We start from the raw sequence: 72,089 nt of genomic DNA, 5'->3' as shown, positions 1-72,089 counted from the left end.
ATTAGAGTGATTGAGTGAAAACACGAGTGTTGAGAATAAACACTAACGGAATATGTGAGGAAAACATACTTGTTTCTTTGCTTACTCTTTTTTCAGGTTACTTAACTTGTCGATTGGAGAGGGATCATCCATTGTTGACCCTAAACTTTCTATGGAAGCCATGATGAGTGAATTTCGATGATTGATGAGATTAGAACTTGAGCCATTATATGAACGGTTAGATCAAATTGAAAATTCCCAGAATTGAAGTAGATCAAACCAGAGAATGAGTAACAAGGATGAATATGAACCTTCCAATGATGAATTTGAGGAGGAGGATAGACGACATAGGGCTGTTCGAAACAACAATAAGAAAGGCAACGATCCTATTAAGGGAATAAAGCTGAAGGTTCCTTCATTTCAAGGAAAATTTGATCCAGAAGCTTACTTGGAATGGGAAAGGAAGATTGAAGTGATCTTTGAATTCAATAACTACACGGAAGAGCAAAAAGTAAAACCTGCAGCAATTGAATTCACAGATTATGCCATGATTTGTGGGATCAATTGCAAGCAAGTAGGAGGAGAAATCGTGAACGTGTAATGGAAACTTGGGATGAATTGCGAGGGTTGATGAGGAAAAGACTCTTACCTAACTATTACCATCATGAACTACACATTTGGCTTCAAACACTCACTCAAGGGAACATGTTTGTGGATGATTAATATAAAGAGATGGAGATGGCCATGATGAGGGCCGATGTGCAAGAAGACTCGGAAGCGACAATGTCAAGGTTTTTGAATGGAATGAGACCCAAAATCGCTGAAGTGGTTGAACTCCAACACTACATGGACATTAATGAGATGTTGGATAAAGGTGTAAAAGTGGAAAGGCACCTCAAGAAGAGGAGTAATACTCATCCAAACACCTCTTACCAAACTGGAAGTTGGAAAAATTCCAAGCCAAGGAGGGAGGACAAGTTTGCGACCTCTGCACAACCTCAAAGGCCGAAACCAAGTTCCACTAAACCAGTCCCTAAAACTAAGATAAAAGCTGGTCAAGAAGCTCATAAACTGTACAACCGGGACAACAAATGTTTCAAGTGTCATGGAGTTGGTCATATAGTATCTCACTATGCAAACTAACGTGCCATGATCATAACATCCAATGGGGAGGTAGTAACGGATGATGAAGATGAATATTAAGACATGCCATCATTAGTTGAAGAGGATGAAGAAGAAGAGATGGAAACTAATGAGGAAATTGGTTGCTTGGTTGGTCGCAAGGTACTAACTGCTTGAGCTAAGGATGCAGAGGACATGCAGAGTAACTTACTCTACGCGTGCTACCATATTAAAAATAAAGTGTGAAAGTTTGATTATTGATAGTGAAAGTTGTCCTAACGTTGCTAGTTTGCTCATGGTTGAAAGGTAGGAACTTCCTACCACCAAACATCCAAATCCATACCGTCTACAATGGCTCACTAAAGGTGGTGATGTACATGTCTATAGACAAGTGAAGGTACCATTCTGCAATAGTAGATATGAAGATGAAGTGATTTGTGATGTGATTTTGGGACGTCCATGGAAATTTGACAAAGCTATCAACTTCGAAGGATGCACCAATAAATATTATTTTATGCATTGTAATAGGAAGATTAGCCTTATTCCACTTACCTCTAGACAGGTCTATGAGGATCAAGTGAGGTTACAAAAAGAGTATGAGCTAGATTGTGATAAGAAAAACAAAGAAAAAATGAGAGAGAAAAGAAGGGGAGTGAGGTTGAGGAAAAGGAAGAGAAAAAGACTATAGTAAGCTCGGCTAGAGGAGAAAAAAAAAATAGAGAAAACAAAATTTGAATGCAAAGGCTATTGATGTTAGGAGAGATTTAATGTGCTAAAACCTTTATTTGTACTAGCGTACCAAGAAGTGTTAGATATTTCTAATGATCTTACTAACACTTTACCTTCAAGTGTTTCATCTCTTTTGTGGGAATTTTAAGACGTTTTTCCAAAAGGGATACTAGATAGACTACCACCTTTGCAGGGTATTGAACATTAGATAGACTTGGTTCCTAGAGCACTGTTGCCTTACAAAGCTGGTTATCGGATGGAACCTAAAGAGACCAAGAAGACGCAAAAGTAAGTGGACAAATTGCTAAGGAAAAGATGGGTGCGAGAAAGTCTTAGTCCATGTGTCGTACCAGTTATTCTTGATTCTGAGAAAGATGGTGGATGGAGAATGTTCACCGATTGTCGAGCAGTCAAGGTAGTAATGGTAAAGTATCATCATCCTATCCCTAAGTTAGATGATATGCTAGATGAATTGCATGGTGCCATTTGCCATTGCTCTTTTGGATCTCACTGAGTTTAGACTAGTGTTCTACCAGTTTCCTTATTTCATCCATTTATTATTTTTTGCATTCAGGATTTGTACCCATAAAAGGTTTAGAACTACAACAAAGTGTTACAAATTGCTAAAATAAGTGAATATAGGAAGAAAATTGTGATGTAAAGGAAACTAAGTGTTATGACTTTGGAGTAAAATTATCGCTTTTCAAGTCTATAGTACAGAGTCTTGTCTAACTTGTGTTTGGAGTAAAATTATTGTTATGTGATTTAGGAAGACAGATTCTTCTTTTGTCTAACTTGACTTCAGTGCACACACTCTTTCTTTCTTGCATGATCAAAATGAGTTATGTTTTTACTTTTCTTAGTTATTAGTCATAATTTTAGAATATTTTAGGTGATTGAAAAGTATTGCAAGTCGCTCTCTAGGGTTTCTCTCTCTAGACCTTGGCTACGGCTTTCCCAAGCTGATCTCCAGACATGGCTAGCCAGCTGGCCTTTCGGCAGTCTGCTGGAGGGCTTGCTTCTTCGTCCACCAAATCCTTTGCTGCTATTGTGCAGCATCACCCTCGACACTCAATACCTAAAGAATATCCGTTGCTAATGTGTAATCCACCGAGCCATCCATCAATAATTAAAGAAGTCTCAAGCTTCAGGGGTAGGCCAACAGCCTTTTTCACGGATGAGGACATTCAAATTCTTGCTTCTCCCTTCAAATTTGCTCAGCCGAATATGGATGCGCTGTGTAAGTTGTTTCAAATCGTGGGATTCAAGGGCATGTTCAGCCTTGGGCTGCTAGATCCTCGACATGTCCAAATTCGGTTCAGCTTTGAAGAGGACTACTTGCGGTGTTGGCTTCAAGGGTCATGGAATTTTCAGGGATTTTTCATGCGGGCGTTTAAGTGGTCTCCAACATTCTCGGTAGAGACGGAGTCCTCCATTGCCCCAGTTTGGGTTTCACTGCCCAATTTACCAATTCACCTTTTCGATAAAGGGCCTTTGTTTTCCATTGTCCGGCTAATTGGAGAACCTTTGAAAGTGGATTCATCGACCATATCTTGAACAGACCGAGCAATGCTTGGTTTTACGTTGAACTCGATTGCTTCAGGAACTGCCAGATAGAATCTGGATCAGGAATGGGTCACAGGGAGGCTTTTGGCAAGCTGTAGAATATGAGAACTTACCTCAGTTTTGTCAGTCCTGCAATAGGCTAGGGTATGATGCGTCTTCATGTCAGATGGAGAATCCCACGGAGAAAGGGCCGATCTATCAGGGGACGGCGTGGGTGCCTAAACAAAATGGCAGCAAGGATGTGACAGCCCCACCTTCCCAAAGGCGAACCAAAGGGGTTAACGGACTGCCTACCCAGCTCTCGCCAGGACTAACGATTTAGTTTAGAGCGATCTAACACGTTCCGGAACTTACAAACGCGCGTAAACAAGTCAAAATGTCAAAAAATAAAAAAAATGAAACCGGAGTCGGCCATGAATAGTAACTGACACGTCAAAATCCAACCAAACATCAAGCAAATTTTTACATGCTGAAATTTAGCAGATACAATCCAAAGTGGCATACCAAAGTAATTCAAAAGTGGATACAAGTACGGTTTGCCAAATCAAAAGGGAAATGGACCCAAAAGTACATTTAGGATTTCAATCAATGAGCTATACAAAAGATATGTCCAACTAGCTCAATTCGGCAACCAACTATCAATTGCAGTCCAAAAGTATTTATTTTTCTGTAAGGAAAACAAAAGGAATAGGGTGAGCTTACGCCCAGTGAGATAATACCACTCAAGCAGCAAAGTTCACATAAGCATAAAGCTTTTCATTCCAATTCATCAAAAGTAAGCAAAGGCACACATCAAAAGTGGGGATAAAAGGATACGGGCGGCTCTCAAGAGTCCTTTTCTTCGTTTGCATTCTTGATCGGATCTCATTGACTCTCCGTCAATGTTTCAAAGTAATCAACCGTAGACTCCACTTTACTTCCATTCCTTCCACCCAACATACCCCTACCGGGCCCGAACTCCAAACACTTGCAATGTGGTATTACTCGAGTATACCGGAATCGAGGGTCTCTCATACTACAAGATTCCATATAACAGTCCTCAAGGTTCATTAATTGGCACGACCAAACCCTCGCCGGCTCGATTCAATCAACTACCAATTGGGTTGAGTTCAATGGTAACAATCATGGTCGTTGGATACTAGTCCAAACGACACCAAGTCAAGTACTTTCATTTCATGTAACATTCCAATAACAACAATGATATAAGGCATATAAGTGAAAGTGATCAAGTACACCCTCACTTAAGTCCATATCGAAGGTGCAATAAACATTCAACACATCAAGTTCAAGTATCAAAACCATAGAGTAACACACAAGTGAGTAGTACACTCACCAAGTTTGAAAATGATATTTCATGCACCTCCGTCAAAGGAGCGTCGTGAACCACCGTCACGCCCTAAAACATGCAAACAAGTACAATGAGACTCGATAACGAGTCATAAACCAATGCCAAATACCACCAAAATAGGGTTCCATAAGCATACATAAGCATTAGAGGAAACCAGAAAAATCTGGAAATGGAGTTAAGTGTTAACCCAAAAAAATTAGTTTTTGACATCGTTTTACGGTTTTGGCACCAAAGGTACTACGATTATCGGATGAAAGTGAAAGATACACCGTTTCGAAGCTAAGAGATAGGGATACAATATTACAGAAGGTCACTTAGCCCAGTTTTGAGTGTAACCAGGTCAAAAATGCAATATACTACACCAGAACAGCAAAAACAGGTTCACAAATCGCATTCTGGTGCAAACATCATAAATCAGGCTACCTAAGTCCAAATCCAGTAATTCCAAAGCCATCCGAAAGCTAAGAAACAGGGCTACAATTAATCAGAAGACCTCAACAAACAATTCCAAAGCATTCCCAACCAAAATAACCCATTACAGAAGCAATTCTCAAATTCGGGTAAAACCAGGGTAGCAAGGATAATTCCATCTTTCTCAAGCTACGCTACTCCGATTGACCTGAAATTTTTCAGGCATCTCTAAAATATCATTCCCTACAACTTTCATGTTTTAACCCAAGGCCAATTCGGCCCCTAACTATGAGCTACAGTGCCGGGCAGAATGAAGAACAATGAAACCCTAACCTTTCAATTTTCTTTCCAAAACAGAAATTGCTTGCAATTAACCACTTTTCCGACCTTCTAACTTCCTTAAATATCATTTCCAATCATCATACATGGCTACACCATAATAATCATATTAAAACAGAAATCACATGATTAAATAGAAAAATGTCATCAATCTCAACCCAAATCATGAAATAGCACCAATAATCATCACCTCAACTCACATAAGTTACTAATTAAACATTATTGGAAGGAAAAGAGTAGTTCCTTAGTCACTCACCTTATAACACAAGATAGGAAGCAATTCAACACCTTAGCTTTCCAAACAACTTCACCAATCACCTCAAAATCACTAAGTGGAGAAGTTTTATGGAGCAATTACAAATTTAACCGGTTGAAATTGAAGATTGAGCAAGGTTGGAGCAAAATTTTGGAGAGCTTTTCTTTTCTTTTCTCCCTAGAGAGGGCTGGCCATGAGCTTGCAAATTTTGGGGATTTTTGGGTCAACTTTTTGAGTTATTTTGATAAATTGGTAAGAGAATGAATAGTGGTAAAAAATGGTAATGAATCTCTAAGTGACACTTGTCACTTTCATTAATTGCTTCCCTAACTTTTGTCTCTCTTACACCAATCCACTTGGTAACTTCTAATTATCTCTTAACACCCGGTAAATTTAATCCAGTATCCAAAACTTAACCTAACTGGCCGAATTTTTCCGAACTTTTCGCCCTAGTGGGTCCCACGTCCGGTATACGCTCTTAATTTCTCAAAAACTGTTCGATACTAGAAAAATCATTTAAAAACTATATCTGCTCCTTAAAAGTATCTAGAAATTTTTCTAATCACGAAAATGTAGAAAATAAGCCAGTGAATATAATACAACCTAGGAAATGGAAAAAAAAATTACGAGTTCTCACACTCTCTCCCCCTTAAAAGAATTTCGCCCTCGAAATTTCTCACCTCAACTCACGAAAAGTTCAGGGTATTTTTTTCGCATTTCTTCTTCCATCTCCCAAGTAGCTTCCTCTACCCCATGGTTTCTCCACAGTATCTTAACCAACGGAATCTGCTTGTTTCTTAGCTCTTTAACTTTCCGGTCAAGTACTTGGACAGGTTTCTCTTCGTAAGCAAGCGATTCGTCTACGTCGATCTCCTCGGGTTGTAAGATATGGGATGGGTCGGGATAGTACTTCTTTAGCATCGAGACTTGGAAGACGTCGTAAATTCTAGAAAGACTTGACGGCAGCTCTAGCCTATATGCTACCGCACCTATCCTCTGCAGGATCTTGTAAGGTCCGACGAACCTCGATTGCAATTTCTTTCCTCTACCCGCCGTGACACTCCGTAACGGTGTAACCTTGAGAAAAACACGGTCTCCAACTTCGAACTCCGAGTCTTTTCTTCGATTATCCGCGTAGCTCTTTTGTCGGCTTTGAGCTGTTTGGAATCGTTGCCGTATCAACTTGACCTGTTCTCGAGCCTCTTCCATCCATGGAATAGTGGTTGGATCTAAGGCCTTTCTCTCGCCAATTTCGTCCCAGTAGATCGGTGATCGGTATTTTCGTCCATATAGTGCCTCGTATGGGGCCATTTGAATCAACGAATGGTAGCTGTTGTTGTACGTAAACTCTACTAAAGTCATGTGTTGACCCCAGTTGCCTCCAAAATCCAGAATGCAAGTTCGTAGCATGTCCTCGAGAGTTTGGATCGTCCGCTCCGATTGTCCATCCGTTTGAGGGTGATAAGTCGTGCTCAAGTTGAGTTTAGTCCCCAGGGTTTCTTGGAACTTCTGCCAAAATCGAGATACGAACCGGGGATCTCTATCGGAGACGATGCTCACAGGAACGCCGTGTAGCCTTACAATCTCGTCGATGTACAGTTGAGCCAACTTGTCCATGGAGTACTTCATGTTTACTGGCAAGAAATGGGCTGATTTGATTAATCGATCGACGATCACCCACACGGCATCGTGCCCTCTTTGCGTCCGCGGCAAACCTGAAATGAAGTCCCTGGTGATGTTTTGCCACTTCCACTCGGGTATCTCAAGGGGCTGCAACAAACCCGATGGTTTTTGATGCTCTGCCTTAACTTGTTGGCACACGAGACATTTCTGCACGTACAGAGCGATTTTCTTCTTCATATTATCCCACCAATAGGTTCCTTTCAGGTCCTGATACATCTTACTACTACTCGGATGGATTGTATACTTGGACCGATGAGCTTCCGCCAAAATTTCTGTTTTCAACGACTCATCCTTCGGTACCACTATGCGGTTTCGGTATTTTAAAATACCCTTAGAACTGAAATTAAAATCAGTCGTTTCCCTTTTTTCCACTTTCTCTCCCCATTTCTGTACCAGTGAATCTTCCTTTTGAGCTTCTTTAATCCTTTCCAAGAGGGTGGAGGTTACCGTAATGTTACCAAAAATTACTTTATGATTCCCAAGGTAGGGTTTCCACTCGCAAACCGACTCGAGTAAATTCCACTCTTTAATCATTAACCCTGCTACTTGCGCCTTATGACTCAAAGTATCGGCCACTACGTTCGCCTTTCGTGGATGGTAGTTGATGGTATAGTCGTAATCCTCCAGAAATTCCATCCACCGTCGCTGCCTCATGTTTAATTCCTTCTGTGAGAAGAGGTATTTCAGGCTTTTGTGATCGGAGTAAACCTCGAAGGTTACCTCATATAGATAGTGTCTCCATTTCTTCAGAGCAAAAACAACTGCGGCTAACTCCAGATCGTGGGTTGGATAGTTCTGCTCGTGGGGTTTTAACTTTCTCGAGGCAAAAGATATCACATTCCGATTCTGCATTAGCACACATCCTAGACCTTCCCGCGACGCATCGGTATACACGACAAACCCGTCACCTCCGTTAGGTAAAACTAGAACTGGAGCCATGGTCAATCTTTTCTTTAACTCTTGAAAACTTGTCTCACTTCGGGCATTCCAAACGAATCGACCATGTTTCTTTGTCAAGTCGGTTAGAGGACCGGCTAGTTTGGAAAAGTTCTTGATGAAACGCCGGTAATAGCCAGCCAGTCCTAGAAAGCTGCGGATCTTGGTGGGATTTTCTGGCCTCTTCCAATTAGTCACAGCCTCTACTTTCGCCGGGTCAACTGAAATACCCTCTTGAAAAATTATGTGTCCCAAAAAAGAAATTTTCTCCAGCCAAAATTCGCACTTGCTGAATTTGGCGTACAGTTGATGGTCTCTTAGGGTTTGTAAAACAACCCTCAAGTGCTGCTCATGCTCTTCACGCGTCTTGGAATAGACTAGAATGTCATCGATGAAGACTACGACAAAGCGATCCAGGTAGGGCTTAAAAACCCTATGCATTAAATCCATGAAGGCGGCAGGAGCATTGGTTAATCCAAAGGGCATAACTGCGAACTCGTAATGCCCGTATCTTGAGTTGAAAGCGGTTTTCGGAATGTCTTCCTTCCTGATTAATAGCTGATAATACCCTTGGCGGAGATCTAGTTTCGAGAAGACCACCGCTCCCTGCAACTGGTCAAACAACTCATCTATGTGGGACAGCGGATACTTATTTTTCACCGTGATATTATTCAGGCCCCGATAGTCGATACACATCCTCAATCCATCGTCCTTTTTCTTCACAAACAGTACAGGAGCTCCCCAAGGAGACCCACTCTCTTGAATGAATCCCCGCTCCAGGAGGTCTTGTAATTGCATCTTTAGCTCCTTGAGCTCCGCAGGAGCCATTCGGTATAGTGTCTTTGAGATAGGTGAGGATCCCGGTAGCAGGTCTATTTTGAATTCAATTTCTTTTTCCGGAGGTAGAGCTACTAACTCATCCGGGAATACATCTGGAAATTCCCTCAGTATGTGCACATCCTCTACCTTTACTTTATCCGAAGGGGTATTGATCAGAAAGGCAAAAAATCTTTGTGCCCCTCTACTTAGCAGTTTCCTAGCCCGAATGCCCGAAATCAACGCAGATGAGGCTAACCTACCCCTTATGTCCAACCTTAAATTTGCCTCACCAGGGTGCGGAATTCTACCACTTTTGTTTTACAATCCAGTTGGGCATTATACTTGGCTAACCAGTCCATACCCAATATCATATCATACCCCTTAATGACCAAGCTTATCAAGTCCCCTACCAATCTCTTCTCTCCTACCCACACTTCACAATCCCTATAAACCGTACTAGTAACCAAACGTTGATTCCCTGTAGGTGTACTAACTTCTAGGTCGTATGGTAAACTAGCAGGTTTTATAGTGATGCCACACATGAAATCAGGGTTAACGAAAGAATGAGTGGCACCAGGATCAATTAAAACTTTGGCAAAGCGGTGGAAAATAGGGATCGTACTTTCTACGACCTCTGAGGAATCTGGGACCTGTCGAGATTCTAACGAATATACTCGAGCTGGCACCTTAGGTTTCGTCCCATTCCCCTTATCCGGTCCCGTATTGGTTTTTTGCGCTGTTTGAACTCCCTTTCCGTCTTGCTTTAAGAGTGGGCAGGTAGCAAGCTGGTGGTCTGCGCTTCCGCAACGTAGACATTTGCCTCCCTTCTTCTAGCAATTATCTTCAGAGTGATTCGGCTTTCCGCAGTACCCACAAGACCCACGGGACGCCGAACCTGAACCTTTCTGGAAGTTTCCGCCCTGGCCTCTCCCGGTTGAGCCACCCCTGGTCTGAGCCCCTCTGCCGAAACTCGTCTGTCGTCCACCTCCAGCTCCTCGTCCGAACTTGGAGGAGGTACCTTTATCCCCTTGTCCAGAGCTGCTTCCAGGAAAACCCCGCTTCTTCGCCTGGAAGTTCCATACTTGCAATCTAGCACTCTCTACCCGTTGGGCCTTTTCCACGATTTCGCTAAAAGCATTTATTTGAGCCACTGCGAGGTCATATTGGATTTCGACATTTAGGCCCTGGATAAAACGCCTAATTCGCCGTTGCTCCGTCATAATCAACTCAGGCGCAAATTTGGACAGGCGGGTGAACTGGCTCTCGTACTCCGCTACCGATTGAGCCCCTTGGCGGAGTCAGATGAACTCGTCTTCCTTCCTTTCCTGAACTAGATGAGGGAAAAATTTCGCGTTAAACTCTCTTATGAAATTCACCCAAGTCCTGGGCGTTTGTTCCAACTCCTATTTTTGCCGAATGACATTCCACCAGGAACAGGCCACCCCTTCCAGTTGGAAAACGGCAAAAGTCACCTGCCGTTCCTCGGTATAGTGCAGGGCAGTGAAAATATCGACCATCTTCTCGAGCCACCTTTCGGCGACATCCGGATCGGGTCCCCCAATGAACTTGGGTGGAGCAAACTTTTGAAATGGTTCAAGAGCTCTGTTTTCGCTCTCGACGTGATTGCCAGGGTTTCCAGGGTTAGGGTTTGGGTTCTGGCCTTGTTGCTGCACCACTTGTGCCAGCAGGTTGGCCATTTGCTGCATAGTGGCAGCTATCTGCACATTGGGGTCAACCATCGGTTCAAGATTTGGTCCAGAGGAGGTTTCCCCAGCATCCCGGTCTGGCGTAGGTTGCCTATTCCCGCGCCCACGGCCCCGTCCACTACGTGTGCCTTCCATAAAATCTATTTGATCTAGACAAACGTATTAGAACAATAAAATGACAATGCATGTAAATAAAATCTCAAAACTTTTACACATATAATACATTCCAAATAAGGCAACAACACACATATAAACAACCAGTCAAGTCAAGTACAAACATGGACAATCCACGGAGGAAAAGCCCCATCCAAAAGAAATATACACGTAGCTAACCCAAATGTACAAAATGATTAGCTAAGGCTCTTCTCCCTATCCACCCTATATACAAAACAAAACTATCCCCAAAAACTCTAGAAGTCGTGACCTAGTCCGACGACGAGCTAGTAGACCCACCCGACGGGGTAGATCCAACCCCAGCCTCGGGCCCCGCACATGAGTCCTCGTCGCTCACGCCTTCGACCACATCCGCGCAGAGATTCAGGATCGATGCGGCTCGAATCTTCACCTTTCGGGCTCTCTTAGACTCGCGCTCACGCGTCTCCCTAAACTGAGTACAGAGGTCATCTACCCTATCCTCTACCTCAAGCACGTCGTACTCCAATCCCTTAATACGCTCAGCCTGTTTCTCATTGGCCGCCCTAAGCTGGTTCACCTCGGCCTCAAGCCTAGCCTTATCTTCGGCAACTCCCTTACGTTCCTCGGCATGGCAACACCAGAGCGTTAGGGTAAGCGTCATTGTGTCGACACTGACTCGCAACGTCGGAGGCGGTTAGCCGGGCTTCAACGCACAAACGGCCCCTCTGGGCCGGATCTGGTACGGAATCACCGGAAGCACCCCACGGGGTAGCTCTCCAAAACGGGGGAAAGCTACTAGGCTCACATGACCGCATCTACACCAAAAAAGAAATAAGTATAATAATCCTAAAGACGTAACCAAAATAATCTCAAATCAGCATTTCTTCTAATACAACGCCAGGCCAATTCAAACCTAAGCTCTGATACCACCTGTGACAGCCCCACCTTCCCAAAGGCGAACCAAAGGGGTTAACGGACTGCCTACCCAGCTCTCGCCAGGACTAACGATTTAGTTTAGAGCGATCTAACACGTTCCGGAACTTACAAACGCGCGTAAACAAGTCAAAATGTCAAAAAATAAAAAAAATGAAACCGGAGTCGGCCATGAATAGTAACTGACACGTCAAAATCCAACCAAACATCAAGCAAATTTTTACATGCTGAAATTTAGCAGATACAATCCAAAGTGGCATACCAAAGTAATTCAAAAGTGGATACAAGTACGGTTTGCCAAATCAAAAGGGAAATGGACCCAAAAGTACATTTAGGATTTCAATCAATGAGCTATACAAAAGATATGTCCAACTAGCTCAATTCGGCAACCAACTATCAATTGCAGTCCAAAAGTATTTATTTTTCTGTAAGGAAAACAAAAGGAATAGGGTGAGCTTACGCCCAGTGAGATAATACCACTCAAGCAGCAAAGTTCACATAAGCATAAAGCTTTTCATTCCAATTCATCAAAAGTAAGCAAAGGCACACATCAAAAGTGGGGATAAAAGGATACGGGCGGCTCTCAAGAGTCCTTTTCTTCGTTTGCATTCTTGATCGGATCTCATTGACTCTCCGTCAATGTTTCAAAGTAATCAACCGTAGACTCCACTTTACTTCCATTCCTTCCACCCAACATACCCCTACCGGGCCCGAACTCCAAACACTTGCAATGTGGTATTACTCGAGTATACCGGAATCGAGGGTCTCTCATACTACAAGATTCCATATAACAGTCCTCAAGGTTCATTAATTGGCACGACCAAACCCTCGCCGGCTCGATTCAATCAACTACCAATTGGGTTGAGTTCAATGGTAACAATCATGGTCGTTGGATACTAGTCCAAACGACACCAAGTCAAGTACTTTCATTTCATGTAACATTCCAATAACAACAATGATATAAGGCATATAAGTGAAAGTGATCAAGTACACCCTCACTTAAGTCCATATCGAAGGTGCAATAAACATTCAACACATCAAGTTCAAGTATCAAAACCATAGAGTAACACACAAGTGAGTAGTACACTCACCAAGTTTGAAAATGATATTTCATGCACCTCCGTCAAAGGAGCGTCGTGAACCACCGTCACGCCCTAAAACATGCAAACAAGTACAATGAGACTCGATAACGAGTCATAAACCAATGCCAAATACCACCAAAATAGGGTTCCATAAGCATACATAAGCATTAGAGGAAACCAGAAAAATCTGGAAATGGAGTTAAGTGTTAACCCAAAAAAATTAGTTTTTGACATCGTTTTACGGTTTTGGCACCAAAGGTACTACGATTATCGGATGAAAGTGAAAGATACACCGTTTCGAAGCTAAGAGATAGGGATACAATATTACAGAAGGTCACTTAGCCCAGTTTTGAGTGTAACCAGGTCAAAAATGCAATATACTACACCAGAACAGCAAAAACAGGTTCACAAATCGCATTCTGGTGCAAACATCATAAATCAGGCTACCTAAGTCCAAATCCAGTAATTCCAAAGCCATCCGAAAGCTAAGAAACAGGGCTACAATTAATCAGAAGACCTCAACAAACAATTCCAAAGCATTCCCAACCAAAATAACCCATTACAGAAGCAATTCTCAAATTCGGGTAAAACCAGGGTAGCAAGGATAATTCCATCTTTCTCAAGCTACGCTACTCCGATTGACCTGAAATTTTTCAGGCATCTCTAAAATATCATTCCCTACAACTTTCATGTTTTAACCCAAGGCCAATTCGGCCCCTAACTATGAGCTACAGTGCCGGGCAGAATGAAGAACAATGAAACCCTAACCTTTCAATTTTCTTTCCAAAACAGAAATTGCTTGCAATTAACCACTTTTCCGACCTTCTAACTTCCTTAAATATCATTTCCAATCATCATACATGGCTACACCATAATAATCATATTAAAACAGAAATCACATGATTAAATAGAAAAATGTCATCAATCTCAACCCAAATCATGAAATAGCACCAATAATCATCACCTCAACTCACATAAGTTACTAATTAAACATTATTGGAAGGAAAAGAGTAGTTCCTTAGTCACTCACCTTATAACACAAGATAGGAAGCAATTCAACACCTTAGCTTTCCAAACAACTTCACCAATCACCTCAAAATCACTAAGTGGAGAAGTTTTATGGAGCAATTACAAATTTAACCGGTTGAAATTGAAGATTGTGCAAGGTTGGAGTAAAATTTTGGAGAGCTTTTCTTTTTTTTTCTCCCTAGAGAGGGCCGGCCATGAGCTTGCAAATTTTGGGGATTTTTGGGTCAATTTTTTGAGTTATTTTGATAAATTGGTAAGAGAATGAATAGTGGTAAAAAATGGTAATGAATCTTGTCACTTTTATTAATTGCTTGCCTAATTTTTGTCTCTCTTACACCAATCCACTTGGTAACCTCTAATTATCTCTTAACACCCGGTAAATTTAATCCAGTATCTAAAACTTAACCTAACTGTCCGAATTTTTCTGAACTTTTCGCCCTAGTGGGTCCCACGTCCGGTATACGTTCTTAATTTCTCAAAAACTATTTGATACTAGAAAAATCATTTAAAAACTATATCTGCTCCTTAAAAGTATCTAGAAATTTTCCTAATCACGAAAATGCAGAAAACAAGCCAGTGAATATAATAAAACCTAGGAAATGGAAAAAAAAAATTACGGGTTCTCACAAAGGAGGAGGGTCTCATTGAAACTGAGACGGCAGATCCTTCGGCAACGGGCTTTCACGTGGTGACAGACTCTGCATTAGCTAGTACGTCTGGGCTGCAGGAGCAGGATAAGGCAGCGACACCAACTGCCTTTGGTAGGGTAGACCGAAAGGGTAATGAGGCAGCAAATTGCATAGGAGGTGTGATGCATATGGACATGCGCCAAGTTCTTCTGGCATAGCGCTCTCCAAATGCTGCTGAGACGAGGAAGGATAAGCTATTGGAGGTGGAGACCATGTTGGTGAAGAAGGCCAAGGCCAACTCCTTCGCTCAATCAAACACTTTTCAGGCATTACAAGAACTGGAGGAGCAGCATGAACCTAACGGTCTTCATGACATTGATTGGCAACCCTTGCACTTTCATTCTCGCTCTCTTTCTCCTGCTAAGAATGCGCGGATGAGCAGGGCCAAGCGTAAATCCATGGGGGATAGTTCGAGGAGTGTGGTCATGGAGGAGTTGCAACAATTCCATGCCAAATTGAAGGAACGTTTCCGAGTCACGGGCATCAATAATGAGACGCAACAAAACTCATCAGGCGCTACTACCTGTACGAGCCCGAGAGATGACTCAGCAGCCTATGTTGTAGCTCAAAAGACGTGGGCATCGACCAAAGTCGGATAGACATGGGAGTTCAGGTGCACCTCAGCAAGAAGTTGTCGGCCAAGGGAAACGACGGGGTCAGTCATCTTCAATCACCAACAGTGAATTTGGTATGCCAGTTTCATCTCAAAATAACATTTCTTTAGACTGTTACTAGCTACACCAATCAACATGCTTATTTGGAATATAAGAGGGGTTGCTCAGCGGGGCTCCTTGTGTTATCTGAAGGAGCTGTGTTTACGCCATCGAGTTTAGCTTTTGGCACTTATTAAACCCCTAACAAATGTGTCTTCTATACACTCATTTCAAATTAAACATGGCTTTGACTTTGCCTCCTCATTCTTGGAGGGCAGGATATGGTTTTTTTTGTTACAACATTTGGAGTGCTCTTTTCTCCCCCTAGCAAATCAATTAGTGCATGTAGACATTGTTTTACCTTCATCTTTCAAAATACCTGTTACAATTGTCCACGGTAAATACTCGAGGGCAGCAAGGCGTCTCTTATGGGCAGCTTTGGAGGCCATTGCTAATGAGATGGAGAAGCCCTGGTTGGTTGGGGGCGAATTTAACGTTATTTCTTTAGTGCATGAAAGGAGAGGCGGGGCGACTCCAAGGAGGGGTGATATGGAGGATTTTCAAGAAGCAATACAGGTAGCCAATCTCGCTGAAGTGAATTTTGACGGCTCACAATTTACTTGGACTAACGAGCGGGTCTGGCAGAGACTAATAGAGTCCTAATTAACAGTGCATAGAATTCAACTTTTGGTTTGGTTTGCCTCTCACATCTTGCCAGAGGTAGATCGGACCACTCTCCCTTGTTGATACGATCCTCTAATATAGCTGGTGGTAGGAGTACTTTTCGATTTCTTAATGTATGGGTTAAGTACCCAGAATTTCAAGATGTGATTCGATAGTCTTGGACTCAATCGATTAATTCGATTGGTATGGTAGCTTTCTTTGCTAAGTTGATGCGGTTGCGACGATGCTTAAAGGAGTGGAATTGGCATAAGTTCGGCCATATCGATCAGACTCTAAAAGAAGCGAAGAAGAAGTTATTGTCTCGTCAATATTTGTATGATCAATAGGGAGGTGACAAGCTGCGGAGTAGTCTTAATGAGGCTAGAGCAAACTATACTCGACTTCTTACCGTGCAACAGGAATTCTAGCAGCAAAAAATAGCTATCAAGTGGTTGCAACGCGGGGATGGAAATATAGCATACTTTCATGCTGTGGTGCAGCAGCAGCCTAATATGAACTATATCGGCTGTATACAATGTGAGGATAGAAGCTGGATAGAGTCTGTGCCCAAAATACAGAGCTCAACAATTCAATTTTTTGGTGCCTTGTTTGGATACAGAAATGATGTAGCTCCCCTAGCCAGCAGCATAGGGACGAGATGGAGTCAATGCCCTCGAAGGAGGAGATAAAGGAAGCCGTGTTCGCTATTGACAAGAATAGTACAGTGAGGCCGGATGGATTTTCATCATTGTTTTACCAGTGTTGTTGGGACACCATCAAAGAGGACCTAATGGGGGCAGTAAAGGACTTTTTCTTAGAAGACACTCTGCTTAAGAGGTTCACAAGTACCATGATAACTCTTATCTCAAAAAAGCTAGGCGCAATAAGATGGTCAGAGTTCAGACCAATCAGCCTTTGTAATGTGAGCTCCAAAATTCTGTCAAAAATTCTGGCTAATAGGATTAATAAGGTGCTACCTCACCTAATCTCACCTTTGCAATCGGGATTTGTATTTGGGCTTCATATTGAGGACAATGTTTTGTTGGCCCAGGAGTTGCTAGCTGACATTAGTAGGAAGCTGAAGAAGCCGAAGGTTGCCCTTAAGTTGGATATGGAGAAGGCGTATAACAAGCTGGACTGGTCATTTCTAATGTCGATGCTCAGAGCTTTTGGTTTCGGATCATGGTTCATCGACTTGGTGTACCGGGCTCTCTCGAACAATTGGTTTTCCATCTTGATAAATGGGGAGCAAACAGGTTTCTTCAAATCCTTTCGTGAGGTTCGACAGAGAGATCCCTTGTCCCCGGCTCTGTTCATTATAGCTGCAAACTTTTTAACTCGTGGAATTCAGCATTTGTTTGACAATAGGCGACGCATGTTTTACAAGGCCTCTAGCGGCCAAGTCCCTATGCTGGCGTTTGCAGATGACACTATGATCTTTACACGTATTTCGTGGCATGGGTTGGGGAGAGTAAAAGATTTTCTAGAGCTTTATCAACGTATTTCGAGTTAACGGATTAATACCTCAAAGAGTTCTTTCATTTGCTCTCACACACTGCTAGTCTCGAAAGACCATCTTGTTAGCTCTATCTTTGGCTTTCGTAGAGAGCAGCTTCCTATTAGATATTTAGGGGCCCCCTTGTTTGTGGGACGGTTGAGACGGAGGTTATTTGACGGGATTCTAGACAAAGTGAGAGTCAGGATACACAGTTGGAGTTGCAAACTTTTGTCACATGGGGGAAAGGTGATTTTACTTCGGCATGTGTTGGCTTCCATACCGATATATTTGTTATAGGTGTTGGCACCCCCAAAGGTCATTGTACTTGCATCTGCTAAATAGCTTTCTATGGGATCATGCAGTGGAGCACCGTCGAATACACTGGAAATCATGGCAATGTCTTTGCTATCCAGTGGAGGAGGGTGGCTTGGGTTTTAAGGATTTCACAGTGATGAGTCAGGCGTTTGGGATGAAGCTATGGGTAAGGTTGCGTAAAGGGGACTCACTATGAGCACAGTTCATGCGACAAAAGTATTTTAAACACGCATACCCGATGCTGGCGGATGCAACAAGAGGCTGTAGTATCTGACGGAGAATTTTCTCTATAAGGGAGATCGCCGATAAACAGATTTTTTGGCAAGTTGGGAAGGGGAAAATTGACTTTTGGAGGGATAAGTGGGCTTTGAAGGCGCCTGTGAGCAAAATTTGTGGCTTGGAAAATTACCCTCAGTAGCTTGTTGTGGTTTTCTTTCACGGAAGGGAGTGGGATATACGAAGGTTGGAAGAATGGGTGCCTTCATCTGTGCTTAACGCAATTCTTGCAGTGCGGTTTCAGCCTTCTTGTAAGGACACTTTAGTATGGAACACCTCTTCTTCAGGGGAATTCTCAACTAAATCGGCTTATGAACTGGTTCGGAAGAAATGTTGCTCCTCGCTGGTATTGCAAACGGTTTGGAATCCGATGGTACCATTGAAAATATCCTTTGTGGCTTGGTGAGTGTTGAACAATTCATTACCACTGGATTGTACTTTGCAGCAGCGTGGGATTGCCTTGGCATCTAAGTGTCAATGTTTCTTCGCGACGGAGACTACTCACCATGTTTTTTTTTTTTTAGAATGCGGTGGCCACTGAGGTGTGGCGATATTTCCACTTCTTGTTTGGGATACCTTTTTTATAGCACTCTTGTCTTAGTGTGGCTATTAGGCACTGGGTAATGTCGACTCCTAGTGGTCACTTGCACCATATCAGAGGTATTGTACCGTTACTTCTTGTTTGGTTTGTTTGGCATAGGAGGAATACAGCACGGTTTGAAGGGGTTACGATGGATGTCGGATACATCATTAGTGAGGTGATGTGTCTTTTAAAGCTTTTGGGGGATGCCAACATAATCAATAAGAAACAGATGCTGGGTGATTCGAACTCGGTTATCGCACCATTTTGTCGTTTCAAGCAGAAGCAAAAGAAAGTGTGTATAGTCATTAAATGGACAGTGCCAAAGCTTACTTTTGTGAAACTCAACACTAATGCCAGTCTCAGGAATGGGATGGCGGTAGGAGGCGAAGTTCTTCATGACCATCAGGGGAAGGTTATCATGGCCTTTTACAAAGAGTTCGGAGATACGCAGGTGCTCAAGGCTGAGTCCTGGGCTCTGCTCCATGGCTTAGAGATATGCCGCTGTGTAGGATCTTGTCGGGTGGAGGCCGAAGTGGATTCAAAGACGCTTTATCAGTTGGTGATATCAAATAGACCGGCTACTTGGCCCCTTTGCAATATCAGTCAACATATAAGGACCCTGTTAGGAAGCCAAACTAGGCAGGTGCGTCACATTTATACAGAGGCCAATGCAATTGCTGATGCTCTGGCAGGCTTCTCGGATAGGGGTTAAGGAATGTTTGACTCCTTCTCTAAATTGCCTTGTCATATTCAACTACTGGTTAACTTGGACAATGCCATCTACGTAGGAATTCGACGTGTGCATGTAAGGGAGGAGCGCTCCCAGTTTTCTACTTAAAAAAAAATAAAAAAGAATGCTTTAAAAAAATATATATTGCATAGGTGACATATTAGAACATCTTCTCATAATGTTCAATTTGAATGGTTTGTGATGTTATAAAATATTTAATCAAAGGTTATTTCTTATGAAAAAAAAATACATAGGACGCTCTATGCATATTCCCTTTTGTCAGCTAAACTTGCCCGTTAACTTGCAGGGGAAGGGGAGAAACCAGAACTATTGGCAGAATCACCTGCAAGGAGAAAGTGAGATGCACAAGATTCTGGATATTACAATTTTTCTTTTGGCTTTTTTTTTCTTCCGCTTTCTCTCCCTCTTTCCTTTGTTGTGTTTCTTCAACTACTATGAGTTTTTTTTTAGTGCGTTTAAGAATTTGGTGGTTGAGAGAGTACTGTTGGGCTCAAATTAAGTACAATACTACCAATAGTACCATTTTTGCAGCAATTTAGTCACGGTGGATGGAGTGGGCTGTTAGATTTTATTGTTATAAAATTTTTCATACTCTTTGATGGAATGGTTTTATTTATTTTTTTTCTTTGAGATGCTCAAGTCTTGAAATGTCAAATGCAATTATTAGTTTCCAAGTCTGTGTTGCATTGCGTTATGGGAGATTTAATTTAACGTTGCTTGTGTAAAACCAACCAATGTAATTCAGCTTTCATAGTACAATTATTATTTGGCACAAATGAACATTTGCTTGCTTATATTATCATTAACAAATGCGCATCATAAACTTTTTGTTTCCAATTTGCATCACCAAAAGATAGGTCCTAGACTCGTTTCAACAACCAATCTATTTTGATATTACATGTCCACTAGATATTTTCCCATTACATATTTGTAACGAAACGCCTTTCTGCTACTAATAACAAATTTGGCCCCTTTATGACATATCCACCTTGATTCTGGAAAGCACATACTTCTTCCTACTACTTCCCTCAAGTGGCTATTGGGCTTTCTTCTGATTGGGATGAAATGGTAACAAGTGCCAAACACACTCATCCACATAGCAACAATACCAAAAACTGAAAACTAGAAAGTATAAGAAATAAGTGTACTAAGCATGGCAAAATTTTAAAAATTAAAAATTAAAAAAAATTCTGCATACAGGTCCATTCTCTGCTTTGTTTCTCAAGCCTTGGCTACCATAATCTCTATCAAGGAAGTCCATGTTCCGTGGACAGCATATACTAAACCCGGTGCTACAATTGCCATATCCAGAGCCAAAACCCTGCCTTGTGCACAATTCTTCCTTGTGCACGATCAAGTGAAACAAAGTCAACAAAACAAAACCCAGAATGATGCATACACTGCTCCCAACCAGAGACAAGAAATCATCAAAATTTGGCACCAGGAGAGCAATACCTATAAACAAGGTTCATCATGATTATCAAGGTTCATCATCATTAAGAAAGTAAAGAATAGGTTAATGCGCAAACCCAACTGAACAAGGCTGCTCAATAGTCCCTGCCCAAAATTGATCGTGATTATAACTTTGGTCTCTTCACTGAAAGCAAAATACCCCAAAATTCCAATTCCTCCATACATTAAGAAGATGAAGCCACCGCCCAGCCCAGGATTCTCACAAACTGCTGCTTCTCCTTTGCCTCTGACTCCAGCGGCAATACCATTTCGATTCCTTCAAAAGCATAAACCACCACCCAAATAGGCCCAATACAAAAGTAATCCCAAAAAAGGCCCAACACAAAAAAATACATTCCCTAGGACATACTGTTGACCCGTCCTCATTTGGACATCCATCCATCCATCCATCCATCAAACTATTCCCAAAAAAAAGGAAAACAAAAACAAAAAATGTCGATGTTGAACTTCAATTCTAAAAAAAAAAAAAAGTAATATCAGTTGATAATATAGTGACTTTGGTAATAAAATTGATAAGTTACAGTGTCATAGCCTGTCCTAGTCATCAATGTCTGGAAAAATCAAATTTGACATCCTATAGATGATAAACTGTCTCTCCCTCTCCTGTATGTTTCATTATGAATTCCAAAATTCTAATTTTTGTCCTTTTTCGTAAGTCAAATCAAGCCCCAGAAATGATGTGTTACAATTTTGATAGTGTTGCCATTGTCTCAAGCAGTAATTGTAAGAACACATTGGCTGGCGGAATTCGTGAGTGACCTATTTTTTTACCCTTTTTTATTACTTTATTTCATTTTAGAATTTTGCGTAATTTCTATTTAAAGATTCTGGAGTAAAGCCACCATTTTGTGGAATTTTATTTAACAATAATTCTAATAAAATTCTAAACACTGAAAATTCTATCATGCGCTACTTTCAAGGAAGTCCATGTTCCGCAGACGCAAATGCTAAACCCAGTGCTACAATTGCCACTTCTAGAGCCAAACCTTGCCACCCCAATTCTTCCTTGTGCACGATCAAGTGAAACAAAGCCGGCAAAACAAAACCCAGAACGATGCATACACTACTCCCAACTAGAGACAAGAAATCAGCAAAATTTGGCACTAGGAGAGCCACCACCGTCACTCCCAAAACCGTAACCCATCTCATCCACAAGCAATACCTGGCTTCATAGAATCTCCTCTCCACCACCTCATAAACGGGGTTCATCATCAGTGGGAAAGTAAAGAATAGGTTAATGCACAAACCCAACTAAACAAAGGCTGCTCAATAGTCCCTGCCCAAAATTGGTCGTGATTATATCTTTGATCTTTGGAGACTTCAGATTGGATTCAAGTCTCCTCTGCGTGTGGACTAAGAGCATCATATAGTGGTACGTGAGGAAGGCTACCGAGGAGAGCATAAGGACGCCCATCGCCCACCCTGTTCTCTTGAATATGTAGGGTAGGCCAAGGACACCTGCTCCCACTATAGCTATGAAGACATTAGCAAAAGTCTTGTTCTGGAAGAGAGATGATAGCCATTAGGGGCGACTAGGGGAGTATCTTCTCTAGGAACGTTCAGGACATACGAGAATGAGCTTGCTTTGTCCTTCTTGAATTCCATAATATTTTTTTTCTTAATTCAAGAATTTATGCTATGAATCCCAACCAATCACACATTTGGGAGGATGAACCCCTACCTAGCATCTGTGAAGTGGTGCAGGATAGATGTCCAGCGGTTGATAACGCGCACGGTCATTGTGAGGCAATGGTCCATCCTGGCAGAATTCAACATAAAGGATTTAATAAATTACATATGATAATCTAACGTTAAAATGAAAAGTCCCTATCACAAAGAAAAATATGCGGAATGTGTACTAGTACAAGGCTGTCAGAATAGCAAATTCATCCTTCAAACACTGTATCACTTTGCACTTTAGAGAAATTAGAAGGCCAATGGTATGGAAATTTTGAAAACGAAGTTAAGTATAAACAGTACTCTCACAGTTCAAAATAACAATTTAGCCTTTAACTCGATAAATAACAGCCTTCTGTGACTTGAGAGCTGGACTAGTGACGTGCTTTAGCGGACACTAAAAAACATGGCAAGAAAGGATGTACAGTAGACCCAAATAAACACGTACAAACAGTATCTATATCTAGGCAGAAAGAAAGCAGACATAAAACACCAGCAATATATGCTGCTCTCACAAATCACAAGGATCTCACTTAACACACGTACAGGCTACACCTTGGCCTAACAGGAAGAAAAAATAGCTTTATAGTAATCAGGAACACGAGACTTCAATTTTTTAAAAAAAAACCACAAACCAAAGATATCAAGTACGTCAAATAATGCAAAACAATTTTGTAGTTTTGTCACCATAATGAAAAGCTGCTGAATCAATTTCCAAAATAATGTATCTAGAAAACATTCTCCATGGTAACAGAAGTGCAAGACATTCCAAGTCAACAAGTTTCTTTGCGCTCAATCACCAAAGCTACATTGCTCAACAAAAGATTGGATGGAGATGAATAAAGATTGTTCAACTGGTTATATCTTTGGGCATTGTTGTGACATTTAAATAAAAGGCACAAATCAGAGCCAGAGAGACAGAGAAACAGAACCGCATGTTAGAAGATCAAATGCATTTTCCTAAGCTATAATATTATCATAATATTTATCACAAAGATAACAGACGCTTAAGTGACTAAAGCTTCACATAGTACTATTGGCTTTATCAATATAACGAGGAAATACAGAAAGGAATACTACCTCAGCCAAATTTATTTGGAAAGGCTTCACAAAATCTTCAAACATACGTGGCGATTGTCCTCTCATCTTTTCCTCGACTTCCTGAGAACAGAAACAGAAAGCACCAAAAGAGCTAACACCACAATCCCAAATCCTTCTTAGTTTTTCACTAACAAAAGTGGTAAACAAATACTTGAACAAACCTTATCCCATTGCAAATCTAGACACAGAAGGTTTAGGTCAAACAAGAATCCATCATTGAGCAAATAAGAAAGAAACACAATAATTAAGCACTACTTAATTATCACAAAGCACCGCAGAGAAAAATCACCATATAGACAGTTAATATCAAGACTTCCTGCAGGGAATATCTTCTTATAAACTTCCATCCAGAAAAGCAAGTTCATGTAGTTGCAGAGGTGTATACATAGCTGACTTTCCTAGAAAACCTTTGCTAGGTCTGGTCAAACTTATTTTCCTAACATATTGTTCTTTCTTGGGGGTATAGTACGCTGACTAGCCCAATGCGATAGTCAAGAAGGAAACGGAAAAAAATCTGGGAAACATTAATATAAATCCTTTTCTAAACAAAAGCTATTATTCGACATTTATACATACATACACACAAACATACATACGTTCATACATAAATACATAGATCTATGCATAGACTCCAAGACAGCATCTTTTAAGCAATACCAAGAGTACATGTTGACAACAAAGCTTCCTGCAAGAGGGACTTATATTAAATCATGAATGCATGAGGCAGTTAATCACTCTTATAAAGTAAATGATCTATTCATGCAGCTCCAAACGTATTTATTCATCAGAATAACACAAATGGGAGAGACAAAAAGAACGAAAAATTAGCCAATAAGGATAATATTTGTTATATGTCTCAAAGCCACAGACGAGAAGAATGAAACGTAAATAGTGACTCACCAATCCAGTTATCCTTGAGTGTTCAAGAAGTTCCTTTGCAATCATGTCTAGTATGTGCCTGTTCTCCATTAATTTCTTCATTGCAAATTCTTCTGTTTCTTCAATGTACTGCAACATAAGAAATTATAGTTTTCACTGAATTTGCAGATATGCAATATATAGAGAAGAAAGTGCATTGGAGACCCTCCTCCTCATATCTGTTTTGCTTGGCAGTGTAATCTGGTTCCACAGAGTAAATCTATAAAATTATTTCACCTTAGTGATGTTATGGGTTTCACTCTCATTTTGCTATGAACAGAAAAAATATCTAGTCATGAAAATTATTCTCATAAAGTTATCCTTTTGTGGTTACATAGTTTCTTCATATCTGGAAAAGTTTAGCTTAAAAGAAAGCTGAAGGTAGTAACAAGAACACAAACTTGAACTCGATTCTCCTTTCCTTAATAGTCCTGGAAACATGTTTGATTTTAGTAGCAGACAAGGATGTTCAAGAATCCCATATCTTCCACCTGCCAAGGTCTATAAATCTAAAGTGGTTTGGATGTGAGATGTAACTGAATTATATTCTTCACTTATCTCAAACCAGAATAACCTTTATCTGAGCAAAGCAATAACCACATTTGGGTGCAAAAAGATTCAGGATGTCTTTCAAGAAACATGAGACCATCACAAAGGGATATGTCCTTCAAGAAACATGAAACCATCACAAAGGGCTATGTCCTCCAAGAAACATGAAACAATCACAAAGGGATACTTCACTTACTCTTGCCAACTCCCTGGTAAATAGTTCAGAAACTTCAACTGTCATATCAGCAGGAATAACATGAGGATCGTCCCACTATATCACCATAACAAGTTGAAGCAGCATAATTAGTTGCTCAGAAAAATTAAGGATATGATCATGCTTAAGCAAAAGGAATTCCTACAATGAAGCTTAAAATTCTTAAAAAAAAAAAAAAAATAAGAACTACCTTATATGTAATAAGCTCACGATCAGGATTATCTGGTCTCTCAACCAGTCCAAGTCTTCTTGTCAAAGCTGTAAGCCCCAACCTAGGATTTCCGGGGCTTATCACCATTTCTCGAGCAATCTAAAGGGAAAATGGAAATTATTACCAAGCAGAAGAGATAGGTCCCCATTTAACTCCAAACTAGATACTTAAAAACTAGCCCATCAGTGAAGCAGCTTCTTATCTGCTTTCAGAAATAGATCTGAAACTATTTACTTACCTTTGTAATCTTTTCCAGATCATCTTGTCCACCATCAGTAATATCATCCCCAAATACAATACGTTCAGCACATCGCCCACCATGAGCAACTACCATTTGCATTTTCATGTAGCCAAAGGTTGTATAACCTTGATCAACCATATCTTCTCGAGGATAAAACACAGATATAGCAGTTTCCTTTTCAATAGAACAAGGAACAGTGTTGGAGACAACTCGGGCAAGATTAAGCGCTATAAATGTTCACAACAGGAGCTGTACCTTGCCACCAGGTAGAAGCTGAGAAAATGCATGCCAATCAAAACGAGGGAACAAGTGTGCCAAGACTATGTGTCCAGCTTCATGTACTGCCAGAAGTCTTTTCTTTTCAAAAGACACCTATTATGTGAACACATTAAACATGTGATGAAAAGAACATCTAGAAGGATCTCAAAATGTTAGCAGCGATACTCTTATTAGTTTGCATGCATAAAATGCTTACATTTTGTTCACACTTCTGCTGCTCTTCCTCCGTGAGAAGCACACCCATACCCTCAAGCAGTTGCTTGTCCAATACATCTACAATGTCTTGCTGGTAGATCTTAGTCTGCCCTTTTCTCACCTGTACAAGTAGTGAAAAAGCCTGTTAGGAGTATTTTGTTCATCATCTGTATGTATACAATACAAGTGAAATAGAAGACAACAATCATATCTAGAGCCAAAGGTCATGAAAAGTTCCAACTGTTGAGAAAGCCTCAACATCTTGAAGATCTTTCTGCATGGATTTAATACGTTGAGCTCACAAAAAAGGGGGGGAGGGTTGGGAAGTAAATATTATATCCGAGTTGCATCTTAAGTTCTCATGTTTAACCAAATATATATCTTGAGATAGACTTTTAAACATCAGCTGCAGTTTAGGAAGGCTATACATTTTGAAACTCAAGATATTTAATTTATCCATTACACAAATAATATCAGAGGATTAAGCCTTGATCTCAATAATCAGGATTTAAGAATTCAAATGCAAAAGGATAAGAGATCTGCCAACAAGTAATCCGCAAAACATGGTGATAAAAACTTTATTAATTCTGCAAGCTTTCTCTTGAACAATAAAACATTTCCATGTTCATTATTCCATTCCATCCATTAAAACAGAGGTCACCAGAATATGTACACAGTAGATCAGAAATATAGCTTGTAAAGCACAGAGATGACTAACTTACCGACATTATTCCAGCTTCATTCACTAGGTTTCTAATATCCGCTCCTGAATATCCAACAGTCCGAAATACAAGCTGCACAAGTAAAGAGACAAGATTGTCATAAGTAAACCATTCTCCAGACCTTTTAGTCAGAAGCCCCTTTACTCCAAAGCCCCATGGAGGTAAAATATTTAACAGAGAGAGAGGGCAGGAGAGTAAATTCTTAATTAAATAGTAGCAGACAAAAGAAAACAAGACTCTCCTTCCACCGATACATTAAATGGAAGGGGACCACGACCTGCATAGAAAGAGATTGAAAAAACCCCCCATATGATACCTCGGAGGAGTTGTAAAATCGGTGAAGATTGATACAAGAGTTCAGCAATTAGACACATTATACCTTCTCAAAATCAACATCCTCTGCAAGTCGTTTACCAGCACTATGCACACCAAAAATTTGTACACGTTGCTTTGCATCAGGTAATCCAATATATAAACGACGGTCAATACGTCCAGGCCGAACAAATTCTAGGTCCAATTCATCTGGCCTATTAGTAGCACAGATGAATATGACAGCTTGCCTCAATGAGAACCTGTCAACACCTGTTCTTTCTTTCCTGGGAACAACAGACTTCCCTTTGTAAGTGGTAATATTAAACTTGAAATTACTAAACAGCAGCTGCAAATTTCAATATGGACAATTATAAAATTGTGAAATTGACTCTATCCCTTCATCTATCTCTCTCTTTCTACTCCCACCCCTTCCTTCTCCTTGCCAATCTTTATTCGATTACAACATGTTCCCATGGTTGATATACATCCAGTCAGAAGTACAACAATATGCAATGTGGAAACACTAATGTTAGTGAAGTTATGACAACAATAGTCAGAAACTCTAACTTGATACTACTAATAAATAGAGAAGCCATAACTAGCTCCACTGTTTCTTTCCTAGTGCATGGCAACAATACATCAAAATGCATAAACGTTCACCATCTATTAATCACATGAAAGCAGTATAATTTATTATTCAGTTTAGCAAGTCTGTCATTTTAAGTCTTACATCACATACATAGTCTCATAATATGATCTTTGTAACAAAAACAGGAACTCTCTCTTACAGTTGAATTCTGATTGAGCACACAACCCTATAGATTTAAAAAGTTTACCATGCTACTAAACATCCTTCACTAGGAGACCAAGATGGAACAACATGAAACACCACACACATCGAATCATCACTATGAATTTCCCTCACAATCACTTGTATGTGGATAATTCCTCCTGGATTCACAAAACTGAATCTCAAGCAAACAAAGTGCTGTGGTCAAAATTTTGGGGATTCCAGGAAATAACATCCTAAATCTTAAAAAGATAAACCTGCCAGATCAATACTTAGATACGCAGAAGCAATATAGTTGTGGCATAAGGAAGACACTAACTCTCCATCAAGCTGAGCAATAAGAGCTTCAAATGTTGCTCTTCTTCGTGGATCCTTTCGGGCATGCCTCCCAGCAATAGCATCAATCTCATCAACAAAAACAAAAGCAGGAGCCTGCATAAAGAAGGATGATTAAATTTTGTTCTTCCTAGACATAGCACGAAGGCATCGAAAGTTTTTTGGGGGGAAAAAATTTAAACACAAAAAATCCTAAAACAAAACTAATGAAAATCAGAATGTGTTTTTCCAAAAGCTCCAAAGGCAGAGAATTCTTGCCTGATGATCTTTAGTAAATTTCATGTATAAGAACATGATCAACAGAAAAATAATGGGGAACTGTTAAACGTAAAGCATGGAAACATTAAACACGCAAAAGGGAAATTTAGAAGACACAGCAGTCTTTGTATCAAGATGTTTCAGAAGCAGAGGGTGGCAGAAAGGAATGAAGAGGAGAGGAGAATGGAGATGGTCCGAATCAAACTTTCGTTCTAACACAAGGAAAAGAAAAGCTTAACCACAAGCCTACATCACCATCTACATTACAAGATATCGAACAAGGTTTTCAAACTGGCCAGACTTACATTTCTCCTAGCAATAGAAAACATTTCATTTATTCTTGCAGCACCACTTTTTTCACTGTCTGTAAACTCTGCACCAGAAGCAAAAACAAAAGGCAACCCACTTTCCTTTGCAAGAGTTCGGGCAAAAAGTGTTTTGCCTGTTCCAGGAGGTCCAGAGAGAAGCACACCCTGTAAAGCAAATAACATGACACGAAAAAATTACAACTCATTAATTCTTGGCATATTTTATCCACTGTTTTAATTATCAACATATGAAGCTCACCCGCACAAACTTCACTTCTTTTTCATAATAATGCATGGGATTTCCCATGTATATCATCAACTCATCTAGTAGATCCCAGACATCTCCTCCCAGTACTACTTCTTTGTACATAGACTTTGTTTCCCCAACTTCCCCTACTGGCTGAGAAAGTGGCGGAATAAGAGATCAAAAATAAACTCAAGACGAAGAAACTACAAATTTAGAGACAATAAAATTTACCAAAATGAAATTTTCAGCATAAGCCATGTCGAAGAGTTGATTGTACTTCTTATAAAGGAAACGTCTTGAAGTGATGTGAAGAAGCATCAGAGATTCTCTTATGAACCACAATATCAGTATTCCAGGCAGCAAAGCAAAGACAACATTAAGAAAGTAATGAATCTGCCGCTTTTGGAGGAGATCAACTTCAGCACCAGAACTTGATATCATCTCAAACAAATAAGGATCAAGTGGCATATCTACCTGAGAAAGTACAATGCATCAATAAGCAATTTCAAATGAAAAAGAATACAATTCAGCTGAACCATAACCAAGAGCTACAAAGCTCACAATATACTCCATTGGGAACCCTTCTTTCATTGTCACATACAACCTTTTCAGGTCTTCTGTGAAAACAATAGCAGCAACCTGCAAAAATCAAACACAAATCATAACCTGACTTCTACAGTTGACCCCAACAATTTATTGCACCTAGCATCAAATAAGGGATATCAAAGAAATCTAACATCTCACATCTCACACTCCCACTGGAGTTCATCAATGAAATCTAACATCTCACACTCCCACTAATGGAAGCCAACCAGTCAAGAAAGCGTTGCACAGTTCAAGTTTTATGCATACACAAGCATGACATAAATAACATTGCTCCATCTGCATCATATTTTTTACCAAGTATGTTTTCATGTATGTGAACTTTACAAGTTCTCTCCCTCATCAGTGCAGAAATGCGTGAGGAAAGATTCTCCAATTTCCTAAATGGCAAGACGAAGAAAGACACAGAAGGATGAACTACTAGAATCATTACCTCAGAAGAATCAAGTTTTTGAAGAAAATACATGTAAGGAAGTTTAGGGCGGTAGCGCCACCATCTTTTAGAAATCCACAGCGCTCGGTTTCCGTGGTTGTTCTTGACCTTTTCAAGAACATCTTTGCGCAGGCTATTCTCAACTTCTTTCATATCGAACTCAACTACATATCTGGCATTCAATGAATCTAATTGTTCAGCTAACTTATCCTTCTGAAGGATTTCATTCCATGCTTGAAGCCTTTGACGCCAAGTTCCTTGACTCTCCTGATTTTCTCCTGCAAAAGAAGGTTGTTAAAAAAGCTATTTAACCACATTAACAGGCCATCACGCAGATCGTGGGGCACTTAAGGCGGCAGCTGGCACCTAACAGCATCTTGACCCCCATCAAATTTCCACTTTGTACTACTCACAAAAGAGAAAAAAATTCAGATTCATGCCAAATCCAAGTTTGCTGCTCCAATTTTTACCAAAGTAATGCTGATTTTGTTTAGTCCTTCAGGTATGTAAAAGAGACATAACAAACCAAACAATAGCATTTCCACACTTGTATCTTCTTGCCTCATCAGTAGTCAGTTGAAGTCCATTATTTTTAGTTGAAGTCCATTATTTTTACTTACAACATTATCACATGTATACAACTGGTCAAAGAAAATAGTTAAAGCCGGGAATTCCACCAGGACATAATGGAAACATTGTATAAAAAATATTTGCTGGTACAACATTCCATCCTTATGTTTTCTATAAACTAACTCTATATAGGACGTTAAATTACCAAATCAGCTAAAATTTAATTAACTTAAAACATAGAAAACAACTCAATATCCAGTCCCAGGTCCTTAATAAAAACAATAAAAAAAAAGCACGCATCAAGTCAAAAATTAATGTACCCAGGAACCTTGTTAAATGAAGATTTAAAAACATTAATCTTTTTCCCTTTTCTTATTTTCACGGGTAGTGTCACAAAATGGTCTGTAAAAGGAGCATGCCCACTAACTTGAGGGAAGAAAAACAGACTTGCAAACTCACCCAAAATTGTTAAATCTTCTTTCAAAACCTTCTTCTCTTCTTTGCTCAATTTCACATCTTGGTCTATAATTTCTTTTACACTGTCCCGGGGATGATCATCATCATCATATGCATCTTCCCCAACAAAAGAACTATCATGAACAAGCGTTCCATCAGGTCCTTCAATAAACTTTTTGAGTTTTAGGCCCTTTGGAGTTGTCTTCCTCCACAAACCCTTTTTGAACCTGCATTAAAGAAGAAACATCTGAGATAACGAGTGCAATCAAAAGACACTTTAAAAAATACAAGAAAAAAATCATGGCAGCGGGTATTGAGACAGTCAAATGACAAACATTATCAAGGAAGTCATAAGTATGTCATCAGGTAACATTGGAACGTGTATATAAAAGTAAATATGCAGAAGATTCGTGTCATAGTAACTGTTCAAGTCATGTGCTCCTGGGTGAGAGCTGAAATCGTACTCTTCCAAACTAAAATCAGGTGAGATAGGAAAAGTAGCACACACTTTCTGACATTTGTGGGAGTAGGCTCAGGAATGAGAGCCTCCATATATGCCTCAGCCAGCTCTCTTCTTTCTCGATTAATAACAGGTACTTGAATTGCCTTGTAAATTCCTCGAGAAGAAGCCACCATAACAAGTGCATAAAGAATTAGAACACCAATTCTCTTGGCTTCCCAATTCTTTACGTCCTGAAAACCCAAACAAGAAAACAAGCACATTACCTCAGTTGAGATTCACACTGAGAGGGGCCATCAATCAAGAACTTTTAAAAAAACCCAAAAAAAAAAGATGATGCTAATAATTCAATGGTGCCAAGTATGCAGAGCAACAGAATCAACCCATGCATTTATTATTATTATTTCACAACTCCAAAAAAAAAAAAATTGAATTGCACAAACGGAAATACACAGAGTTGTGTGTATTGTTTAAAATTACCTTCCAGCGATCCAATTTATTCCAGTTGACGAAATCGGGAAGTAAGTGGGACCTAAACCTTTCCAGCGCAGAGTGGGGCAACTGGACAGAGCGACGAAGTGGAGCAGCGAGCCGAGCCAGTGTGGCAATAGCGTCATGTTGAAAATCAATACCGGTTTGTTGCTTGAAATTTGTAAAGAAGCGGCGAGAAAGATGGAGCCAAGAGAAGCCAGCAGCAGCATCGGAAGCGGAGTGGTCGAGAGGGTTATCATTACTAGTAGAATCAGAAGAAGAAGAAGAGGAAGCTAAAATGGGGGTCCTTTGGGATTTTTTATGGCAGGAGAGCTTAGACATGTAAGTGAAGCGAGAAAATGGAGCAAAAGGGCGGCTCACGGGAAGAAGAAAGAAGTTTGAAAGAGTAGAGGAAGGAGGAGGAATGTTAGGGCTGAGGAGGAGGTGTTGTTTGGCAGTTATAGTTGGTGGCGTTGAAGTGGAGGACAACTGAAATGGGTGACGGCCGGCCGCATAATTCAATGTGCTTATCTCCATGGTTGGTTAAGTACATTAACCCTGATGATGAATAAGAAAGTGCTTCAGAAAGCAGCAGCAGCAGAAGATGGTAGTAGTAGTCTAGTCAAAGTGCTAGAAAGAAAGAAAGAAAGAAAGCAGCTGCACCACCGGCAAAAATGGTTTTGAGACTTCGGCTTCTCTCTTCATTCTCAGTTTTTCCTCTCCCTCTATCTTTGAATGCTAGCCGGAAATTGGGAAAGCACCCTCCGAGGTCCAGGTGACAAATGCGGGTCCGGGCAATGATAGTTTCAGGCAATCAATCATGGGGTCAATCAAATTATCACGCGTCCAGGCCCAACACCAAATAGGCCCAACACAAAAGTAATTAATTCGGTTATTTGACTTAGAGGTGTGCATTCGGTGCAAAATCGGTAATTCGGTGCACTGAATTAGGTGAATTCGGTTATTCTACCTATAAAAATCTAAACCGTTTTCAATTCCGAATTAGCCATAACCGAATTCATACCGCAACCGATTTCAAATTCGAAAACGGTAATGAATTCGGTTTAACCGAATTCATCTATTAAAAAAAAGTAATAATTTATCTATTAATTTAAACTAGAATAAACCTTAGACTATACAATGATTGGTGATAATTTATGAATTTATAATTTACAATGATTAATAATAAGTAATATTAGTTAGTAGTTACAATGAATTTATAATTTACAGTGATTAATAATAAATAATATTAGTTACAAACTTACAAATTACAATGATTAGTGATATGTTATATTAATTACAAAATTATAATTTATTTCAAATCAAAATAAAAACTTATTTATTTACACATGTTATTGTGAAAGTCAATACACTAATACATTGATTTGCAATTCACATGCATTCACTTACACTGCTTAGTTGTCGTGTCTATACTTAAAACCTTAAATTAGTAAATAGATAATATGAATTTTAACTTATTTGATAACTTATACCTAGAATCCTTAGTCTATGATTTAAGGAACACAATGATTAGTGATAATTTATGAATTCATAATTTACAATGATTAATAATAAGTAATATTAGTTACAAACTTACAAATTACAATGATTAGTGATAAGTTATATTAGTTTCAAACTTATAATTTATTTCAAATCAAAATAAAACTTATTTACTTACATATGTTATTGTGAAAGTCAATACACTAATACATTGATTTGCAATTCATATGCATTCACTTACACTGCTAACTGCTTAGTTGTCTTATCTATACTTAAAGGCTAAAGCCTTAAGAATTAAGATTAGTGAATAGATAATATGAATTTTTATGTTAAATATGTAGAGTACACTAATACTTGCAAGTTACAGATTACGCATTCAAATATTCAATAATTCAAACATGAATGATATATCAAATTACCAATATCTAAATTCTAATTATGAATTATGTTTATTGTTTAATATTTAGTATTATACATATATGTATTAATTATTATCTAATTCTACTCATGTTACTCATGTATAAAATAATAAGTATTATAGTTATCTTATATTGTTATGTATTACTATATATTTGTATTATTATAGTCATATAACAATTAACAAATACTAAAAGAATATATTGTACATTATTATATATTATTATTATTATTATTATAAGCACATGATATGATGATAATACCATATACTGATTATTATTAATAGCATTTACCTATATAATATAATAAAGTATTAGTGGTATATACTAATACTAAATAGCATTTATCTATATATTATATAATTTTATATATCAATTTGGTAATTCGAATGCGGTAATGCGGTACCCGATTTCAATTACCGAATTTGAATGCGAAATCGGTTATTACCAAATTCATAATCTCTTTACCTATTTCATACCATATTAGAATTCAGTGAATTCGGCATGTACCGAATTTGTACCAAATTACCAAATATCCGATTTCAAATTACCGAATTGAATTTGAAATCGGTTATGAATTCGGTAAGAACCGAATTTGCTCACCCCTAATTTGACTTATAGAAATTTAAACCGATTTCAAATTCGAATTGAATATAACCGAATTCATTTCGCAACCGATTTCGAATTCGAAAATGGTAATGAATTCGGTTAGCCCGAATTCATTTTATAAAAAAAAAAAAAAACCCTGCTGAGATAACCCTGTTATCAACATAATAGCTACGCTGCTTCTGAGTCCTAGCACAACTGTAATCAATCTAATATTCTAATTACAAACTTACATGCTACAAGCCTACAACACCAATTCATGTGAATTGCAAACTCTCAGCTTTATGCCTTTACACAGCTATAAAATTGTTACTCAAATGAACAATCAATTTAGCCACACAAAATAGGCAATATGAAGACATCGAAACTATTGAGCTAAGCTGACAAGTATAATCAACCAATTTACATTATTATTCAAACCCTAAATGGCACTGATTGAAAGCAATTAAGCAAAAATCAAACATAAAAAAGATAGTTTAGGGATATATGAACTTACCTAAGTGAGCCAGCACGGCAATGAACCAGAGATGAGCAATGATTGGCGCTTTGGCTTTGGCAGTGACGAACCAGCACGGTGTACGGATGCGGTAATTAAGGTCGGCTAATGGTTAAGATGAACTGGTGAAGTGAGAACTGAGATGGAGACGTAGAGTGCGGCGGAGAGCAGCTTCGATTTGGGAGTGAAGCTTTGAAGGGCAGAAGGCAGAGTCGCAGGAGAAGAAGAAGAAGACTTCGTTAAACTCGTTTTTGTTTCTTAGATTGACTAGAAATTTTCTAGATGTGCAAGGCACGGCCAATGCCCAATTTGCTGTGTAAAATATATTGAAAAATTCCCTATAACTCTCATTTTTAAAATTAATAGAACATGAAAGATCTTAATTGTCGTCATGTTGAGAAACCATGTCCATGTGCAAACTATTAGAGCAGTAGGGTAATTAAAGTAATGTCCATGTCCATGTGCAAAACCAGGGAAACTAATATAACAAGGAAGCTGCAAAATAATTGAAGACTGAGGTATGTTAAAAGTCTTTGTCCCCCCAAGTTAGGATCGGTCCATTGAACAATCCCCTTTCAATGAATCAAGATATGGAACTCAGAAGTGCTTATCTGTGCCAAGAATTAATCAGTGCATGACCAGTTCCTAAAACCAAAATTTAAGCAAAAACCAAATTATATCAAACAAATCATGATTTGAGTGCAGATTCTACTTGTTGAGCCCCAAAACATGTGGAAAATTAGAACCAAGACAGTAGAAGCTGTGGAAATACTCTTTAACTGGTCTTTGGTCCTAACTATGATAGTCACTAACATGACAATGCAGTAAAAGTCAAAAACAATCGATGAAATTAATGTTTCCAGGTTTATCAAAGTATCGTTTCCAATAGAATTTAAAGATAGTTCGAGCCATTGCAAGACATTAAAGGATCATTCAGCATACAAACACAAAGGCAAAAGTAAAATCATTTTTGTTTAGGACCAAACAATAAGCTAAAGAACATTTGTCAAATCATCTAATACTCCATAACAATGGGACACGTAAATTTTCAGAAAACTAAACCAGTGTAGTGGTAAAGCTACCTTTAGAAGCAAATCATCAAACACAAAGCATGCTACTATTGTAAGAGATGAACTTCTTTGAATGTCACATTGTAAAAGCCACCAGAGTTGCTAAGAATTAGACCATAACCGGTCCATATCTACTGTAGCTAAACCGACGCTTTTTATACAGTTAAGTTATATGACGTGACATGACTAGCATTTTAAATCGTGTTATGCACGGGTTTATATTTCAAATCAAAATTATATTGTATATATTTATATATTTTGGTACAAAATAATATATATATAGACAAAATTTTGAAGAAGTGTATGCTTAACATGTTGAAAAAAAATTTACTTTATGAGCAAAAAATGGACTTATTTAATTTTAAAATCTTAAATAACTTGAAGCCAAAACTTGCTTACTTATTGTCTATCAATATCTGAAGCAATTTGAATAAAATAATTTAACTTATAATAATTTACATAATAGAGGAATTGTTAATGCATTTAAGGAGAGGGTTAGGTTGGGTGGTAAGGTCAGAAGAATTTTCTAAAAAAAATTTGACAAAAAATATTATGTTATGCCCAGGTATCAAAACTTATAATATAAAAAAATAAATTATAACCAATTTATTTTCTTCGATTTTTAGAAAAAAATTCTTTCTCCTATATACAATATTATTTCGATTTGAAATATAAACCCGTGCATAACACAGGTTAAAATGCTAGATTAGTATCTTGTGTCCCTAAAATTGTTGACTGCATCTAGATTAGTATTTTCATAAACTTTAACATAAATTAAAAAAAATCTTTGTAATATGTGTTTTTAGAGTTTTCAAAATTATTAAAAACCATCATCCTTTCTCTCATCTCTTAAACGGTAATGTTACTTTTTAAAATTTTTTGATGGAACTGGTGTTGTTATTATCATTATTTTTATCAAAAATGAATGTTTCAAATAAAAATTTTCACATTAAAAGGCCAGTAGTGCATTGTTTTTTTTAGCAATTTCGTAATTTAGATTTCATAAATGATACCATTCTTTATTTTTTAAATCCACAACCAATGAATATTATTTCCTTTTTATTTTCTATATAATTTGGCCCTTTTAGTTAGGATTACTAAGTTAAAAGATAAAATATTGTCATTTATTTTTTTACTTTTAGGAAGTTTGGTAATGTTTTCTCTTTCCTTACCCAAATTAAAAAGGCATGAAAGCCACTTCGTAGTATAAGTGGAGCCACCTCTTACTTATTTAAATTAAAAAGGTATGTAAGCCACTTCTTACTTAGAAAAATTTTATTTGCACTCCATTTTTTATTACTTGCACTCCCATCATTTATTTTATCATATAGTCTAATTAATGAAAACTATATGATTAAAATGATTATAAAAGTGTGAATAACAAAAAATGGGACTATAAATAATATTTTCCCTTACTTGTTTAAATTAAAAACGCATAAAAGGATGTTATATTTGTTATCTCTTATTATGGTCTTATAGAAGTTTTAATTGGAATAGAATCGTAAATAACACATGCAATCGGGAAATGTGATGAGTTTAAATACGGAAACGTGGCAGTAATTATAAAAAATAAGAGCAGAGCATGCATACTAATTAGATTAAATGGTGCAGAACATGCATACAAATGCGTTAAAATCGCGTTTCAACTGTAAAGGATAACATGCACATGCACATTAACTAATAATTTGAAATGAAATGATTCTAAAAAGCGATCAAGCCTCAACGCTTGGTCGAATCTGACTTTATGGAGCATGATTATTCATCTCCAAATGTTACATTAAATTTTTTCTTTGCTACAGTTTTGAGTTAAAGTGTGACATTTATGCTTTTCTACTTTAATATCAATATGGTATATTGGAACTTATTTGTGTGATGTGTCATAACGTTGTGAAGTCATTTGTATCTTGGGATGGGAAGAAATCTATAAGTCATCAATCAAGTTAGATTTTGTTCTTGTTGTTTTGGATTACAGTAGTTGTACTTCTACTTCCATATTTATGTGAATAGTTGATAAATAGACAAACTTGTCAGATAGTATGTCTTCTTGGAATATAATTATATGTTGTATCTTGTAAAAGGTGCAAAGCTGTATGTATTTTATGAAACCAGGGACCTAATTTTCTTTGTGAATTCTTGTTTTCAAAGATTGGTACTAGTGCATCTGGAAATTCCCCATAAAAAATGTCAACGTTGAAGGAGATCCTGACCCGTTGGCTAGTGGCAACAATGATCCGCTTAATAGTTCCAGCTAGGGAAGCTCGGCTGGCACCTCCCGTGGGGCTGCTGCTGGGTCAATACATGCTCAATCTGATGGCCTTCTGCAAGGATTTCAATGCTAGGTCGCAAAAGTACAAGCCCGACACCCCCATGGCCGCCGTCATCACTGCCTTGAAGGACAACACCTTCAAGTTCACCGTCAGGTCGCCGTTGGTCATGTGGTACCTAAAGAAGGTGGCGAGGTTGAAGAACGGGAGTGAGCTCCCCAGTCACATGACGACTTCCTCCTTGACCTTGAAGCACGTGTACGAGATTGCCAACGCGAAGCAACAGGACCCCTAGTTGTCAGTATATGCTTCTGGAGTCCATTTGTAAGTCTATCATCGTAACTGCTAATGCCATGGGGATTAAAGTCTAGAAGGAGCTTGATTAGATTTTTTTTTTTTGGTTCTTTTTTGATGTTGCTGCTGATGTCTTAGTTTCAGGCCGTTCCGTTGCTGCTTCATTGTTACCTTTTTCTTTTTCTTTATTTCTTCCGCTTTCTCTCCCTCTTTCCTTTGTTGTGTTTCTTCAACTACTATGACTATTTTTTTTGGGTGCATTTAAGAATTTGGTGGTTGAGAGAGTACTATTGGGTTTAAATTAAGTACAGTACCATCAATAGTACCATTTTCGTAGCAATTTAGTCATGGTGGATGGAGCGAAATGTTAGATTTTACTACTATAAAATTTTTCATGCTCTTTTATGGAATGGTTTCATCTATTTTTTTTTCTTTGGGATGCTCGAGTCTTGAAATGTCAAGTGCAATTATTAGTTTCCAAATGTGTGTTGCATTGTGTTGTGGGAGATTTAATTTAACGTTGCTTATGTAATACCAACCAATGTGATACAGCTTTTGTAGTACTATTAGTATTTAGCACAAATGAATATTTGCTTGCTTATATTATTATTAACAAACACACATCATAAACTTTTTGTTTCCAATTGGCATCACCAAAAGACAAATCCTAGACCTGTGTTTTAACAACCAATCTATTTTGGTATTACATGTCCACTGGGGTTTTTTCCCATTACATATATGTGACGAAACACCTTCATGCTACTAATAGCAAATTTGGCCCATTTATGACATATCCACCTTGATTATGAAAAGCACGTGCTTCTTCCTGCTACTTCCCTCAGGTGGTTGTTGGACTTTCTTCTGATTGGGCTGAAATGGTAACAAGTGCCAAACACACTCATCCATGTAGCAATACCAAAAAACTAAAGATTGGAAAGCGCGAGAAATAAGTGTACTAAGCATGGTAAAATTTTAAAAATTGAAAATTAACAAAAAAAATTATGCATGCAGGTCCGTTCTCTGCTTTGTTTCTCAAGCCTTGGCTGCCATAATCTCTATCAAGGAAGTCCATGTTCCGCAGACATCAAATGCTAAACCCAGTGCTACAATTGCCACGTCTAGAGCCAATCCCTGCCACCCCAATTCTTTCTTGTGGACAATCAAGTGAAACAAAGCCAACAAAATAAAACCCAAAATGATGCATACATGGCTCCCAACTAGAGACAAGAAATTAGAAAAATTTGGCACCAGGAGAGCCACCAACGTCACTCCCAAAACCGTAACCCATCTCATCCACAAGCAATACCTAGCTTCACAGAATCTCCTCTCTGCCATCTCATAAACAAGGTTCATTATCAGTGGGAAAGTAAAGAATAGGTTAATTCACAAACCCAACTGAACAAGGTTGCACAATAGTCCCTGCCCAAAATTGGTCGTGATTATATCTTTGGTCTCTTCATCAAAAGCAAAATACCCCAAAATTCCAAATCCTCCGTACATTAAGGAGATGAAAGCCATGGCCCGGCCCAGGATTCTCGCAAACTGTTGCTTCTCCTTCGTTTCTGACTCCAGCTGCAATACCATTCCGATCCCTTCAAAAGCATAAACCGCCACCTCAAGCCCATAAAAGAACACATTGAACCCGCCCAAGGCTTCCAAGGTAGGCCTGTTTGTAAGAAAAATCATAACATCTTCGACCATCACCAGCCCCATGGTGTCAATATCAACTAAGTTAGCAAATATGCTCAAGGGTGCCAAATGGGTTAGCATGGGAATTGAGTTCAACCCCAGTTGGAATGCGAAACAGCTCCATATGTACATAGACTTGGGCGTAAAAATTCCCAAGATCTTAGGATTAGGGTTAGTGGGAGCGTAATTGAATATATAAGCTAAAGTATTGGCTTATCAAGTAATTTGCGCAGAAACCAGCTTGAGAAAGAACAATCATACCATTGATGGCAAACCTGCCAACAAGACCACATGCAACAAATCCAAGATTACCAAAAAATGAGATCTTTGGAGACTTAAGATTGGATTCAAGTCTTCTCTGCGTGTGGACTAAGAGCATCATACAGTGGTAGGTGAGGAAGGCTATCGAGGAGAGAATGTGATGCCTATCGCTCAGCTTGTTCTCTTGAATGTGTAGGGTAGGCCAAGGACGCCTGCTCCTACTATAGCTATGAAGACATAGGGGAACAACTTTTGTCTCTATCCTCGATTTTGAAAAGCAATGTTCGTTATTTGTAATTCTTTTATGTTCAAGTACTTGTTTCTTCTTTGTTAAATTCTTTTGCAATTGATTACTGTTTCTCACTTGTTGAAATAGTTTTGAGATTGCTTACATGCTTTCTAGTTTCTTTCAATCCATAATTGTTGTTAGGAATTAGAACAAGAAGCAAAGTAAATTAATTTGATTGTCTACCCTTTCAGTAAATTAATTTGATTGTCTACCCTTTCATATTAATTTACTATGGAGAAAACAAGACAAGTTAAATTATTTAATCTTTTCAATGGTTGCTTGGATTAAATTTATATTCTTTATTTTAATGCTATTATTGAGTGAAAGAGAATTGCTTTTCAACATTGAATTCACTTTATAATAAGGAACTGATTGGAAGATTTTTCTAGTTAATTTTACTATTGAATGTCTTGGCTTTCGTTAACTTTAAGGATAATCGAATTTATTTGCTTGAATTGAAAGGATGATTTCCGCACTTCAATAATCAACAAAGTCTATGGAGTGAATGTTTAACCTTTGAACTGAGTTATTTTAAATTGATCAGTTTCTTTAATTTTCTTGAATTTATTTTTAAAATTTTTAATTCAAACCCCCTTTTTTTTTCCTAATTTCAGTTTCTTGTAGAATGTGTAGAGTTAAATTTTCTAGGGGTTGACCTGATTTTCACCATCATATCACAAAGTTTCTTTGTTTTGATAATAAAAATCAATATTATTTTAGAAGTTTTGACAGCTAACCATAAATAGCATGCTAATCAGTCCAATAATGAATGAAAAGAAGGTAAAAAGGGTAAGGATGATGAATTGGTTGGAATTAATCAATTCTTTTCTTTTTCTCCAACATGCTAAACAAAGGTAATTGGATCAACAATTAAAAAAGTTTATTAAATTTTTCAAGAAACTCCACGTGTACGTTTCATTTGTAGATGCATTACAACAAATTTCAACTTATGCAAAGTTCTTGAAAGAAATAATAACCAACAAAGAAAAGTCTATAACTTTAAGACAATGTGCTATAGCTTAACAAAAGATTGCTCAGTTCTTTTGCAAAATAAGTTGCCACCAAAACTAAAGGATTTAGAGGGTTTGTTTTATTTATTGTATTATATGCAACTTAAATTCTAATAAACTCTTATATGATTTGGGAGCTAGCATTAATCTTATGCCTTACTATGTGTTTAAGAAGTTAGGTTATGGAAGGCAAAACCTACTAGTATCTTCTTGCAATTGGTCAATTGAACAATTAAATACTCTAAAGTAGTAATATAGGATATCCTAGTTATGGTTGATGATTTCATATTTTTTTGGTAGTTTCATAGTTTAAGATATGGACAATGATTATAAGATACTCATCATTGATGGTCAATGTTTCTTACCAAGGAGAAGGATTATAAAAGATGTTAAAAAAAAATTGAACTTAAGGTTTGGTTTTAATGTTTTTCAAAAGCAATGAAACATCCTTTTGAGCATAATTAGTGTTCAAATTTTATATTTTTAATGATCTTATTGATGACTACTTTTTGAAAAATGTTTTCAAGGGCCTAGTGGAGGCTACCATGCAAACCTTTTAAAGGCTGCACCATGCTTTTCAAATATTTTGAAATCAAAATTTGTAGAATTATACATGACCTAGAATGGTTTAAAACATCATTTGAAGAACTTGACCTTGAACTTAACCATTTTCCAAAAGCATCAAAGCTGAAATTACAAAAAGGTAGAGGGACATTTTATTGTACAAAGAAAAGAGGATAAAGGTTGAAAACCTATATTGAATATGGATTTAATAAACATGAGTCAGTTATAGACGTTAAGGATCCAACATTAGAAAGTCCAATAAGCAGATTGCCTAACTAGTGACCACAACTTTAAACAACTTCTACCACATCTCATTTATTTTCGATTGAGTCCTCTTGAAATCACTAGCTTCTTCATTTTCTTGTTTTCTCAGTTTCGGTTGTCTTTTGAATCTTTGGTTTGTCATTGTCCTTGTAGGTAGCCATGGTTCCTCGCAAGTTTTGGGGTGGAAAAACTAAGTTATCTCTATTAAAGATCAACTTAAGGTTATGGAAGATCATGAGCATATCAAAGAATTTTTCTTTACTCTCTTTCGTCTTTGATTTTTCTTTAACATTGAGAATAATGTAAAGTTTTAAAGTGGGAGAGAGGAGTAGAAAACCACTCATGATTGTTGTACTTATGTATTTGTTTCTGAATCTTGAGTGTCTGCTCAACTGATCATGCTATGTGTTTTTTATTAAAGATCATTATTGAATTTTTTAAGCTTTTGCAAAAATTATTCAAATACTTCTAATATTCCTTCTTCTTGAATTCTAACTTAGCTTCATTTATGATTGACCCATGATAATTTAGCACAATGAATTGAGTGCTAGTTGTATACTTGATGAACTTGGTGTTAATGTTGTCCCTGTTATGAATGTTTAAGTCTTTGAGAACTAAGAGCCATGTTCTTGAGTGAATTGTGAATTCTTAAAATAAGATCATTTGAATTTAATCATTCAATACACCTTAGAACTTTCTTTTATTACACATTAGAAAAAGTCTTAGACAATGAAGCTTGATCTAGAAAATAGTAAAAGGCCTTCTTTGAACCTTTGGAATTTTACTCTTTCGCATTAAATCACCATTATCTCTTTTAAGTCATAATGTGAAGGTTATCTATTCCTTTCGCTTTTTGACCAATATCTTAGACTAGCATTACATGCTTCAAAAGTATGATTTGAATTAAATTAATTATTTATTGTCTAATTAGTGAAAACATTATAAATCCTATGAGATGTCTACTAAAAGCATATAAGTTTGCATGATCCTAAATACATAACCATAAGGAACTTGATGAATGTATAAACATACACAAATCCTACAGATTTTATGATGTAAATATAATTATTGTTTGATTTATGAGTTAATTGATTCCTCTCACTATAAGAAAACGGGCTTTTTGCAACGCTTTTGCTGCGGCACAAGGAGAAAGTGCAGCAAATAAGCAGCAAATTTCAATTTGTGCTGCAAATTTCACAGCGGTTCATAATTTTTGCATAAAAACGACATAGTTTTAATAAAAACCCATAAAAGAAAAGAAAATAAAGCCCAAAAAAAGGGGGGAAAAACGATGTTCTAAAGATAACTAAACACCTAAATACCTAAATACCCAAAAATCTGATCCTTTCCAAAGTCTGAAAGCAAACAACCTAATTCCACCTCTCTCTCTCTCTCTCTCAATTCCCTTTGATTTCTAATGATGCAGTAGAAATACCTTCGGTTCCTAATTCCTGGTCAATTAATTTTTGTGTTTGTTTCTTAGTTTTATATCTGCAATAGAAATATCAAACCAAATTTTCTTTTAGTTTTAGGTCATTTTTTGAAAGGTGAATAAATCGGATATCCTCGGTTGGATTTGGTTCTCTATCGATAAACCAATTGTAGCTTTGAGACAACTCAATCTACAATTCTACGAGCTCTTCTGGTTTAAAGGCAAGGTAATTAAGCTCAATTTCTTTGTGATATTTTCACTTTACTCATTTCAACTTGTGGTATTTGCTATCGATATTGCTGATTAAATTGCTCTTTGACATTCCTTTGTTTGTCTCCTTCTAAATTTCTGGGGCTATCTGGTCTCATACTTAATTTGCTTGCTTTTTTATCCTCTTCTCTTACCTGCTTTGGATATGCCGCATCGTATGTATATGCCGTTTCGTTTCAGTGACTACTATTTGTTTTTTGTTACAAGCTAGGATGTTGTTCTAATAATACCATATCTTTATTGTCCTTCCTTATGCCATTCTGGTTATGATTTGATCTTTAGTGGTTGTTTGACCAATATGTTGCTAGTTGCTTGTGCGTTATACTACTGCACATGCTAGTGCTTGATTATCGTTTGGAAACTTTGAAAGCTTTCTTATCATGATAATTTTACTATAATACCTATATCCATCTCCAGTCGTTTGCCTTAGCCATACCAATATTCAGTTATCAGTACATTTTGAAGTCTCGATTGATTATTTATCCAGCTGAGTTAATATAGAATTCTAAGTTAGAACCTGAAAGTTTGGCAAAGCTTCCAACTCTCAGTGACAATCTAGATAGCTGATGAATCAAAATACTTCTCTTTCTCTGACTGCTTAGAAATGTATCTAAAAGTTAAGTCTGAATATAATGAGGTCCACCATTAGTCTTTTCATTGTTGTGAATTGTGCACCACCATTGGGCCCTTAATCATGGCTAAAATACCTCCATGGATTAAAAAGCTGAAAGTTGTTCTTCTCTTCCTTTTCTTTCATCTTTTATGATGAGAAGTTTCAGAGATAAACTCCTTGCTTACAAGCTGTAGTTTACTATGGTTCAAACAGATTGAATCTTTGTTATTTTGTTCGTCATGAGATTGATTGAATCTTTTAAAAAATTTGGCCATTACAATACATTAATTTCTTTCTTAATCAGTTTATCCATTTTTCATGAACTTATACTTCCACTATAAACATAGCAAACTGGGATGCACATCCTGCACTTTATTTTTTATTTTTTGGCATGTTAATGGGTTTGCTATTTTTCAATTATGTTTATAAGGTCTCTTTTCTTGCCTTCTCAATCTTGTTTCTTGTAGAATGGATGATAGGTCTTGGATCTTTATTGAAAACCGAGTCAATAATCCATACTTTGAAAAGTGTCTGAGTGACTTCCTTAAATTTGCCTACAAAAAGAAAGAGGTTGGGAGTAGAATATATTGCCCATGTAGGCGATGTAAAAACTCAGAATGAAGAAAGGAAGAAACTGTGCGTGCACATGTAACAATGAAGGGGTTTTTGAACACTTATACAAATTGGATTTATCATGGTGAAGATCCATGGGACTTCAATCAAGAAAATGTGAGCAATGGAGTGTTTAGGCACACTGAAAATGATGACATGAATGAATTGATACACGAAACACTTGGAAGAACACTTGAAGAGAATTCTAACATAAATTTAGAAGAACTTAGAGGAGCCTGTGATGAAGTGACTAATAAGTTTTTTAAGTTGCTGAAGCATGACGAAACAGAGTTATATCCTGGATGTAAAAATTTTACTCTTCTGTCATTTGTCATCAAGTTGTTGCATGTCAAGTCTCTTTGTCGATGGAGCAACAACTCAATGACAATATTACTGGAGCTTCTCAAGGAAGTTTTTCCTGAGAATGAATTATTTCCAAGCTCTTATCGTGATGTTTGGAAGATTGTTAAAGACTTGGGTCTTAGCTACCATAAAATTCATGCATGCCCCAACGATTGCTTGATTTATTGGAAGGAGACAGAACATGAAACCTTTTGCAGAAAGTGTGGAACTCCTAGGTATAAGCAAATTGAAAAACAATCCGATGATTCAAGTGAACAATTTAAAAAAGTTCCAGCAAAGCTTGTTCGCTATTTTCCTTTGAAACCACGTCTCCAAAGGCTGTTCATGTCATCAAAGATTGCTTCATTAATGAGATGGCACGAAGAGGAGCGCATCAAGGATGGAAAATTGAGGCATCCGGCAGACTCTTTAGCTTGGAAGCATTTTAATGACCCACACCCAAGCTTTGCTAGTGATTCTCGCAATGTTCGTCTTGGACTTGCAGCAGATGGATTTAACCCATTCAAAGCAATAAACAATAAATATAGCACCTGGCCAGTGATTTTAGTGCCATATAATTTACCCTCATGGATGTGCATGAAGCAAACATCATTTATGTTGTGTCTGCTAATTGATGGGCCTAAAGCTTCGGGTGATGATATTCACATATATCTTCAACCAGTAATTGATGAATTGAATGAGTTTTGGGATCCAGGGATGCCTACTTATGATGCAGCTAGTAAGCAAATGTTTTACTTACGTGTTGCACTACTTTGGACTATCAATGATTTTCCAGCTTATGGAAATCTGTCTGGTTGGAATACCAAAGGGAAGTATGCATGCCCTTGTTGTAATAAAGATGTTCGAAGTCAATGGTTGATGCATAGCAAAAAACATTGCTATTTGGGTCATTGTCGATTTCAAGCTATTGATCATCCTTATCGTTTAAATCGAGCACAGTTTGATGGGACAATTGAGAAACATTCTAGACCTGTTCGATTATATGGGTTTGAGATTTTAGAACAACTAAGAGATTTTAGAAATGAATTTGGAAAGGATCAACCAGTTTCCTTAGCTAAGAAAAGGAAAATGAGGACTAAAGATAATAATGATTCTGAACAAAGCCCCATATGTAGGTATAATTGGAAAAGATTGAATATCTTCTTTCAGTTACCGTATTGGGTGGATAATTTGCTTCCACATAATCTGGATAGAATGCATATCGAGAAGAATTTCTTGGAGAATCTCTTGTGGACGCTGTTGGGGATGGACAAGACAAATGATGACATTAATGCTTGATATGATCTAAAAGAAATGGGGATAAGAAAGGCACTTCACCCACAATTTAAGGGTGACAAAGTATTTCTTCCACCTGCATGCTTCACAATGAGCAAAGATGAAAAAGAAACTTTTTGTGATGTGCTAAAAACTATCAAGGTCCCTGATGGTTATGCATCAAACATTTCGAGGTGTGTGAATATTAAAGAACGAAAAATCTCTGGGTTAAAGAGTCATGATTGTCACATATTAATGCAACAATTGTTATCCATTGCTGTGAGAAGAATAGTGCCTAAACATGTTTGCAGAATTATCATTGAGTTACGAGATATATTTAGGCAGTTGTACTCGAAAGTGCTTACTGTAACAGATTGTGAAACTTTGGAGGACCGAACTCCACTGGCCCTTTGTGAACTTGAGAAGATGTTTCCACCTCCATTTTTCAATATCATGGAGCATTTGCTTGTTCACTTGCCTGAAGAGGCGAAACTTGGTGGACCATTTCAATTTCGGTCTATGTTTCCCATTGAGAGGTAAAAGATTATCAACTTAATCTATGTATATTGAAAAATCACCACCGATATTAATATAAATTCTATGCATAGGTATCTGTGTACTTTGAAAATTATTTACGGAGTCGAAGTCACCCAAAAGGTTCAATAGCAGAGGGCTACTTGGCGAAAGAATGTATGACATTCTGTTCAATGTACTTGGACAATATTGAATCAAAGTTGAATCGCCCACCTAGGAACTATGAAGGTGAATATTTAAATAGACAGATTGGCCGTCCCTTAGAAAAAGAAGAGGTCATCTATTTAGATGATGTCTCTTGGGTTCAAGCTCATCGTTATGTTCTTGGAAATCTTGAAATTGTTGATCCTTTTTGCAGGTAAGTTCATAGCTTATCAAACTTAATCAAAAACTCATGAATTATTGCTTTCATTAAAGTATTTAATGACTAATGTAGGGAGCATAAGCATTTGCTAAAACTGGAAAAACCACGCATCTCAAACTATGAAAGGGAGAAAATTCATAGTGACACATTTTACAAGTAGTTTAAGAAGCATGTAAGTTTTAAATTCAGTAATGAATTTAATTGAGCTTCATTTTCATATATTTAATATTCTCTAGAGTTAACATACAATAACAGTTTTTATTCAAACTTGTAGGTTGAAGATTTGGAATAGTTGCCATGATTATTATAAAGAAATTGCTTATTTGGCTGCTGGTCCTGATAAATGGGCAAAAAGCTATTCTAGTTACATTGTTAATGGTTTTCGTTTCCATACTAAGAAGCGTGAGATGAGAAGGCAAACTCAAAATAGTGGTGTATTTATGAATGCTAGTGCCAATAGTTTCGCTAGTATAAAGGATAAGGACCCTATATCTGGAATTTTAGAATACTATGGGGTCTTAGTGGATATTGTTGAGTTGAGATACTCAAATGACATTAAATTTGTGATGTTCAAGTGCGATTGGGTTGATAGTGTCACTGGAATGAAACAAGATAAACACAATTTCACACTTGTTAACTTTGATCATATATTATACAAGCAAAACAAGAAGAATGATGAGCCTTTCATCCTTGCCTCTCAAGCACAGCAAGCTTGGTATGTTCGGGATGCATTGGAACCTGAATGGAATATAGTTGTCAAGATGACCCTTCGAGATCTTTTCATTATTGATCTAGAAATTAACATATGTGAAGATATCCAGGATGAGCATTCTGCTTGGCAACATGTTAATAACAATAATTCTGAGGATAGTAATGTTTCATGGGCTAGGGAAGGTGTTGATGGAGTTATACTTGATGCACAAACTACAAAATCCAAGACACACGTTGCTGAAGTTGATGATGGATTCTTCTCTGATGAGGATAATCTTGGGATTGGCAATACGATTGATGATACAAGTGATGATGATGATGATTTTTTTGATAAAGTCCAACAAGGAGACAAGGCTGATGATTGACTCTAATTTTGGAATATAATGCTAATATTTTATTATATGAAGTTTAGAATGTCAATATTAGATAAAGTTACTGATTAGTATGAAAAATATTAATTGTGGGATCATTTTCACTGCCTTGGATGCCAATTTATGATTCCTTATGTTCATATTAGGCCCCTTGATAACCTGCATTCTATTTCTTTTCTTAGCAGGCTGGTAATGCTGGATTTACCTTACGTTCAATTTATGATTCTTTATGTTCATATTAGCAAGTTGGTAATGCTAGTTTCATTGGGTTATAGTTTCTTAATATGTATATATTCTTTGTGTTTGCAGATTTTAGAAATTTAAACTCCAAAAGTAAAATGATACAACACTGTCTTGCTGAATTATGTGATTAGTTTCTAAAAAAAGCTAGTAAAATTAATCATCTTACTTAACTTTGCCTTAAAAAATCAGAAGCTGTTTTTATAGGTTTTCCATGGCACCAAGTATGAAGGGGTCCCGCAAAGTTGTTGGGCCAATGTTGGGAGCACATATTGAGTCCACTAGTAGTTTGAACCCTGTTTCACAGTCAAGCTCTCAATCTTATCAGACTCACCCCAATCATTATTCAAAGCCTCCAGCACGTAAATTCATTAGGGCAATGCCTGGAATACGCATAGACCCTACATCTAGCTCAAACTCTGTTTCTCGACCTAATTGTCAAGCAAAATCACATGACTCCAATTCAATTTCTGTTTCTCAGTTCAACTCTAAAGCCAATTCACATCAGTTGAACTCGAAGGCTGATTCTCAACTAAATTCCTATCCTAATTCACATATCGGTCAAGGCTTTCATTCTCAACCACTAGTAGACCATTGTGAGCAACCAGATTCCTTTGATAACAATGATTCTGAAGCTGGATCAGGTTCTTCATATGATTCAGAAGACATAGAGGATGTCTTTGATGGTACTTTTGATGATGATGATTCTAGTGAAGAAGGTCGGTTGGAAAAGAAAAGATTATCACAAACAGTTTTGAGTCTAGCATTCCTTATTATAAGCTTTGCATAATATTTATAAAAGAATTATATGAATCACAATTTCTTCTTTTGTATGTGTATGTGTTTTTTGTACACAGGAGCCAATAGTGGTAGAGGACTAGCCAGACGAAGTGCTGGTTAGGGTGGTAGAAAGAAATTAGAGTTAGTTTGGAATGCACGGGGCCAAGTAATTGGTCCTAATGCTACGCAGTATATAAGCCAAGTAGGAATCTTAGTAAATGATGGTAATAAATTACCACTCACGTACACAGATTGGAGGGCCATGCCTGAAGGACCTAAGGAGAGATTTTGGGAAGATATTAAGGTATTTTGACTCACTATCAAAGTTAACAACATTTTTTTCTTTTTATTTCATACAATCTTGTAGCTTGTGAATGTTTAAACTTTTGTTTTGTAATTGTTGATAGAGAAATAGAAATATTGATGATACATGCAAGAAAGTATAGATGATGAGAGTCAGCAAATTGTGGAGAAATTGGAAAACAAAAGTCAAGAGCATGTAATTCACTCCTTATAGGAGGCACAGGCCATGGCTATTAGCACACTGTCCTGCAAGAGTTGAGGAGGATCAATGGCCTATTTTGGTTGATTATTGGAGCTCAGAAAATGTCAAGGCATGTATTTATTGTCACATCTCTTTTGCTTTTGAATTAAATTCTAGTGCTATTATGATTTTGATGAGTTGTTAACTACCTTTTTCTGTTTTGTACATAATTAGAAGCAAAACAAGATTAATAGCAAGAATCGAAAAAAACAAAAGATGCCACATCGAACAGGGCGAAAAGATCATGTGAACCTCAGGGAAGAGGTATATTAAATTCTAATGCTTATGTTTCTAGCAATTTTTTCTGAAAAATAGTCCTATTTAGAAATATTAACACTTTAGTCTGTACATTGAATATCTGGCAGCTTCGGATTAAAACTGGAAAAGAGCCTTCGAAACTGGACGTTTTTATTCATTCAAGACAAGGAAAACAAATGGATGAGTTGACTTCACAAACAATTGTAAGAATAGTTTTTAGTCACTTTTTATTGGTTTTACTTCATAAATAATTCTTTCTTCTGTCTGTTTTTCAATTTAGGCAACTATGAATGAGGAAATACAAAAACTGCCAGAGACATCCAAGGATGATAATTTTGTGAAAGATATCCTCTATGAAAATATTCTTGGACCTGAAAAACCAAGTTGTCTTCGAACTTATTAGGTAGGTGCGCTCCAAAAGACGTGTATAGGATATCGGATAACATGAATGCTGTACAAAAGAAAGCATTTGAGGATGTAGTGAATGAGAAAGTGGAAATCATACATGGTGAACTACGAGAAGAAATGAATTCGAAATTGGCAGATTTTAAGGAGGAGTTGATTGCTCAATTTGAAGCAAGAATGGTTTGGGATAACTATTGGGTTAAATATTATAGTTTTCTAATTTTTTTATTGCTTTAGTTACTGTTATATTTGTTCTTCCAGGGGGCATCCACATGTGACTTGGCATCACTCCAAAGAAGAGAAATGAATGCAGCAAAACAATCTCAAATTTTGGACTCATTAGAGGTTGTATATTAATTCATACAATTCGATTTTGTGTTCAAAATCTCTGAAATATTAGCAGCTATGGCCTGATTTTCTTTTCTTCACACTTTGTTGATAATGTAACAGGTTGGTGATAGAATGAACAAGGAAGTTGGAACAAATGATGCTGAAATGTACAAGGAAGTTGGAACAAATGATGCTGAAATAAACAAGTGTAAAATGAATAAAAAAGTTTCTTCAATTGCTGATATTCTTGAGGTATAATATGCGTACTTTGAGTTGATCCTTCTATTGAAGACCAATCTTGCTGAGTTCCTTGTTGATATTGAATTGTGCATGACTTCCTTGTTGATGACTATTTGTGCATGAGCTCCTTGTTGATATTTAATTGACTAGTCTTTTGTTATACCAGAACCACCATACAAAGAAGAAAAGGAGCAGGACTACTTGCAAATGACTTGCGTGAGGTACTGGAAAAGTTTCTGGAAATAACTCTATTCTGTCAAGTTTTCCATTGAGTATTTGTATGATTGGGAAGACGAGCTGTTTTTGTTAAGATTTAGCCAGCTATTTATGGGACATAATGTAGTAGAAGTGGTCTTAATTTTCAGTGTCTGTGAAAGGTTGAATTACAAATCCGTTTTAGTATCTATTGTTATATTAACATTTTCTTCATGCTTAATGGGTTGGGGTTATATGAGCAGGGGACTAATAGAATACACTTTGCAGCCCTGGACTTGATGTTAAATGTGGAGTTGGTTTCATGGTTTTGGCTATTCAACCTTTGATGCCCTCTTTTGGTAATAGTAGTGATAAGTGATGAGACGGCAGGCATGGTGTTCTTTCCTGGCACCGAGGGTGGTTGATATGATTGCACCACTGGGGATGCATACAGGTGAAAAAGTTTGGTTCAAATTGGGATGGATGGTACGTTGGAAGCACGCGGATTGGGAGATATGAAGATGTTTTTGAGAGATGTATGATGAAGTGTTGTACTTTTGATGACAAGCACATTTTGGAATATATGAAACATCTTGTAATTGGAGCGAACAATATTAAATGATAAAGTTTGTAGAATTTGACTAAAACAATGTATGATACTTTATTCTAGTGTATTGTGGAACTATATTTTGTTATAATATTCGATTTTAGGATATTTGAGCATGATAATTATTGTACCATGAAAAAATTGATTTCTGGTCTTTATATTGGTGACCTTTTTGCGATGCAAGTTTTTGTCGCATGACATTGTGGACATTTTGTAGCGCATTTTTTGTGCCGCAAGTAGAGTGGTGACGCTCAAATTGGCGTCGCGAAGAGCGATGCAAATGCATGCGACATATTGAAAAATTGTGTCATTTCTTTTGTAACGGCTACTTTTGTGACACAATTTAATTCCGTCGCATTTGTGCCGCAAAAAGGTTTTTGCGGCAGTTTTTTGACTTTTTGCAGCACAATTCTGGCATCGTGAAAAGTCAGTTTTCTTGTAGTGTCTCTTGATTTAAACTCTTCAATTGTTAATGTTACTAATTGTTGAGATGATCATTTTGAAGTTTGAGATAGATTTTCAGTTGGCATTATTCATGAGATTATCTTTCTTTTTATTTTTATTTTCTTTAGAATGACCAAAGGTTACGTTTCGAGATAGTTGATAAACTCATAAAATACAAGTAAACATTATTTTATTGTATATTTAATTCACTATTATATGATTTATGGTATTTTGGGTGCAATCTCCCTAACAAACACCATTACCAAGACCCATGGATTCGTTACAAGTTGGTTCTTCTCTGATGCGAATCTAGTTGCCACCAAGGGTTCGAGTGTTATATATCTTCACATTCTCATCATTTTCAAGTCAAGAGTAGCCACCAAGGGGTCGAGTGTTATCTATATTCACATCAAGAATTCCAGTAATTTGTTCAAGTGAACCTTTAAATGTGCAAAAAGCATTAACTCATGCAAAATGGAGGGTTCAATGGGACTTTGGATTCAGTTGGAAAAAGGTCATCGAAAATATCCATTTGGGTGTGTAAAGTTGTATGGATGAATGTTCAAGCATCCTTGTGAAGAAGAAAATGTTATTCAAAGTAAAATTGTCAGATCTGCGATTCGATCCGTGACCCTCCATCCCATGAATCTCCTTGCAGATGGCATTGCAGTGGAGATCTAACTCAAACTTCTACTTCAACTCTCGTGCCAATTTTCATCGGACCAGTTAGAGTGTTTTTTATGTTTTTCTATCTGTTTTTGATGTGTTTTAGTTTGCTGATTGTTAGTTTTGTTAGCAATTGTGTCATTTTCAATAAGCCAGCCAATTTTCTTAGTTTTGGGCCTCTTGTTTAGTCATTATCTAGAATAAGTGATGTAATCCATGTCTAATTAGGATTTGTCATAGATAAGTTAAGTAGATCCTAGTCCAATTTGGATTTGGGTTAGTTAGGTTTTCTAGCCTATAAATAGGTCATACTCTTAGTCATAATCGAAAGCATATTTTGATGAATAAAATTTGAGAGCTTTCTCTTGGTTTCTTGTGAACTATTCTTGAAAGGATCTCAAGTGTGTCTCGGTATCTTCAACTGGACTTAACAATCAAGAATCGCACTTGATCGTGGCATCTTCTATCTTATACCAAGGTTCTTTCAATTAATCTTTCACGTCAAGTTGAGATAATATTAAGGTTCATGTGTTAGGGTACTTGTTGGGTCAATGTTTTTCATAACCCAAACTTGTCGATGAAATAATCCTGTGGCTTGCCTAGATGTCGAGTCTTGTTGTCCTCAGTGAGCTTCGTGTCAGTTGACACTAGAGTTTTGGTTTATGGTAACAAGTTATATCCCTTTTATTTTTTTATTGTTTGAGCCTAGTTTCTTGTCTTTTCATTGAGTCATTTTTGTTTCTTATTGAATTTCATGATTCATGTCATCTTGTCGATCATGAGTTTTGCTTTCATAATTTGTATAATTTCTTGTGTTTCCTTGTTGATTCGTGAATCTGTCGAAATTTCTTCCTTGTCTCGTGTCACTTATAAAAAATTTTCCATTACAGTTTATCACTATTGTTCATCATCATTATTCATCTATGGTTACTGTTCATTCAAAAAAATTCTATTTGTTTGTTTTTGTTCATGATTCTATGGCTGTTTGAAATTGTTCGTGATTGTTCAAAAAAAAGCAACAAAATTGTGCTTGATCTTCTTGAAATCTAGAAGTAAAGGCTGCGTATGTTTATCAACAGCAAAAAGGAAACCAACCACTTCTTGGAAAAGGAAACAAACACAACCTAACTTTCATTTCCTAATCCGAAATGATTTGCCTAATCCAGCCTAGTTTCACATTTTTTTCCTAAAGGAGGTTGGATTTGCATAGAAGAGGTAACCAAATCTTAATTCTAGTGGGAAAAAGAAGTATAATTTGAATTTTGTTGTCTCAAATTATCCAAACCAAATTCAAATTCATCTTGTCCAGCTACGTAACTTAATTTTGTGTCTCACGTTCCTTTAGCTTGTTTAGGGGTTCTTTCCTAAAATTTCCAATAGTATGAATCTTTACTTTTTCAGCCATGTTTAGTTTGATTCTTGAGTCCATTTTTTAGTCAAGTCGGTCTTTTAGTGTCAAGTTCTATTGTGTGAAGTTAGCTAATTGTGCTCTTTCTTAAGTAAAGTTTGTCGAGTCAAAATTCAGCTTCATTAAGTTTCCTAATTTCTTCAAAAGTCTAATTGTGCTATAGTCTTATTGGTTTTTGATTGCTGGTCGAGTTGAATTACTTTAAGCCCATTTTGGACTTATTCAAAGAATGTAATCAAGGACCTTGAGAAATTTGGTGAGATCATTAGAGTGATTTGAGCATAAACATGTGAGTTGAGTGAAACACATTGTGTGAGCTTGTGTGTTGTGAGGTATTTTTCACTCTAATGTTGTTTTGCAAGTTAAGATGTCTGCCAAAAGAAATTCCAAGCAAATTGAAACCAGCTTACTAAAGGAAGAAGAAGACTGACATATGGCCAAATTTTATGGGCATCTTACACCTAATCTTCAATCAAAGAAGGAGGAAAGAAGATTGGAGAGTTTCAAATCCAATTATTCATGTGGAACATATCAAAGGTATGAATGGAAAAATCAAAGAGAGGAGCCAAAAGGGTTTCAAGGTGCTGGTTTTTCTAGCATTAAGAAGTCTAACACAGTGAAATAAAGCCAGTTGATACTAAGCTATTGGTAGACTCCACCATGGACAAAATTCACCATATATTGGAGACCAGTCTAGTGCCTTATCTTGATCAATGTAATTGTCGCGCCCCACTTTTTTTAAAAAAATAAAATGATTGTTTTCTTTGTGAATTTATTGATTTTGGGAAAAATAAATTTTGTTGATAAAAACAAAAATGGGTTTAAATGGGACTTTTGAAAATGCGACGATTTGACCCAAGAAAAATAGTTCAAAAAGGGTTTTTATATGAAAAATGGAGTCGCCACTTGGTATAGAGTTAGGGTGTACCAAGTCACCCAAAAAAAATGAATTTTTTTAAGGAAAAAAAGTAAGAAAACCCTTTTTAAACGACTCCTAGTCCACGTAAAACAAAGAAAAAGGTTCGGGAGTCACATTTGACGAAGGGGAAGGCAAGGATAAAAATCCAAGGCACCCCTTCGACCTAACCAAGGCTAGTTGCGTGATTTAACCCTTATTTTCCTATATTTTCTACCCAAAGTATGTATTGCAAATTGGATTTGACTAATGAATGAGAAATGCAATCTTAAGTCTAAGAAATGTCTCTGATGAGGCTTTTGATCCCATTCACATGAATTGTGAAGGTCAATAAGGAAAGACCTCATAGAAAATCATGAATGATGCAAATGAGGACTCAAATAAGAGTGTAAGTGTGCAAGGTGTAGAAAAGTGCATGTGTGCAATTTGAGAAAAAGTGTTTGTGTGCAAATGGATGAAAATATAAGTGTTAATGTGCAAATGGATGAAAATATAAATATATAGGTATAAATGGGTGCAAAGTGTGAGGTAGAAAGTAAAGAAGGAAAAGAAGTGTGTGAATATGGCATGTGAATTACAATATATAATTAGTGAGGAAAATAATGAGAAAATGATATGAAAGTGCATGATCCTAGAGGGATGCATCAGGTCGGGTACGGGAATGACCTCTAGTTTTTGTGATTTTAATTTTCCCTTTGATTAGAAGGAAAAACTGGCGTGCTAAGGCTATTTTGAAGCCACACTCGCTCGTTTCCCTTACCCAAGGGGGTTTCTCAGGCAAATGGACCCTATAACTAGCATGAAATGCAAAGGCCTAAAATGAAAGGGAAAAGGTTATAGGGACATGCCAAATGCCATAAAAACTAAAAAATGCATGAAATGTAGTGGAGCATGCGAATGTGAAATAGCGAGGAGGGTCCCTAAGGGTCTAGCGTTGGACTAGCCCATATCTAGGAATTCCTACTAGCGTTGGACTAGTGGAAACGTATATTCATTCATCACATTCATTCAGGCTATGGAAAGCGAGTAGACATGCCAAAACAACTCATAAACACGTAGCACGTAACACTTAGCATGCTCGACTAGATGCAAAAACCTAATAAAGCAAATTAACACATAACAACGAAAACACACAATCAAGCTAATGGACCTATTACATTTTGCTAGCTAGGCACATGTCTTCAATAGGTCTTCATCCAATGCTCCTTCAAGTCCTATTCTATTACAAGCCAAGAGGTGTACACATACCCCATCAGATAAAATAAAAAGGAAAACTTACAAGCCAAGAGGTGTACACATACCCCATAAAATAAGATAAAATAGAAGAAAAACTTAATAAAACAAAAGTAAATAAATGAAATAGATTAATGAAAGTTAAAAAAAACCAAGTAGACATGCAAATCTCATCTAGCACATTGGATCACATAGGGAGAAACAAAAAAGGTAAATGAAATTATACCTCCTCGCAATGGTAAGCAAATGAAGAAAAAATGGCTTCAAAACAATAAAATGGTCAAGGCACCAATTTAATAGTAAAGTATAAGCAAAAATCAGCAAAGCCCGCCTAATTGCAACCTAAAAGCAATCAAATAATGCATAACTTCCGAGAAAGTAAAAGCTATTGGTCAAACTTTTAAGATGGAAAAACTACCAAGGCCCCAATTGCGAAATCGACCAATCATTCAAACTCAATTAACACATTTTTGGGAAGCTTCAAAACTCATAAGTAATGAAAAGGTCAAGTAATCACACATAATTACATAGATGTTCAAGCATTTAAATAACTTAAACAGCCTATGTTTGCCAAATTGGGCCTAATTGAAAGGAAAAAGAAATTTGAAGGGTCAAATTGATTGATTCTCCCAATTATTTGGGCCATAACGGAACAAAGGGAGACTTGGGGGCCAAAATGTAATTTTCTGAAGTCTTTTGCATGCATGCTACGCAGGAAATTTCTTATGCAACATTCATTTGAGGCTTCCTAGCAACTTCAATCTTCCGAATGCAGATTTCCTACCAAGACTCCAAACAAAACTAACAAAGATCATCTCTCAGCACCACTTGACAACTGGACATCCAAACATGAACACTAAACCACAGAAAATCAAATGAAGACCAATGAAGAACCAAAATGGAGGAAATGTGCAGCAAGGTAGACGCAAAAACAACTACCATTCTTTCTGCGAGATTTCTTTTTCGACCGAAACGTATCTGTGCAAAGTGACTTCAACCAAAACTCAGGTGTAAAAACCTCAATCCATTATTACCATTAAACAAAATACATTTGCACATTCCCAAGATTGTAAAAAAAACAGCTAGTCAAGAAAAATGCAGCAAAAAGTGTTTTAAAAGAAATTCAAGTAATACTATGGTTGCAATGACCGGGCTTGCCATGTTGTAGATTGCAATGGCTTCGCACTTGCTACAAGTTATATATATGCTCAAACAGCCAAACGAATCAGCAAATCAAACAAACCCAAAACCTCATTCAGTACGCAGCTAATTTCATTGTCAAAAAAACAAGGAAAAGCTGCTGCAACAAGCCGACAACTTTCAAGTTCATTGCAGCAGATTTTATACACAGGCCTCCGCAACTAATTTGAGAAAGAAACCAGCTGCATTTCGTTCCCAACATCACAGTTTTAGGCTAAGGAACTAACCACATAAACATCCCAATCCAAACAAGCAAAACTCAGCCAAATATCATAAAAAAAAATCTGGAAAGCATGCGTGCAATGGCAAGAAACTTCAGCTTCTGAAATGTTTCATTTGCTGCCATTTTCTGCCATGATTTTCTATCCCTTTCACCGTAGCAAATACCAAATAAAAGGCTATTTATCAAATTGGTTCAAGACTAAGCTCAGATCATCAAACAAACTAAAGCCGAAATTCCCTGCTCAAACTCACGGCCATCAAAATTTTCCAGAACTTAAGTGTTCATAAATCCAATATTTTCTTGGCTAAAACGTAGTATTACTTACTCAAATTTGACCTGTAAACACTTAGTTAACGGATTAGCATTTCCAGTTCACTATCATATGCAAACAACAACTATAGTCATCTAAAATTTCCAGCTCAAGTCTCTTGGGTTACCAAAGAAAAATTCCAGCAGCTTGTTAGTCTTAAATCACATATTTCCTCAGCTCATTCAGTGATTTAAGTACTCAAATTCAACATGCAATTACTTAACTAACTGATTAACATTTCTAGTTCAAAACTCAGATTCGATCAACAACAAAAATCATCCAAATTTCCAGAAATCTTCCAACAAGCCACGGATGATCATGCATGTAGCAGATTTCTATCTCATTTAATTTTTCTGGTTTAAACCCATTAATTAACTACATGCAAGGCTCATTTATCTTGTTATTATCTAGTTAGTTATGGTTATAAGCTTAAAAGCAACAAGATTAAACTAAATGAAGCTACATTATTCAAGACAAACTCTCGGCAGAAATTTTCCATCGAAACAGAATTTCCTAAGCTCCTTAATTCATCAATCAGCTACATAGAATTAACATGCAAGGTCCTAGACATCTTAATCATCAAGTTTTCATTCGGCTAATTACACTTGGGTACTCAGATGGTCACAGCTAGCAAAGTAAGAACCGAAATATTCCAGAAACAAGCTGCAATTCCAGCTTCAAACTTTCGACAGCTTTAATTCTTTTCCAAATCAGATTTCTTAAGTCACAATTCCTCATCTAACCTCACAAACACCACATGCAAGTCCATAGCTGACCTCACTTGCCTATAACCAACTAATTTCAGTTCAGAAGTTACCTCAAATGGAGCTCACACCCTCGGCTAGCTGCTGCAAACTCTTCCCTCTCGGTCAGCCCAGAAATGCAGCCCGTCACTCCTCCTCTCTCTTGTCCAAGCTTGCGACTTCACTCTTGGTTTGCAGAGTGCAGCTCTCTCTCTCTCTTGGTCGATGATACCAAGGCAGAAGGTGAAGGGGAATGGTGTTGTGGAAATGTTGAAGTTGCTAAAATGGAAAGCTCGGCTCTTCACTCTCGGTCGTTAATTCCAAGGCTGCTCCATCACGGCTCACGGCAGAAAAGAAACTGAAGTTGTGATATTGTGGTGAATTCCCAATCCTCAAGTGTGTGAGTAGTGTAATGTATATAGGGTGATGTTGTGAGTGGAGTTGGTCGGCAATAGCAAATGGAAAATACTGGAATGAAAAGTGGGAAGTGGAACCGGCAGGAATTGGAATTGTGATTTTTTCTCAACTTAATAATTTAACAAAAATAATAGTAAAATTAAATAATAATAAAAACAACAATTTTAATTACAAACACATCAAAATAAACAAACTAAAAATAACAAAATTACCATTTTCGATCTTTTCTTTCATTTTTCATCATTTTTCATCATCATTTTTTTTTCAAAATAAATTAACAAAAATAAACCAAAATGCCAAAAAAATTAAATTTGAATGTATTTTTGTGAACAATTTTCCTTTTTCTCCCTTTTTTTAATGATTTTTCTACGCTAAAACTTAAAAAATAAAAAATAGAAACTAGAAACTAAAAAAAAACTAAAAGTAACCACGACAAATGAGAATAAAAAGTAAAAGAAATTACACCAAAAATTTGGTGTCTACAGTTTGCCCCTCTTTGTCTGAGTTTTGAAAAAACTTGAGACAAAGAAGTAGACACCAAATACTTACCTGTGTTATTCGGCTGCAAAATGATTTGAACGGACAGGAATTTTAAAAACGGGACTGACCCGAACAAGGAATTTAAAACGGGATTGACCCGAACAGGAATTTAAAACGGGACTGACCCGAACAGGATTTTAAAACGGGACTGACCCGAACAGGATTTTAAAACGGGACTGACCCGAACAGGATTTTAAAACGGGACTGACCCGAACAGGATTTTAAAAACGGGACTGACCCGAACAGGATTTTAAAACGGGACTGGCCCGAACAGAAAATGTAAAATGAAGAACTGTATAAGACTTGTTTGAAAAATTATCTAAAAATTTGCCCCAGTGTGATGAATTGGTCGGTGGGATAACATCTGAGCCTGACAGGGTGTGGACGGTCAGCGGGATAAAACCCGATCCTGCCGAGGTTGGCGGGATAAAACCCGGTCCCAACGTGATAAAAGCGGTCAGCGGGATAGAACCCGATCCTGCCGAGATTGGCGGGATAAAACCCGGTCCCAATTGATAAAAGCGGTCAGCGGGATTATACCCGGTCCTGCCGAGATTGGCGGGATAAAACCCGGTCCCAATTGATAAAAGCGGTCAGCGGGATTATACCCGGTCCTGCCGAGGTTGGCGGGATAAAACCCGGTCCCAACGTGATAAAAGCGGTCAGCGGGATTATACCCGGTCCTGCCGAGATTGGCGGGATAAAACCCGGTCCCAATTGATAAAAGCGGTCAGCGGGATTATACCCGGTCCTGCCGAGGTTGGCGGGATAAAACCCGGTCCCAATTGATAAAAGCGGTCAGCGGGATAACCCGATCCTGCCGAGATTGGCGGGATAAAACCCGGTCCCAATTGATAAAAGCGGTCAGCGGGATTATACCCGATCCTGCCGAGATTGGCGGGATGAAACCGGTCCCAATTTGATAAAAAGCGGTCAGCGGGATTGATTATGAAATTTGCGGTCAGCGGGGTCCTGCCGAGATTGGCGGGATGAAACCCGGTCCCAATTTGATAAAAAGCGGTCAGCGGGATTATACCCGGTCCTGCCGAGATTGGCGGGATGAAACCCGGTCCCAATTTGATAAAACGGTCAGCGGGATTAAACCCGGTCCTGCCGAGGTTGGCGGGATAAAACCCGGTCCCAATTGATAAAAGCGGTCAGCGGGATTATACCCGGTCCTGCCGAGGTTGGCGGGATAAAACCCGGTCCCAATTGATAAAAGCGGTCAGCGGGATTATACCCGGTCCTGCCGAAGTAAGCTTGATTTGATTTTTGACTTTGATTTTTTTTTTTTTTTTTTTTTTTTTTTTTTTTGATTTTTTTTTTTTTTTTTTGATTTTTTTGATTTTTTTTTTTTTTGATTTTTTTTTTTGATTTTTCCCTGACTGAGAGAGACTTGTCGAAATAATTTGCCCCAGTCTTCCCCAATTTGTGCAACCGATCAATTGATTTGTATTATGGTTGCTCCTCCTTGAGACCTTGATTCATAAGATTCTGGCTTCACGAAATCCCAAAAATTTGCCCCAGTATGGTGAATTTTCTGCAATTTTGGGTCCATAGTTGATGTTGTTGCACCTTTTGATCAGATTTGCTTGCAATATTTTTGATCTGCCTTTGTTCACCGGAGGACTTTTCCGACACCGATTCCAGTGCGAGGTGTGACTACTTTCATTTGTGCATGCAATTTTCCTGCAAAAGAGAAAAACAAAGAAATTGCCACCACCATTTGATCCGTTTTCCTTTGAGAATCGTGTAAACATGAGTCTTTCGACGCTTTTATCAACTTTTGCTGCGGCAGCCGATTGAGTTGGATTTCTCACCCTAAGACTCTTCCGATTTTCAAACTGACCAGGTATGTGCTTTGCCCTATTATGAAGTTTGTGTAGCTGGCTTGGCTGAATTTCAACTATTTCCAAAAGATGACTGAATCCAAGCATACTTTTGCAATAAACCACGGGGATTGTCATTCACCACAATTCAATGATAAAGAATGAGGTATGCAAGAAAATTCACATGTCATGTAAAAATGAATATGTACAAGAATGCACACCTAACCATTTGTGCTTAAATTCTACAAAAAATGCCATGAATGCAAGTAATTTGGAAAAAATGAGTTTCCTAAGAATGTATTTACAAAAGAATATTTTTTACAAAATGACACGGCTTTTGGCCAACAGATGTCATATTCAAATCTCTGGATATCTTAGCTCCGGAATTCAATGTTGTCAGAGGTATGACAAAAATGAGAAGAAATCCAAATGGACCAAACCACCACTTGTTCTTCTTTGTGCTTGCTCATTGCAGAAACTTACCTTGGCGCCCATTCGGGTTTTCACCAAGGTTGCCCCCCACCCTTTTGTTGGTTTTTCTTTTCTCTTTTTTCTTCTTTTTTCTTTTTTCTTTTTCTCTTGAGGTGCCCTTGTGGGTTTTTCACCTAATGAAATAATGGAAGAGCTCAACCATAGTCGACTCAGGAATGTAAGTTGAAGATTGCTGGCATCAGTAAAAATGCGCTTCCCTTATAGACTTAACGAAGGCATTATGGACATCACGTGCCAGTTGATTAGCAAAATCCCTAATAGAAATGCAGCAAGTGACGAAAGCCAGGACTTTTGGGCTTTTGTAATGAGGTTAGGTGGGGTGTTTTTCAAGAAAAGTTGAGGCTTGAAAGCAGGTCTGATGAAAGGTGTGAAATAAACTGAGATTGCATCATTTTGAAATTATCTCTAATTTTTGAACGAAACCGAGGGAAACTTGCCCCAGCTTGATTGAATTTTCCTTTCTTTGTACTTTTCATTGCATTTTCTCTTCTTTTTTTTTTCTTTTTTCTTTGCATTGCATTTTTCTTCAAAAACTAAATTTGCCCCAGTGTGGGGTTCTTTCTTCCTGATCATTTTTCAAAATGAATTTGCCCCAGTGTGGGGTTCTTTCTTTTCCCATATCTCTTTCGAAGATACATTTGCCCCAGTGTGGGGTTTTCTTTCCTTTCTGATCATTTTTCAAAATGAATTCGCCCCAGTGTGGGGTTTGCAATTCTCAGGGGCTGCCAAACGAGAATTATTGTTCTGATAGCTCAAAGGGGATGACTAGGGATGAAATGTTTTGATTGAAAAGGAAGATGGCCTGACTTTTGCCTCGCCCCTTGCATGATTTCCTAAAAGAAACTTTGCATAATCAAATAAAGAACATCTTACACATGTCCAAGTTGATAAATTAAGGGAATGTCTGTCCTTCCATCTCTCCTTTGAACACCCAATAAACTTTGTCAATTTGAAGCAAATTTGCCTTCGACTTCGTCTTTCATCGCTTTGGCACTTTGTTTCCTTTTCAGAAGATCGGTGGTGGATCCGTTTGTTATGAACATAGGTCATGCGTTTTGACAACGTTGGTCATGGCACATAGCATTCAACTGCTTTTCATCAATCAGAATCAATCGTTAATGATACTGCTTTAACCAATCAACTTCCAACCTGGCCGAAAAGGGATTTTCTCAAATGAAATGATTTTTCAACGAAGGGATTTCGCAAATGAAAGGATTTTTCAATGAAGGGATTTTTCAATGAAGGGATTTTTCAATGAAGGGATTTCGCAAATGAAGGGATTTTTCAATGAAGGGATTTTTTTTTCAATAATTTTTCTCAATGAAAGTTTTCTAAATGAAGGATTTCTCAATGAAGGCATTCTCAATGAAGGAATTTCTCAATGAAGGCTTTCCCAAGGAAGGAATTTCTCAATGAGAGCTTTTTAATGGAGGAATTTCTCAATGAGAGCTTTTTAATGGAGGAATTTTCAATGAGAGCTTTATCAAATTTCAGAACAGTGATATTCAAAGAGTCAAATAACTTCACCTTTGGCCATTTCAAAGAATTAACAAAACCCAGAACAATAAACAAATAAACAAATAATCGAATTGTGCATTTCATGAAACTCCAAATCAAAGCGGAAACAAAACAAAACTCAATTGCAAAAGACGCTTTCATTAAGCTATGCACATATGCAAGAAAAGTTTTCATGAATTTTAGCAAATGACAACCCCTAGACTTATCAAAATTCCCTTCGAAAGGGAAGATAGTCAGCCATCCAAATTGTGCAGAGTTCTTTCAAGACCTTCAAATTTCATCATTGGAGGTGGATGCCTCAAAGGTGTCCTTGTGTTTAGGAAAAGGATTTGTTTTTATATTTGGTCCTTGTTCTTCCCTCCCTTTCAAAATTATGTCTCCGGCCTCAATCATGTCTTGGATTTTGTGTTTAAGTACCCAACAATTGGTAGTAGAATGCCCAGGAGCTCCAGAATGATAAGCACAAAAAGATTGAGGATTATAACCAGGGGGAACTCCTTTAGTATAGACTTTAGGAGGTATTGTACCAATTTTCCCCGCGGCCTTGAGCTGCTCATATAGTTGATCGAGGGGCCGACCTAGATTGGTAAAAGTTCTATATCGGGCCGGGTCTTGGGTGCCAGCGGTCTGTTGATAGTTGTAGTTATGGCTGACGGGTAAGGTGGGTCTTGGATGATAAGGAGAGCGAGGTCTAGTTTGAAAGCTATGTGGAGAAATATGAAATGGTGTCATAGGTGTGTTTGGGTAATTTGGTCGAGGTCGAGGGTGGTTACCAGTGGTATGGTGCACAGGTTGAAAGTGTGATTGGTACGGGTAACGGGGTGAATAGGTGGAGTTCTGTCGGTATCTCAGTTGGGGAGCAGGGCCTCGATTCGAGACAAATGAAGCCTCCTCTTCTCTCTTTTTGAATGGGGATTTCTTGTTACCGCTGCCTTGATTTTGCATCGCTTCCAATTGCGATTTCAGAGCCGACACGTTAATAATCTTTCCTGCCCTTATAAACTCATCATATTCTTCTAATTTATTAACGATCTCGGCAAAGGAACACCCAGTCATTCGAAAAATTTCTTCAAAGTGTGGCGGATCATGTGCCTTAATGAAGGTGCGTATGATTTCATCCTCGGTCATTGGTGGCTCGACTTTTGCGGCTATTGTCCTCCATCTCTTAGCATAGGTCTTGTGATCCTCGGAGGGTTTTCTTTTTGTTCCTTCCAGTGTAGTCCGTGTTGGAGCTAGCTCACAATTATACTCGTATTGCCTTACAAAAGCGTTGGACAAGTCAAGCCAGGTCTTCGCTTCTTCGGGTTTCAGCTTGGAATACCAGTCGAGTGCATCCCCTTCCAGACTTTCTGGGAATAGCCTCAAAGGCAGATTTTCATCATCTGTTGGCCTACCCAACTTGTTGGCGAACAGTCGGATGTGTGTCTTGGGATTGCCCGTCCCATCATATTTGTTGAACTTCGGGGTTTTGAACCTTTCAGGCAATTGCACATTGGGAAAGAGACAAAGCTCATCGTAGTCCAGGACTCCTTGCTTGTTCAACCCTTGACTCTTCCTCATAAACTCATCAAAACGATCAAGGCGTTTGAGCAGCTTTATATCAACGGGAGCAGAAGATTCCCCCATTTCTGGCTTGTTTTGAATGGTATGGTCTGGCAAGAAAGGCTCAGCTGTATCGTGATAAAAGGTATGCGGCTTAGGAGGTATATCCGAAGTGATTTGGGGTTGTGGGCCTTGCATGTGAGCAGGGAAAAATGAAGGATCAGGAGGGTAAGTGTATGGCAAATGTATGGTGGGATATGTGAAAGTTCCTTCGGTTGGAATAGGGAAAGATGGAGCAACAGTGGCTTGAATCGAAGGTATGACAAATGGCTCTGGCCCAGGCTGCCTGCCGGGCACGGGCTCGGGTTGAACTCCACTGCTGATAAGCTTATCGATTAATTTCCTCTGGGCCGCCATCTCAGTGGTCATCTCACCGAACTTAGTGAGCATCTCAGTCAACTGAACCCCCAAACTCATGGTCTCGGGTTGAGCGGTAGTAGCAGACCTATCTGATTGTTCCGGTTGTGAACTCATGTTTACACAACTCCTTTGAGCTTGGCTACGGGATGATGGGGCTTCGACAAGAAGCTATGTTTAAATATTACCTGAGAATTTTGAAAGGAATTGCCTTTAGATTCAACCCTCGCTTAGTTATTCCGAAGAAAATAAAGAAAAGGAAAAGAAAAAGGCAAGAGTTAGTAGATATCCAGAAAATTCGGATGCATGTCCTATGGGGGAACCCTTTTTGTGCCAAGGGTAAGCCTAGCATGAAAATGCAATCCTCTGAGGTAGGCACTATACCATACCTGATGGATCTGATCAACTCATTGAGTGAAAAATAATTTTGAAAAATTGGTCAACTGGAGTGACGAGAGATATGTGTCAAAATGAGGTCAACGTCCGAATAGATTGATCACTTTTTGATCGAAAAACGCAAGGGTTTGACTTTGACGAACTTCCTATCGAAGAGATTGGAATTCGTTGACAAAATTTTCTCGGTGAAGCACGGGACAACTGATCAAATGTCTGGATGGTTTTCTCAAAAACCGACTAAGTTTCCCAATTTGAAATTGACATTGAAACCCTAATTGGTCAAATGGGTTGAGTGAAATTGACAATTTATTTAAAAATCGAGCGGATTACCCTAAAAAGGGAAACGGGTCAAATGAATTGAATGAAATTTAATTTATCCAAAATTAATCAGATCACCCTAAAAGGGTAAATTGATCAAATAGATTAAACGAAACTTGATTTATTCAAAATCGGCTTGGTTGCCCTAAAAATGGGTAAATTGGCCAAATGAATGAAATTGAATTAGTGATTTATTCAAAAATCGGCCGAATAACCCTAAAAGAGTAAATTGGTCAAATGAATTGACAATTTATTCAAAATCGACCAGGTGACCCTAAAAAGGTAAATTGGTCAAATGACCCTAAAAAGGGTAAATTGGTCAAATGAATTGACGATTTATTCAAAATCGACCAGGTGACCCTAAAAAGGGTAAATTGGTCAAATGAATTGATGATTTATTGAAAATTGATCGGATAACCCTAAAAAGGGTAAATTAGTCAAATGAATTGAATGGAATTGATGTATTGAAATATGGGTTGAATTGTCTACCCATTGGTAGTTTCAAAATTCTATTGCGATGCATTAGCATATGAGCCTTCTAAAATCAAATTTTGGCCTTGATTTATTTATCGTCTCAATAGGAGAGATTATTTGTGAATTTCTTCAAATTAATGTCCTTTGCGCAAGGGAATTTTACCAATTTTGATAAAATGGCCAAAAAGTGATTATTAGATGCTCATATTCCAAGGATCGCTTTATGAAAATGATCGGATCCCACCTTACCTTGTGCACTATCCCTTTGGATGGTACAGGAAATGTAAACGTGCAAGTCTCATTAGATTATGTATCCGAGACACAGGGCGGTTTATACCTAGCACGGGATCCCCTAAATGGCATTCCCTTCTAAGGTGGATGCATGATGCCAGTTTATTTAAATCAGGAAAATATGCAACTCGAAATGAAACGTGACCTAAGGAACCCTTTATCTGCCAGGGTAGGCCTAAAATGGCATGGCATTATTATTTGATGAAATATGTCACAATTTTAAACATGCGATAGCCTATCTATAAGGGTAGGCCCTAAAAGAAGTCATGCCAGACCTCCTATTTCCTAACGTTTGTGAATGCAAAGGCAAAAGACAAGGAAAGTTAGTTCAACACATAACACGTTGGACAATTAAAGGATATAAAAAGCAGGAAACATAAATAAGGAAAAAGGGTGGGATCCCTCCCCTCGTTAAAGGTGTCCCTAATAGGGTAAGGCAAACTCTACCCTAGGTGAAACTATATGGATGCATGAGGTTGGGGTTCGCTAATGCATCTATACTCAATAAGCTCAGGCCCCCAAGCCTTCAGACTCGTGGCCAAGAGTCATCACTCCCAAGGCCCTTTGTCGGTGGCTCGAGCGATTCCCCAAACACCGCTACGCACACGTCGTGTCACGGCTACGTGTTTGAGTGAATCTATCAAAACCTCAATCTTCGACCAAAAGCTAAAGGCTATCAACCAATAGCTTTAAGCGGAAGATTGAGTGACCCATTGGAACATGCTACACACACATCGTGTCGTGATCACATGTCCAAGTGAGTCACCTAATCCTAATAGGGTGGAGTGGCGTGACAAGCCACTAAAGAAAAATAAAGGGGGATGAATAGTAAAGCGTATGCGCGTATGATAGTGCACGTTTTGGAGGGGAGGGATCGAGAACCAATGTGTGGCCCTAAGGGTGACACACACCCCCCAAGTGCAATGACAAGCGCGGTAAAAAGCAATCATACATCCAATCATCCAATCATACATATGCGAGTGAGGGAGTAGTTTGATACGCGTACGGGCCGAAAAGGTCCTAAAATGGAAAAATGCACCCTAATATCCAAATGCAATGCATAAAAGGGGTAGAAAAAGGAAAAGAAAGGTTAAATCAAATGCTTGGACCCTCTTAGGAAATCCCCAGTGGAGTCGCCAACTGTCGCGCCCCACTTTTTTTAAAAAAATAAAATGATTGTTTTTTTTTGTGAATTTATTGATTTTGGGAAAAATAAATTTTGTTGATAAAAACAAAAATGGGTTTAAATGGGACTTTTGAAAATGCGACGATTTGACCCAAGAAAAATAGTTCAAAAAGGGTTTTTATATGAAAAATGGAGTCGCCACTTGGTATAGAGTTAGGGTGTACCAAGTCACCCAAAAAAAATGAATTTTTTAAAGGAAAAAAAGTAAGAAAACCCTTTTTAAACGACTCCTAGTCCACGTAAAACAAAGAAAAAGGTTCGGGAGTCACATTTGACGAAGGGGAAGGCAAGGATAAAAATCCAAGGCACCCCTTCGACCTAACCAAGGCTAGTTGCGTGATTTAACCCTTATTTTCCTATATTTTCTACCCAAAGTATGTATTGCAAATTGGATTTGACTAATGAATGAGAAATGCAATCTTAAGTCTAAGAAATGTCTCTGATGAGGCTTTTGATCCCATTCACATGAATTGTGAAGGTCAATAAGGAAAGACCTCATAGAAAATCATGAATGATGCAAATGAGGACTCAAATAAGAGTGTAAGTGTGCAAGGTGTAGAAAAGTGCATGTGTGCAATTTGAGAAAAAGTGTTTGTGTGCAAATGGATGAAAATATAAGTGTTAGTGTGCAAATGGATGAAAATATAAATATATAGGTATAAATGGGTGCAAAGTGTGAGGTAGAAAGTAAAGAAGGAAAAGAAGTGTGTGAATATGGCATGTGAATTACAATATATAATTAGTGAGGAAAATAATGAGAAAATGATATGAAAGTGCATGATCCTAGAGGGATGCATCAGGTCGGGTACGGGAATGACCTCTAGTTTTTGTGATTTTAATTTTCCCTTTGATTAGAAGGAAAAAACTGGCGTGCTAAGGCTATTTTGAAGCCACACTCGCTCGTTTCCCTTACCCAAGGGGGTTTCTCAGGCAAATGGACCCTATAACTTAGCATGAAATGCAAAGGCCTAAAATGAAAGGGAAAAGGTTAGAGGGACATGCCAAATGCCATAAAAACTAAAAAAATGCATGAAATGTAGTGGAGCATGCGAACATGTACTAACGAGGGGAAAACCCTAAGGGTCTAGCGTTGGACTAGCCCATTCTACGAATTCCGACTAGCATTGGACTAGCGGAAACGTACATTCATCCATCACATCCATTTATAAATATGGAAATCAAGTAGACATGCAAAATCACTTATAACACGTAACACATAACACTTAGCATGCTCGACTAGATGCAATAGCTTAATAAAGCAAATTAAACACATAGCAACTAAGCATGCAAGACAAATAAGACGATTAAAGCCCTAACTATTACATTTGCTAGCTAAAACAAAGGGGAAAGGGAAAATGGACCAAATTACTTGCTATGCCCTATCTATTACAAGCCAAGAGGTGTACACATACCCCATAAATGAAAATAAAAGAAAGATTTAAAAATGAAATAAAAGTAAATAAATGAAAGGCATTAATAAACATTTAAGAAAACCAAGTAGGCATGCAATTTTCATTTAGCAAGTTGGATCACATAGGGAGATACACGAAAAAGATAAAGGAAAGTATACCGTCCCCTTTTGTGGTGCTAATAAGTTGGAAAAGGTTCTAAATTGGAGCTACAACCACTAAACAGAGGATTAATGCACCAATTTAATAGTAAATCAAACAACACAAATTCTTCAAAAACAAAAATTAAAGAACCACTAATAACTATGAAATTGAACCATTAGATCCCTTTAGGTAATCAAACAAGTCCATATTCATCAAATGAAATTCCAAGTTAAAAGGGAAAGGAAACTCGAAGGACCCAATTGATTAATCTTTTCAATTGCTTAGGCCATGGTAGAATAAGAAGGGACTTGAGGGGTTAAAGAGCTATTTTCAGAAATTAATTCATGCAGACTCATGCAATCTCACGGAAAAAAAAATGTCTCTGCAACATTTCTGCTATGCTTTCACCAATCGAGACCACACTCAAACACATAGCTTGTTTTCGGAAACAGGTTTCAAATCCAAAACCCAACTTTAAACTAAGCAGCAACTATATCATTACCATCATCCAAGCAGGTAGAAAACTTAGAAAAATTCCATACAAAATTCTGGGCAAGTATTCAAACATTGAAAGAACGAAACTGCTGCAATTTTTCTTAGTTTCACCTATCAAGATCAAATTCAGATTCAAACCTCTACCTTAACCAAAGTTTCCTTGATCTAACACCTGAACTCTGAACTAAACAAACAAGACATCGACAATCAAACAAACAAAGACGCAAGAAGGAGTTCAAAAATAGAAAAAGCTGATGCAAAATTTCTGGAACAACACTCAAACACAGTTTTTTTCCAGCACTTTGTT

General features: G+C 37.8%; 2 protein-coding genes and 2 pseudogenes across 3 annotated transcripts; 2 read left to right on the top strand and 2 right to left on the bottom strand.

Moving 5' to 3' along the window:
- Positions 1-21,799: 21,799 nt before the first annotated feature.
- LOC113770541 (ATP-dependent zinc metalloprotease FTSH 12, chloroplastic-like) lies at positions 21,800-35,410 on the bottom strand. 2 transcript variants are annotated; one of them, XM_027315023.1, is made up of 20 exons: positions 35,344-35,410; positions 32,335-32,883; positions 31,903-32,087; positions 31,398-31,621; positions 30,369-30,646; positions 29,894-29,971; positions 29,564-29,806; positions 29,345-29,485; positions 29,083-29,250; positions 28,503-28,615; positions 27,461-27,677; positions 27,082-27,153; positions 26,361-26,480; positions 26,141-26,257; positions 25,883-26,059; positions 25,624-25,743; positions 25,416-25,490; positions 24,653-24,760; positions 23,732-23,812; positions 21,800-22,733 (listed from the first exon to the last, which is right to left on the bottom strand). In XM_027315023.1, the coding sequence occupies exons 2-20, from the start codon at positions 32,860-32,862 to the stop codon at positions 22,656-22,658; spliced, it is 3,123 nt and encodes a 1,040-aa protein (XP_027170824.1). In that variant the 5' UTR covers positions 32,863-32,883; positions 35,344-35,410; the 3' UTR covers positions 21,800-22,655. The 2 variants fall into 2 exon arrangements, with proteins under 2 accessions (XP_027170824.1, XP_027170825.1); XM_027315024.1 differs by lacking the exon at positions 35,344-35,410 and having other exon boundaries at positions 21,800-22,165; positions 22,656-22,733; positions 32,335-32,968.
- Positions 35,411-38,594: 3,184 nt separating this feature from the next.
- Positions 38,595-39,063, top strand: LOC113769967 (annotated as a pseudogene).
- A 940-nt stretch (positions 39,064-40,003) lies between these two features.
- On the bottom strand, positions 40,004-45,463 carry LOC113771131 (annotated as a pseudogene).
- Positions 45,464-46,017: 554 nt separating this feature from the next.
- LOC113771130 lies at positions 46,018-47,616 on the top strand. Its single transcript, XM_027315748.1, has one exon. The coding sequence runs from the start codon at positions 46,018-46,020 to the stop codon at positions 47,614-47,616; it is 1,599 nt and encodes a 532-aa protein (XP_027171549.1).
- The last annotated feature ends 24,473 nt before the right edge of the window (positions 47,617-72,089 follow it).

This window comes from Coffea eugenioides, chromosome 5 (assembly GCF_003713205.1).
Source record: "Coffea eugenioides isolate CCC68of chromosome 5, Ceug_1.0, whole genome shotgun sequence".
In the NCBI taxonomy this organism is placed as follows: Eukaryota; Viridiplantae; Streptophyta; class Magnoliopsida; order Gentianales; family Rubiaceae; genus Coffea; species Coffea eugenioides.
The sequence above is the reverse complement of the archived record's forward strand: the minus strand, read 5'-3'. Positions and strand labels throughout refer to the sequence as shown.

Coding starts and splice junctions, on each gene's coding strand:
- LOC113771130 (XM_027315748.1), top strand. CDS start 46,018: ATGAAGGGGTTTTTGAACACTTATACAAATTGGATTTATCATGGTGAA.
- LOC113770541 (XM_027315023.1), bottom strand. CDS start 32,862: ATGGAGATAAGCACATTGAATTATGCGGCCGGCCGTCACCCATTTCAG. Junction 29,807..29,893: donor GGTTCCCAATGGAGTATATT/GTGAGCTTTGTA, acceptor GTACTTTCTCAG/GTAGATATGCCACTTGATCC. Junction 29,486..29,563: donor ATGCTGAAAATTTCATTTTG/GTAAATTTTATT, acceptor CCACTTTCTCAG/CCAGTAGGGGAAGTTGGGGA.